Source organism: Nothobranchius furzeri, chromosome 2 (assembly GCF_043380555.1).
Source record: "Nothobranchius furzeri strain GRZ-AD chromosome 2, NfurGRZ-RIMD1, whole genome shotgun sequence".
Classification (NCBI taxonomy): domain Eukaryota; kingdom Metazoa; phylum Chordata; class Actinopteri; order Cyprinodontiformes; family Nothobranchiidae; genus Nothobranchius; species Nothobranchius furzeri.
In genome coordinates, this window is record NC_091742.1 from 26,778,405 (window position 1) to 26,835,167 (window position 56,763).

Genomic DNA, 56,763 nt, shown 5'->3' on the forward strand with positions numbered 1-56,763 from the left:
TACCCCAATGTTTGAAGTTTGCTTTGTCTAAATGAAACTTTTTAACACATTTCATGGAAATGCAGAGTTTAGTGTTTCAACATTTGCCATCTTTTTGTTGGAGCACTGCTTCACCCACCTAGTGAGACGAGACTTGGTGCTCAGAGTTCTGCACCCCATCGTCTTCCATCCCACACTTCGGCTGAAGCTGGAAGACCTGTGACGGCTAACCTTTCTGGTGGGAGATGGACTTGACGCCCGAAGCTGGCTTGCAGGAGACGGACCCTTGTGGCCTTCGAAATGACAGCGATAGGAAGACGTCCTCTCTGGACTTTGGCTCATCTTGATGGCGTTTTAACTGATTTAAGTTCTGCTGAGGAGTGAAGAACGCTCACTCAGTTGTTGTATGGTGGAGGATTTTCATACTCTTCTCACCTATTCCCTCACCACCACAGAGGAATGCTGGACCCTCCCATTCCAGAGGGCGAAGTCCCCACAAACATCTGTCGAGGTCATGATTAATGCAGCTTATAGACTGTAGAAAAAAATAATACACTCAGGGTAAATTACTCTGCTGACCTCTTAAAGGTTTAATTTGAGAATGTTTAGTCTTATGCAATCAAAACAAATATGAATCTAGTTATATTACTGCAGCTAAATTATACCACAAGCAATAACTGCTGTTGAAAAGGAATGGCTGATTAAACGCATATCCTACGTTAGAAAAAAACATATTTTGTACACAAATAATATTTTAAAGTTTTCAGCTTGTTTTTTAATCAATCAATCAATCAATCAATCAATCAAAGCTTTATTTATAAAGCGCCTTCCGCAACCCTGTCAGGAAGCCCAAGCGCTTTACATGTTTAGTGACACGTTCTGTTGTGTAATTATACATTTATACAATGTTTTCATGTTAGTATTGTTTTTATTATTGTTGTTGTTGACTTACACAATTATAAGCCATGTTTTCTTTTCTCTTTCTTTCTTTTCTTTTATTTTATTATTTTTTTAACAAATTATTTAATTCCACGTTTATAAATAAATAAATAAATAAATAAATAAATAAATAAATAAATAAAGGGAAACCAGCGCGACTGCAACCCCGGAACCATATTTCTAAGCTACCCGGTAGGTCTTTGGTGTTACACCAGCGTTTGCTAGCAAAACTACTTTTCTTTTGTATTCGCTGGTTTTGTAGGTTAAAACATTAAATACAATTATTTTTTCCGTCTTCAAACCGAAACGACATGGCGGGGAACTTTTGGCAGAGTTCACATTAGTAAGTTGCCATAATTATCAGACCTGTTACGTCCAAATGTTTTAATTCATCGCTTTTGTTGTGAGGCCTTGCTTGTTGCGACTGTTCGAGCTAACACTTTAGTTTATTCCCACCGTAAGTTTTAATTTATTGAATAGATGCAATAGACAGATAAATTAAAAGTACCAGTTTTTTACAAAGATGGAAGTTCCTTTTTAATTGTTTGACCATTCGTATCGTGCCTCTTTCTGTTGTGTTGTTCGCGTTTGGTTTATGTCTTATTTTTTATTTAGCCTTCAGTGGGTTCTGGATAAACAAGACCTAATGAAAGAGCGCCAGAAGGACCTGAAATTCCTCACAGAAGAGGAGTACTGGAAGCTGCAGATTTTCTTTGCAAATGGTAACTTTTAAAATCACCTGTAATAACGTGTTTACTTCAGAAGCTCGTTTATGTGTAGCTGTAGATACAGTTAGTGCATTTCCCTTGAACATATCACGTTTCTATGTTTTTTTTTTCCAGTGATCCAGGCTTTAGGTGAGCACCTGAAGCTGAGACAGCAGGTCATCGCCACAGCAACAGTCTACTTTAAACGCTTCTATGCCAGGTGAGAAGCTGTCTCAGGTAATGATGGAGATCAATGTTGATGCCATCACCAGCTCAGGCTCTTTAAAAACCTTAGTGTCTTTTTAACTCGCGGTGTTTTATTTTACTTACAGAATCAACTCGGATTGTCACGATATTAAAATTTCAAACTCGATTCGATACGGGGGGGGGACTCGATACTCGATTTCGATACTATTTAAAAACACCAATTTATTGAACAAGTTTATTCAAAAAATAACATTCCTCCATTTATATTGCAGAAATTAAATGTTAAGAATTAAGTGTGTAACGTGCTTAAACCTTTCAAGTATCAGCATTTTTTTTAAACGTGCATACAAAAACTGGCGAAAGTTAACACTTTAAATCATGAATTGTCTCACTATATATACACTATTTGCAGAGTGATGTTTTGCTGCTTAAACTCTGTTTAAGGTGCATTTTTGTCATAAGATGTAACGTCATATGTTTTGTTCTGTACTTTTGAACAACTCTGTTGGTCAATAAAGGGAGAAAACGAATTTCTCCACAGTAGGACAAAGGTACATCCACCGGTAATCTTAATAAAAACAGACTGGCGCACGGCAGTGACGTCATTAAAAGCGCTGGTTAGATTAGCCGCGGCTAGTCTGTTTACGCCTAGAAATCCCAGACCCGCTCCAAACGAACAGGGGAATCACGTTAATGATTCCTAACAAAACCTTTCGACATGAAGATGTTTTGGTGCAGATAATGTCTTATTTCGAGGCTGCACCATGGGTGCCCGTCCGCACCCGTTATATGGATATACACTGACGGCGATTCGGCGATGGATCTACGGTAAATACCCCGGGGAATCCAAGTAGCACCAAAGTTGTCGGCGTGAGTAAACAAACGTACTGCATGCTAGAAATTAAGTCCGGGTTGCAATAAACGGGAGTTTCCTTTAAGCACATAAGCGTGAATATACAACTACGTGGCGGACTTGGTATGCTAATTAAGTTGGGCTGTGAAGCGCCTCCCAAATTCACTGTTTATGTTTTTGTTTATTTATTTGGCAGACAAAACTTGGATCGGAGACAACTCGCGTGGGAAATTGCAATGTAGCCATGCGGCGCCTTCTTCTTCTGTTTGTCTGGGAGGCGGAGGCTGCTTTACGGCATCTGGCTGTCGTGCGTGTCGGTGTACTTGAAGAAGGCTGTGTATAATAGTCCATAATATCGATACCACAGGGATGGAATATCTCATTTAGATACCACTTTTAGCATCGTTTATATCTAGGTATCGATTTTTTTGACAACACTAGAATCAACACATAAACCTGAAATAATTCCAATCCTCCCACTTAAACATACAGGTTAATTCTTATCATTCAGCTTTGATTTACTCTTTAATCAACTTATAATGTCAAGTTTTTGTGCTGTTGCAAGCTATGAAAATGCAAACTAGAAAAGGGTGGTGTCGGTACAGGATCGGCTCGGGGTCCGTCGACTGCCGATGACGTCTAAGTAGTTGATTGGCTGAACATGAACCTTAAGCAATTACGTAATCACGTTACGTTGTTATCACGTTACGTTGGTCCAGGTAAATCTTTCTGTTGGAAAGATGGACAACTTTTACAAAGAAATCCATCATTACCTCTATGAAAATACACTTTTAGCATAGAGCTGCATGTATATTAGGGCTGAACGATTAACTGCATGTGCAATTAAATTGCGATGTGACAAAAGGAGATTTTCTAATCTCAAAGGCTGCAATTTGGCAGCGAGTGGTTAGCGCAATGCTAATATACATGGAAAAACCCATAGGAATGCTAATGCTAATATCACCGATTACATGCTTACAAATTATGAATTAGAAACGTGCCAAATGATTACATTTGGAGTCTAATAGAAAGTAAAACTACCATCAATCAAATAAGTACAGACAGGTATTTTAGTAAAGCCAGAAAACTTTTAACTCCAGAGTTTTGGCTAGCAGCTATGAGCGTAACTGAACTACGCATGGACAAGACGTCAAAAACTCTAAACACAAAATACTTCAATAAACGGGACACACTTCTTTCCTGCAAATACAATTTCACAGGTGTTGCTAATACCTATGATCCTTCAAGGGATGTGCTCAAAGAGGAGTTCAACATCATGAATACAATATAGTGTTTTATTTTACAAATACCATTATAAACACAAACTTACGTCTTAATAAACATTAATTTAATAACGAAACTGCTAAATTCTTTCCAACAGTTTAGATGCGTAGTGATTTTGTCCGAGTGGGTTTGCCGTACTTTGACGTCATTTGCAGTCGAAGGACCCCGAGCAGATCCTGTACCGACACCGGCACCAGAATTTAACAAGTTTACTGTTGCCAGGAAAAGTACCACTCTCTTGGTTCCTACAACCGCTGTGGGAAAAGATTGGAAGATGTCTGGGCTGCGGTACAAGACTAAGAATGGCTTAGCGGATCAATGTTCATGGAAATGTTTCCAAAATAAAAGCTCCGTTATTTGTGTGTGAAGACTTTCTCCATAAATCCTACTTTTACAGCAGGAGTACTGAAACGGTTTTGTGTGTAGGTATTCTCTGAAGAGTATAGACCCGGTGCTCATGGCTCCGACTTGCGTTTTCCTGGCTTCTAAAGTAGAGGTAAGCAAATTTCAGGGGGATTTTATTTTTTTTTACTTTTGTAAGTTAGCGACCTTGTTAAATGAAGAAATCTTGACTGGATTTTGCTCCTTTTGATATCTTATTGTTTTCCTGAGCTAGCAAACCTTAATTATTTTCCTTCAGGAATTTGGAGTTGTGTCCAACACCAGGCTGATCTCTGCAGCAACATCTGTTTGTAAGTGACAGCCAGAAATCCTACAAAATAAAAGTAAAATAACATTTATGCTGAGCAACGGCTTTAGCTTCACGCTTTCTTTCTTTGACAGTGAAAACAAGATTTTCTTATGCCTTCCCAAAGGAGTTCCCTTACAGAATGAATCATGTAAGTGAAGGATTTTTCCTGCAGTTTTTATTTGATCTCCGTTAAGAAAACGTTAAAGGCCGGAAGCATATTGGATCACTTGTGTCTGATTAAAGTTTTGAGTCTTAACTTTCCACCAAGAGACACCGACATCTGCAAAATGCAATGCAGCTAGTAGCCTAGCCACCGTTGTAGTCGGCGAACAGCGGCGTGTGTCGGACGTCCCAGAGGCGTGTTGTAGCGCCGCTCTGCTAAAGTTTATGTTCTGTTTTTTATTTTTTTGCACTTCCTTTACACGTTCAAATCAGGCCAAACATGAAGTCAGACATGGGAGCAGTAGAACACATCTGGCAAATTTCAAAATAAGATGTGCAGATTTCCAGTTGCTAGTAAAACTAGTAAAAAATGTTGTCATTACCCGTGACGCCTCCGCAGCTGAGATAAACAACAGAAAACCAACCACAGACCTTTAAAGCTCCATCCCAAAACTCACACTGCGCCCTACAGACACTGTGAAGGGCACTAGGAGGATGTGCACAGTAAGGCGTTGAGTGTGTGGTACACAAGTGTTGATGTTTATGTATTTAGCAGACGCTTTTGTCCAAAGCGACTTACAAGTGATAATCAGCATGTTGCCCTTGAGGCTAACAACAACCAATTTCCAGTCAGTCGTAGGTGGCAGTGAGGCAGCATGATGAATCATGGAGAGGAGGGAACAAGGAGTGGACAGTAGAGAGGGGGGACGGGTGCAGACAAGGTGCTAGTTAAGAAGATGCTCTCTGAAGAGCAGGGTCTTCAGGAGTTTCTTGAAAACTGAAAAGGAAGCCCCTGTTCTGGTAGTGCTTGGAAGGTCATTCCACATTTGTGGAACGATGCATGAGAAGAGTCTGGATTGTCCTGAGCGTGGTGTAGGCACTGCTAGTCGACGATCCTGTGATGACCGGAGCGGCCGGGCCGAGACGTAAGCCTTTGCAAGAGGATTCAGGTAGATGGGAGCCGTACCGTCTCAGGCTTTGTATGCTAGTGTTAGCAATTTGAATTTGATGCGGGCTGCTAGCGGTAGCCAGTGGAGCTCAATGAACAGAGGGGTGACGTGTGCTCTTTTTGGCTGACTGAAGACCAGACGCGCCGCTGCGTTCTGGACCATTTGAAGAGGTCTCACAGTACAGCCTGGAAGACCAGTTAGAAGGGCGTTGCAGTAATCGAGGCGGGAGATGACAGTAGATTGCACCAGGAGCTGGGCGGCATGTTGTGTTAGGTATGGTCTGATCTTTCGTATGTTATACAGCGCAAAGCGGCATGAACGAGCAACAGAGGCAACATGATCTTTAAAGGTCAGGTGTTCATCAATCACAACACCCAGATTTCGAACTGCCTTTGAAGGAGCCAGAGATAGGAAGTCATTCTGGATTGAGATATTGTGCTGTATGGATGGTTTTGCTGGGATGACAAGTAGTTCAGTTTTAGAGTGGTTGAGTTGGAGATGGTGGGATTTCATCCATTTTGATATGTCAGAGAGACAGTTTGATATTCGTGCAGAGACAGTGTGGTCGTCCGGCGGAAATGACAGATAGAGCTGGGTGTCGTCTGCATACCAGTGGTAGGAGAAGCCATGTGATGGAATGATCTCACTCAGTGAGGTGGTGTATATAACAAAGAGAAGAGGCCCTAGTACAGAGCCCTGGGGGACTCCTGTGGCAAGATGGTGCACGTTAGAAGATTGTCCAAGTCAAGATACACTGAATGATCGTCCTGTGAGGTACGATTCAAACCAGGCGTGTGCTTTCTCTGTGATGCCCATGCTAGAGAGTGTGGACAAAAGGAAGTCATGGCTGACAGTGTCTAATGCAGCCGATAAGTCGAGCAGGATAAGCACTGAGGGTTTGGCAGTCACTCTAGCATCTTTTAAGGATTCAGTCACTGCTAACAGAGCAGTTTCAGTGGAGTGGCCCTTTTTGAACCCAGATTGGTAAGGGTCAAGCAGACAGTTTTGTGAGAGGTATTCTGTGATCTGCTTGAAAGCCACCCTTTCAATGATTTTGGACAGAAAAGGGAGGAGAGAGAGAGGTTGGTAGTTCTCCACATGATTTGGAGGAAGTGATGGTTTTTTTAGCAGCGGTTTAACCTGAGCATGCTTGAGAGAGGTGCAAATAATTGCCTCATCGACCACAACGCATGCCGGGATGCTGGTTAAAAAGAAATAAAAATAAAACTTTAATAACAAACAACCAAACAATTATTTGAATTAATTTATATTCATTGCTGCTCCGTCTAAAACATTCAGAGCATTAATTAGTCATCCTTGAATTAACTACTTTTGTTTGAAAGTACATCTTTTCAGAAAAGGCACTTGAGCCTTTTCTCCTGCAGCAATGCATTGTGGGTAATTCCAGTCACCCAAGTCCGCTATCTTCTTAAGGCCCTGTCCACACGTAGCCGGGGATCTGCCAAAACGTAGATATTTTTCTACGTTTTGGCCTGTCGTCCACACGAAAACGGAGTTTTTTCACACGAAAACGGATCTTTTTAAAAACTCCGGCCAAAGTGAAGATCTGCGTTTTCTCCGTTTTGGGTGTCTGCGTGTGGACAGACAAAACTGGAGTTTTAAGGTCCGCAACGTCACTTTCCGCGACAAAAAAATGCTGACATCACGTGTGCGACCTGTGTTTACACTAGCCGACAGCATGGAAGCCCTCAGAGCTGCGCTCGCTTTATCAATTGTCCAAGCGCTTTCTGCTTGTTTGTTTTTGCAAGTGGAATTACTGCTCCTTGTGGAAGACCACAGACGAAGGACGAGGTTAAGAACGGGGGAAGTACTGCCGCCTACAGGTCTGGCATGTCCTTATCAACGTATTTATCCGGGTACGTGTGGACAGAGTTTTTTTTAAAACGAGGTGGTGTGGATGCAAGTTTTTGGAGGGGCGGATATTCGTTTAAAAAAAACCCGACTACGTGTGGACTAGGCCTTAATCATCTCGCTGGATCAGATGCGTGGAATGCATTTCGCACCGGCTGCACATCTGAACCTTCCTTGCTGATTTATCAGCGTGAAAATATTCTAGGTGAGTGAGGAACTTGTAATTTTTGTTTATTCCAAACATACATTTTGAGCCCCCCCCCATTAATGCACATGCCCGAGGATGACCTAAGCGTCTTCCTCTGCAGCGTTGTTTATGTGATGCTTTCCAGCTCACCAAGACGCCCTCACGCTCTTTCACAGTGCCGTTACATTTCTGGTTGCTGGTACGCAACATTCCTCAGTTAATGCGTAGCACCACAGAGCTCCCAGAACCTCGTCAGAACCGTTTGGACACGTTGATTACAGCGGGGCACCGGATTGACGACAGCTCCTTGGGCAACGATGGTCCAAGTGTCCAAGAAGTCAAATGGGAATGCTGTCAGGCTGTTCTAGGGTCAGTCGAAGTCGAATGTTTTTATTTTTTGTTGTTTAGTTAAAAATAATTAATCTGCTGATCTCAAAGGGGAGGAGTTTAAGTATCTCGGGGTCTTGTTCACGAGTGAGGGTAGGAGGGATCGGGACATCGACAGGCGGATTGGTTCGGCGTCTGCAGTGATGCGGACGCTGAGCCGATCTGTCGTGGTGAAGAGGGAGCTGAGCCAGAAAGCCAGGCTCTCGATTTACCGGTCCATCTACGTCCCAATCCTCACCTATGGTCATGAGCTTTGGGTAATGACCGAAAGAACGAGATCGCGGATACAAGCGGCCGAAATGAGTTTCCTCCGTAGGGTGGCCGGGCTCAGCCTTAGAGATAGGGTGAGGAGCTCGGACATTCGGGAGGGACTCGGAGTAGATCCGCTGCTCCTCCGGATCGAGAGGAGCCAGTTGAGGTGGTTTGGGCATCTGGTCAGGATGCCTCCTGGACGCCTCCCTGGGGAGGTGTTTCAGGCATGTCCTTCCGGCAGGAGGCCCCCGGGTCGACCCAGGACACGGTGGAGAGGTTACATCTCCAATCTGCTCCGGGAACGCCTTGGGGTCCTGCCGGAGGAGCTGGTGGAGGTGGCCGGGGAGAGGACGGTCTGGAGCTCCCTAGTTGGGATGCTGCCCCCGCGACCCGGACCCGGATAAGCGGAGGAAGACGACGACGGTCTCATAAAGACCGGTTCTGTTCCGAGTTTCTTCCTCTTTTTTTTTCCTTCATCACACAGCTCAGCTTGTTGTCCGACACAAATAACGGTCCCTCTGGAACGCGTGGTCACTCAGCTGAGTGCTCAGCTTTAATTACAGCACCCATCTTTCTGGTTGTTTTCCGTTCGTGTCTCTCAGACTGACCGTAGACCGCTCGTCTCTCCCCAGATATTAGAATGTGAGTTCTACCTTCTGGAGCTGATGGTGAGTAGAAAAGCGTTTCCTCTGTCGCTGAGCCGACGCCATCACCTGGATGACTGTCGCCTTCTGTTTCAGGACTGCTGCCTGATCGTGTACCACCCCTACAGACCCCTCCTGCAGTACGTGCAGGACATGGGACAGGAAGACATGCTGCTGCCGCTGGCCTGGTACCACTCTGGGTTCTGCTTGTGTCAAACACGATTTGATGGAGTGTTTTAAAGCGTCTCGCTTTTCTTTCTCAGGCGGATAGTGAACGACACCTACAGGACGGATCTGTGTCTGCTCTACCCTCCCTTCATGATCGCCCTCGGTGAGAGTTTGCTTCTCTGACTCCCTTCCTTAGATTTGATCTGATCAGTTCTTCTTCTCCCCTGCAGCTTGTCTACACGTCGCCTGTGTGGTGCAGCAGAAAGATGCCAGGCAGTGGTTTGCAGAGCTCTCTGTGGACATGGACAAAGTAAGATGGATGTTTTTTTTAATGTTTTAACAACAGACGCCTTATTTTATCCACGTAGTTCTGCGTCTTTGGCTAATCTTTCTCAGGTTATATAGCCAAGTGGTATACTTCAGCGTTAAGCTATTTCAGTCTGATTTGTCCAGTCAGGGAGTGGGCAGGGTCTGGTGGGGATCAGCGTTTCTTGTTCTTTACTCAAATTTAATAAAATCCAACATTTAGACGCCCAAACAGACTGATGTGGGAACATTTTCACATTTAAATCCTACGTTCCACACAACAGGGTGGGTCCTTAAAAAGTCTCAAATGTGCTTTTCCAAATTTAAGGCCTTAAAAATGACAAATATTCCTTAAATGCAGTTTCCAAAGGTCTTTAATTACCAAAGATCCAATTAACAAGATTCTTTTATTTCTATCAAATTTGGTGAATTTCTACTTAGTGTTCGACGTTTTTTGTGTGCGATGTTGGCGTAAGCGGAACCGTACACATGCAGTTGGTTGTGAAGGGGGACTACTTTTAGATGAGCACGTTAGCTGGTTAAGCTAGTGGGAGCTTGCGCCATGGGGAAGTTTAATGGTTACTGGATGGCTAATCCCACGATCGCTACGTGGTTGGCACCGGTTCCAGGCGGTAGCTGGAAATTATAGCTTAAATTTAATTTTTTTAAATGAGCCGCACTTGTATAGCGCCTGTCAGAGTCAGGACTCCAAGGCGCTTTACACTACAGTGCATCATTCATCCATTCACACGCCCATGCTAGCGTGGGGACGAGCTACGATGTAGCCACAGCTGCAAGTGTTGCCCAAGGACACAACAGCAGAATTCTCTGTCCGGAGCCGGGATCGAACCCGCAACCTTCCGATTACTGGACAACCCGCTCAACCTGTCGAGCTGCTGCTGCCCCGCTTAAATAGCTTGAATTTGGCTCGCTTGAACCTGCAGATGCCCTGCACCAGGACGGGTCCGTGTGTGAACGAGTTCCTAAGTCGATGTTTTCTTTTAAGATCCTGGAAATTATCCGTGTCATGCTGAAGCTTTACGACCAGTGGAAGAATTTTGATGACAGGAAGGAGATCGCTGCTATCCTGAACAAGATGCCAAAACCCAAACCACCACCCAACAGGTAGGTCTGACCCGGTTCTGGTACCTTTCAGACTTTTAGTCCCTCTGTTGCACCGTGTGTGTGATGAACGGAGAACACGTTCTGCAGTAGGTTTATTTTTTTTACCTCTCAATCGGGCCTGGATTCACCAAAAGGTTTCTCATCCATTTAGTGATCTATGTCTGTCTAATTCACCGGCTCCTCCTGAAACTGTTCCAAACTGCATCAGAAAGAGAAAAAAACAGAATTGTTTCAATACAAGTTTAATTCTTTTGCTTTTCGTTTTTCTTCCTGCAGTGAAGGTGATCAGAGCTCCAACGGGAACCAAAGCAACTCCTACAGCCAGTCTTAGCAGAAACCTCTGTGTTCACGGGGGGGGGGGGGTCCATAATGTCATGAACTTTGGGACGAGTCGAGTTTGTCGGCGTCGCTCTAAAACCCGATCCAAGCCCTCACAAACTCCGAGCACCGAACCGACTCTCCTCCCACTCTTTTACCGTGGACCCTTGGATCGGAAACGCCCGGAGCGACGAGCCGACCGACCGTTCCCGCTGTCCTCTCCATCAGGCGGATGACTTTGACCGGATATGAATAAAAACTGGTGAAGGTGCGAGAGGGAAAACTGCCTGATCCTGAAGTCCTTGAACCATCCCTAGGAGCAAATTAGAACTCTGTGGGATTTGAGAAAACGTAATCATGAGTACTGTATGTTCACGTGTGTGTGTGTGTGTGTGTGTGTGTGTGTGTGTGTGTGTGTGTGTGTGTGTGTGTGTGTGTGTGTGTGTGTGTGTGTGTGTGTGTGTGTGTGTGTGTGTGTGTGTGTGTGTGTGTGTGTGTGTGTGTGTGTGTGTAGTCTGGGTGGGGTTTCGTTGCTCAGGGATCGCTGTAGTTTTCTCTCCATCAGTGAACGATTCTGTGCAGTTGAGTGGATCTGATTGGACGTGTGACTCTAAAGAGTTAGCATCTTGATAAAATCACTGTGCTGTGTTCATAAACCACAATTTACTGTTCCAATCATGACGATTCACTTATTCCCTTCCGTTCTCTCGTCTGTTGTGGATCGTATTTTCTGTATAATTTTTGCTTTATTAATGAAGTTGATACAAATGCCGAGTTAAACTTTGTGCTAAGCGCTTCTGCTTGTTTAGTTTTTGGGTGATTCTTTTAGTCTGGTGCAAAAATATAGAACATTTGTGAGCTAGTTTTCCTTTTGAAGCGTTTGGCTTCGGTTGTTTTCAAGTATCTGTTTTTGTCGTAAATATTTGCTGAAAGGGATTTATATTAAAAACTTTTTTTTTTTGCCGAAACAGTTCCTAGTTTCCTGAATGGCCTCTGTTTGAAGAAATAGCTTTAACATCTTACAGAGCTGATGAGCTTAAGTCTAAAGTTTGCTGCTAACTTCCTAAAATGTCTCCAATCTAACTTTTTTTAAACGTTTTACAGCAAATAAATAATTCCTGATGTGTGTGTGTGTGTGTGTGGCTGCAGCATTTGATGTTTATGCTTGTAAACAACCATGCATTTCCATATAAATCACAATGTCAAGTCGACAGCAGTGTAAGAGTTAATAAAGTTACTTTGCATGGACTGGATTATAGATTAGCAACAGCAAAGCACTTTAATCTCGCCCAGAGCTACTCGAGGAAAGGCCTCCAGGGCCGGTATTCTGCACATTTTAGTGGTTTCTCTGCTTCAACGCACGAGTCAGCGGTTGAATCATCTGTGCAGCAGCTCATCAGGCTCTGCAGAAGCCTGTTAATCTGCTGATTGAAGCAGAGTTGAAACCAAAACGTGCTGGCAGTGGCTACCAGCCCTCGAGGAGCAGAACCGAATAACCCTGGTCTAGCCTGTACTAAGTCTCGCTGTTAGCTTACACGCAACAGTACTGACTAGCTATTTCTCCTAGTAGAGGCCATTCAGGAAGCCGTCTGGTAGGTAATTCCACAAACTAAAACGTGTTTGTACTCATGCCTTTAGATGTGTGAGCGTGTGGCTCTTCACAAGATGCTTGACAGTCTTGGAATATAAAAGCTGCTGGTAGCAGTAAAATCTAACAACACACACCGTCACAGTCGGGAAAAGAGGTTCTAAAGTAGTGCCGACTGGGTTTGTTTTTGCTTGTTTTGTGGCACAGCCAGAAAAAAATAATGAAGTTTTCTTTTGAACTGTAATAAACAAGCTGCTGACTTCACACAAATGAACAGTGAGAGGGCTTCATGTCACTTCTAACATCACCACATGTGGAAACAACACTGAAGCCTGTGTTGGACAATAAAAGGTGTGGTACACAAAGTACATTTCTGCCCAATTTGCATAAATACATCATGTTCATGTAACAGCCCGGGCGATTTTCCAGTGGTGTGCTTTAGTGTTTACCCAAGTTCAACGTCAACTCAGGACAGCAGCGATGTGGCGCCCCCTCGCGGTGAAGGTAGCGAATACGTAACAGAGCGTAGCTCTAAAATGACAAAAGTGATGAAAACATCATTAAATATGCAGAAGTTCATGTTTAAAGACTAGAAGAATTTTGGTGAAGGTAAAGCTTTGTTTTTTTTTTTATTTCCTGCACAACCTGACACCTTGGCACAGCCAGTTTCCGTGACGTCACGCTGTGCGTGAGGCATTCAGAACATAGCGGAAGTAGAAAAGACAACTTTCTCGTCTTTTCAAAATAGTCCCATTCATTTGATTTGATTTATTTGAGGTTACATTGAGTGTTTGGGATTGCGTCGGTCCGAAAAATAAAATCCGATTTTATTTTTACTTTTTATTTTGCACTTTCATCTCAATAAGAAAATTACAAATTAAGTTTTACACCCCTATTTTGAGTTCCCATGTTGCAGTAATAAAACACAAAGAACTGTTTTTACTCACAGGACTGTCACAAAAAAAATCCCCTAATGACAATATTTGGGTAATATATTCTTATGTCAGTATTACCTAGTTAAAAAATGTTACTAATCTTGTAAATTAAAGGTGCACAATTGTTTGGCCATCATTAGCACATTTGAAACAACTGACTGAATAAAATGCTTTAGGATGAAGTCAACCAAAAACAAAACTGGCTACATAAAATAATAGGCCAACAAGCAAACATAAAAACAGCACAATGTACATCATAATTTTCTAAGTGTTTACACTTTATTTAAATCTAATTCCACTGTGAAATGGTGAACGAAGCATTTAATTTATAGATTAGCCATCAATATGACCTTACTCAGATTCTGCTTTTATTTTGAAAGATAAACAGGAAGTGTACGGGTGTGTGATTCTTGTCCTGACAGCAACAACAGCAGGGTCAAATAGAGAGCTCCTCACTGGCTTCGGAGGACGTCCTCCCCGCCTCGGGGATACATTTCGGACGGGATGCTTGGGTCCACCGGGCTCTTCCCGGTCCAGCCGCCCTCTGCCTTCCCGCTTCCGGACCCATGACGCCCCGGCCCCGCTGATGAAGGCCCGACCTGCTGAAGCGAGGCGGATAGCGGCCGGAGACGCTGAGCATGTTGCACTGGCGCGTCGGGTTCGCCTGGACAGGCTCGTGTGTGGTTGATCTTGGCCAGAACCAGAGCTTCTCCTCCGGCCTGCCGGGCTCCGATGAGCACTTTTATGGGTCCATCATCGCCGTCCGTCTCCGGGACTACGGCGGGATGATGTCGGCGCTGGGTTCGGATTCGTGGTGGAGAAGGACGCTGTACGTGACTGGAGGGGCTCTGCTGGCCGCTGCTGCGTATCTGCTGCACGAGCTGCTGGCCATCAGGTACCGAGAACAGCATCAACACACACACACCCACACACACACACCTGGCCCGGGCCCCGGAGCACCAACGGAGGCTTAAACACCTCCAGTCAGATCTGCTGTATGCTCTCACTCGTGTTTGTTACTACTTTATCTCATCCAAGTGGGCGGGGCGAGAGTGGGAAAATAAGGAATCGTGAGCGGGGGATCGTGACGTCACGGAACCTCCACCTCTATTATTGTGGTGCACCGATTTGTAAAGTAACACATGTAAGCTGTTTGTTTAGCTTCAAACATGTTTAAAATCAATATATACCAAATATGTTTTTGTACACTATGCTTTTATTTTGGTAGGCAACTTCGTTTTGTTTGAACGTCTGAATTTGCACGTCAGCTAATATTTAGTTTCAATTGACCGTTCATATTTAATTTAATATATTTTAAATGTAATTTTAGATATTCAAAATTCTAAATACTTTTAAAATGATTATTTAATAGACATGCAATTGAAATGATTAATTAAGAGAAATTTCAAACTACATATTTAACACATTTTTTTGTTAGGACGAGCTAAATGTGGTTAAACTTTTTAATGTTTATATATAATTGACAATCAGCACTGCATACCAAACCCCCTCCTGGACAACACACATACGGAGATTTCCACATTTATGGGTTATTAGGCTGATTAATGTCCTTATTGACCCGCAGCAGTGATGGTTGCTTCAGTGCAGGGTAATGTCTCATCTCCTAAGTTTGTCTGAGCAACATCCTGTTTTGTAAGGCACATTGGTATGAAACACAGCAGGCCACTTTGATCCTTATTTCTTTGATTTATTTTGCTTTTCAAAGACAATACAGCTCAGCATATTTCCCACCTATTAAACAGTTGAGTTTAATTCAGCATAAAAGTAGCTGACTTTTTAGACTGTGACTCTAAAATGCCCAAACTTCATCAGTCTGATATACTTACTGAGGCTTTCTGAGTTATCTCGCTGTTTTTAGAAGGGTATCTAATGTTGCAGAGAGGCACTTTCACCAGTAGAGGACATTGTCCTGAATGTGGGACTGATTTCTGCACACCCTAGGTGTAAACAAGCTTTTTGTTGAGCTGTGTCTTTAAATACCGCAGCCCCTGTCTGCACTATAAATCACCCACTTCTTATACAGGTGCTGGCCAGTAAATTAGAATATCATCAAAAGGTTGAAAATATTTCAGTAATTCCATTCAAAACGTGAAACTTGTACATTATATTCATGCAATGCACACAGACCAATGTATTTCCGATGTTTATTACGTTTAATTTTGATATTTATAGGTGACAACCAATGAAAACATCAAATCTGGTATCTCAGAAAATTAGAATATTCTAAAGGCCAATGAAAAAATGTTTGTTTCTCTAATGTTGGCCAACTGAAAAGAATGAACATGAAAAGAATGTGCATGTATAGCACTCAATACTTAGTCGGGGCTCCTTTTGCCTCAATAACTGCAGTAATGCGGCGTGGCATGGACTCGATCAGTCTGTGGCACTGCTCAGGTGTTATGAGAGCCCAGGTTGCTCTGATAGTCGTCTTCAGCTCCTCTGCATTGTTGGGTCTAGCGTATTGCATCCTCCGCTTCACAATACCCCATAGATTTTCTATGGGGTTAAGGTCAGGCGAGTTTGCTGGCCAATCAAGGACAGGGATACCATGGTCCTTGAACCAGGTGCTGGTGGTTTTGGCACTGTGTGCAGGTGCCAAGTCCTGTTGAAAGGTGAAGTCTGCATCCCCATAAAGTTGGTCAGCAGCAGGAAGCATGAAGTGCTCTAAAACTTCCTGGTAGACGGCTGCATTGACCCTGGACCTCAGGAAACAGAGTGGGCCAACACCGGCAGATGACATGGCACCCCACACCATCACTGACGGTGGAAACTTTACACTGGACCTCATGCAACGTGGATTCTGTGCTTCTCCGCTCTTCCTCCAGACTCTGGGTCCTTGATTTCCAAAGGAAATGCAGAACTTGCTTTCATCAGAAAACATAACTTTGGACCACTCAGCATCAGTCCAGTCCTTTTTGTCCTTGGCCCAGGCGAGACGCTTCTTGCGCTGTTTCTTGTTCAAGAGTGGCTTGACACACGGAATGCGACACCTGAATCCCATGTCTTTCATGAGTCTCCTCGTGGTGGTTCTTGAAGCGCTGACTCCAGCTGCAGTCCACTCTTTGTGGATCTCCCCCACATTTTTGAATGGGTTTGTCGTCACAATTCTCTGCAGGGTGCGGTTATCCCTAGAGCTTGTACACTTTTTTCTACCACATTTTTTCCGTCCCTTCGCCTGTCTGTTAATGTGCTTGGACACAGAGCTCTGCGAACAGCCAGCTTCTTTAGCAATCACCTTTTGTGTCTTGCCCTCCTTGTGCAAGGTGTCAATGATTGTCTTTTGGACAGCTGTTAAGTCAGAAGTCTTTCCCATGATTGTGGTGCCTTCAAAACAAGACTGAGGGACCTTTTAAAGGCCTTTGCAGGTGTTTTGAGTAAATCAGCTGATTAGAGTGGCAGCAGGTGTCTTCTATATTCAGCCTTTTCAGAATATTCTAATTTTTTGAGATACCAAATTTGGAGTTTTCATTAGTTGTCACTTATGAATATCAAATTTAAATGTAATGAACATTGGAAATACATTGGTCTGTGTGCATTGCATGAATATAATGTACAAGTTTCACGTTTTGAATGGAATTACTGAAATATTTTCAACCTTTTGATGATATTCTAATTTACTGGCCAGCACCTGTAAAACCGAGTCTTGACCCCTCTCTCCATAGCTGCTTCAGACCCATCTCTAAACTTTCGTTCATCTCCAAGATCTTGGAAAAGTTTGTGGCTAAACAACTTGCAGCTGCCCTTGATGAACATAACTTCTATGATAGCTTCCAGTCAGGTTTTTGTAGAAGTCATGCCACTGAAACAGCTCTTCTTAGGGTCTTTTTTTAATTATTTTTCTTTTTATTTCCTTTTTTCTTTTTTTCGCTTTTCTCATTTTTAAAATTATTTTCTTTTTTTCGTTTCTTTTTTCTCTTTTCATTTCTCTTCTTTCTCTTTCTTTTTCCTCTTCTTTTTATTTTTTCTCTCCTTATTTCTTTTTCTTCTTTTTTCTCTTTTTCTTTTTCCTTTCTTTTTTCTTTTTTCATTTCCTTTTTCTTTCTTTTTCTTCTCTTTTTTCTTATTTTTTCTCCTTTTTTCTTTTCTTCTTTTTTCTCCTTTTTCATTCTTTTTTCCTTCATTCTTTTTTCTTGTTTCTTCTTCTTTTTTCTTTTTCTTTCTTTTTTCTTTTTATTTCTTTTTCTTTTTTTCGCCTTATTTCTCGTCATTTTTTAAAATTTGTTTTCTTTTTTTCGTTTCTTTTTTCTTTCTCATTTTTCCTCTTCTCTCCTTTTTTATTTATTTTATTTTATTTCTTTTTCTCTTTTTCTTTTTTCTAATTTCTTTCTTTTTCTCTCCTTATTTCTTTTTTCTCTTTTTCTTTTTTCCTTTCTTTTTTTCTTTTTTCATTTCCTTTTCTTTCTTTTTCTTCTCTTTTTTCTTCTTTTTTCTTTTTCTTTTCTTTTTCTTCTTTTTTTCTTTTTTCTTCTTTTTTCTTCTCCTTTTTTCATTCTTTTTTTCCTTCATTCTTTTTCTTTCTTTTTGTCATTTTTTTTCTTTTTCTTTCTTTTTTCTTTTTTTTCTTCCAATGCCCCAAGTAATGGAACTGTCAACGTTGTCTTAGCTCAGGGCTAACATTGTGACTATCCAATCATGTTGCAGTGATGTCATCCACAACTACAACAAACGATCAGGATCACATCCTCCGGAATCATTTTACAGGGTGCTTTTTGATGAGTACGCTATTCTGAATGATCAGCAGAAGTGCTAACACTGAAGATCTTGTGGTTTTGTCTTTCAGTTTTATTGTTATATACTTTGTTTGTCAGCAAACATGCAGTGACAGTGGAGAGGAAGAACTCTGCTTTAACAGGAAAAAAACTTCTTACAGAACCTGGCTCGATTTAAGCAGCTTTCTGCCACGACTGACTGAGGGTTTGTGATGACAGAGCAGAAAAATAATAAACAAATAAAACCGGCCACCAACTGGCAGCTTTGGTGTAAATGAACACACAGCACTTTTCAGAAGAAGCTTGAAACATTGACCAAATTACTGATATATTCAAGACTCAAGACAACTTTATTAGTTCCCGAGGGGCAATTCGAGACAGCATTGTGAAGCAGCCGGCACTAAAATCTCTAAATCCTAAAACACAACCAATTTACACATTCGTAAAACCCATAAAACCTAAATACACATTCATGTCATAACCTCACATGTGAATGACCAACAATGAGTAAACCTTTGGCTCACACACACACATACACGCACACACAAATACCCATGCATACATGTAACTACATGCACTCACACATACAAGTAATGCACACACCCCTATCTGCACTGAGAATTAAGAAGAAGCACAGCTCTGGGAACAAAGGAACTTCTCCTCCTCTGTGTTTTACGGCATGGGCATCGAAGTCGGCGTTTGGAGGGCAGCCACTCGAAAACAGTATGAAGAGGGTGTGATGGGTCTTTAATGATTTTCTGTGCTAAACTTCCTGCTGGTCACATTGAGAAGTTAAGCTTCGCAGTGGTAGTCCAATGATCCGAGAGCACACCTTGACGGTGCTTTGTAGACGGTTTCTATACTGCAGGCTGACAGAATAAAACCAACAGGGGATGGAAGATGTGATAATACTCTCTATAAAAGAATAATAGAAAGTCAGTAAAATGTCCTTCCTGACTCCAAATGAATTCAACTTCCTCAGGAGGTAGAGTCGCTGCTGGCACTTTCTGAGGATGTCCTCGGTGTCGGAAGCGAATTTCAGGAGGTGATCAAAGGTGGTCCCTAGATATTTATACTCTTCAACCAGCTCCACTGGCTGTCCATGAATGATAGTGGAGGCAGCGGTAACCAGCGCTCTCTGTTTGTTTGAGAAGGACCCCACCATCTCCTTGGTTTTGGTCACATTCAGCTCCAGGCCTGCAGTGTCACACCAATCCACAAACTCCTGCAGGACCTGCCCGTGGTAAACAGTAGGGCCTGACAGAAGAGACAGGAGCACAGTGTCATCAGCGTATTTTACCATGTAACTGTCAGGCTGGATGGATCTACAGTCATCTGTGTAGAGAATGAAGAGTAGAGGGGACAACACGCAGCCTTGTGGGGTGCCATCGGAGGTGTAAAGAAGGTCTGAGAGAGTGTTGCTAACCAGCACTCTTTGTGATCTGTTTGTTAAGAAATCCAGGATCCGTAGGATTATCTGATCATCCAGGTGAAGAGAAGCGAGTATGCCAGCCAGGATGTGAGGTTGCAGGGTGTTAAACGCTGATGTATTGGTGATTTAAGTGGGCCCGTACTCAGCATGGTTGGCTAGCTCTGATTGCCCATTCAGAAACTTTTCTGAACATTTTCTCTTTTAATTTTCATTCTTGAACAACGAGCAACCATCGTGTGCTTTTCCAAGTTCATCATCTACACGTCCAAGCACTAATTCACGTGGATAACACTTCTTCTATGAGTTAAATGAATCAGTTTGTTTGTTTTCTGTTTATTGTGAATCTTTGTGGCAACACTTTCATGTCATAAGCTTAATGTGGAATATTGAGACCGTGTGAATAACTTAAGGCAAAAGCTGAAGGTTTTACACATTGGAGTTTTTCATTTCTATATGTTCAGGCTTTAAAATTGACTGAGATCGTTTTTGGGACTTTAGAAAGCTGTTTTCAGACAATAATTAGAAATGAGAGTTTTTAAACGATATAGAACGGCACAGATTAACAGATAATGAAAACCAAGTGACCCACGGTAGGCCTGGGGCGTCTTTTCCAGCCTACAGAGACTTGAGTCTCCTCGTTTCTCTATAAACTAAACATCTATATTCACACAGAAAGGAAGAGGAGCTGGACTCTAAAGATGCCATCATACTCCATCAGTTCTCCAGGCCCAGATCCAGCTTCCCCTCCCTGTCCCCTTTTTGTCTTAAGCTGGAGACCTACCTCCGCATGGCCGACCTGCCCTACCAGGTGAGTCCATCGTTTTATTCCAAATTGGATCTGACATTCGCTGCCAGCGTGTCTCACCGTTTTTACTGTTTTTTTTAAGAGTCACAGAACGTTGCGTGCTAGGATGATGTTGACGCCAAAACAACCAAAACGAAGCGGAGACTCGCCTCTTACATCAGGAAGAATCTGCACGTTTCGAGCGTTATCCGTTCTTTCATAATCCGTTGTTGAATTGTCATCGGCAGAAGCTTTTCCGGTTCGCGCCTCACTTTTTTTTACAGCAGCGGCCCAAAACGATCTCCTAACACATGGATGTTCTGCTTCCTGATCACGTGACGTGTGACGTACGCGGATGAAGATCAGCTTTAGAGCTGAGATGTTTGTTTTCACGGTGTGGGGGCTCGTCCGACGCCCACACAGTAAAAACATGCAAATGACGACTTTAGTTTAGAAGAAAAGCTTCTTCTTTGGAACGTTCTCCATTTGCTGTTCCTGAATCCCGTCTCTTCTCTGCTCTAGAACTGCTTTGATGGAAAGCTCTCACCTCAGGGGAAGATGCCGTGGATCGAGTACAACCAGGAGCAGGTGTTTGGCACCGACTTCATCATCGAGTTTCTGGAGGAGAGGCTGGGCGTGAGCCTCAACAAGGGCCTAACCCCGCAGGAGAGGGCCACGTCTCGAGCCATCACCAAGATGGTGGAGGAGCACTTCTACTGGTGAGCTCCACCTCAGCTGCTTTAGTCTGGTCTTAGATGAGGGTCCAAAGGAGAGAGTGGAGCTAATTTTCAGCTAATAAAAGGAGAAACGGCTCTATATGATGTGTGTGTTTGTGTGCACGTGGGTGTTATTTTTCCAAGGACTGTAGCTTACTGTCAGTGGGTGGATAACCTGGAGGAGACCCAGAAGATGCTGTTGGTGAGCGGACCTCTGAGCGACCTGCTCAAGTGGATCCTGAGCCACCTGACTGGCGGGATCCTCAAAAGAGAGATGTACGGTCACGGGATCGGTCGTTTCTCCACGAAGGAGGTGTACTCACTGATGGAGAAGGACATGCGCACGCTGGCAACACTTCTAGGTGACATCTTTTGGCCCCATTTGAGTCATTAGGCTTGTTTCCATTACCAGAACTCCAGGGTCGTTCCTAGGATGAGAAACTTGACCAGGAGATGGGATGTCCCGGTCCTCTCGGCTGCACAGACGTCAGCGTACCACGACTGTCACTGATCAGCCCCAAAAAGCGCCCAAAGTAACATTAATAATATCAAAAGCGTTTATTTTATAGAATATATCATAATTTCATCCATTCAGAGGACAAGAGCAGCTCTGAGTTTTGTGAGACGAGCCCCGTTGTTTAAACGGACTTTAGAATTTTTATGCTCGTGATCGCCCCCTCAGGCCGAAAGTGTAACGGCAGCTTCAATAGCAGGCTCGTGCACGAGGTGCGCATGCTGTACGTGCACACTCTTTAACGAAAATAACAGCTGAGACAGTCCTGTGTGTGTGTGTGTGTGTGTGTGTGTGTGTGTGTGTGTGTGTGTGTGTGTGTGTGTGTGTGTGTGTGTGTGTGTGTGTGTGTGTGTGTGTGTGTGTGGCCCGGAGGACAGGAGAACGTGCAGCTAATTAATAAAATAATGTGGTTCTGTAGCTTTCTCTTCAGCACAGCCGACAAAGGTTTATGATGGGTCAGTCCTCCTGCATGCTCAGATCATTCCCTTCCCTTGCTTGAAAAATTGTTCCAAAATGAAAGTTGAACCCACATCTCTTTTATCTGTGAATTCAATGCCGTTCGGCGAGTCTCAAATAAAAATTTGGGCATCTTACTGTAAAAAATATACCATTAATGTAAAAAAGAAACTCTAAATGAACTATGTTCACATCCAGAATCAAACCCAGGTCTTCTGCATGAGAGTCAGACATCTTACAAGGTGAGCTAAAGCACCAGTAATGTCCTTTGTATCTGTAACATTTATATCCTTGATGACAGCTGAAACAACGTCAAACCAAAGAACGGTTGGGAGTGAAAATGGCTATTTTGTTGCTAATTAGCAGGAAATATCTTGAAGAAAGTTCTACAGAAAGTAGCTAAGGGTCCTCAGAAATGTAGCTAGCTTTGTCACTAGGCGTTAGGAACAGCGACAAAGTGGCACTGCCTCTCTCTCTGCTGCTAAAGCTACGGATAGCAAATGCTACGGGCTATGCCTGAGCGTGAACGCGCATGAAGCAGCCTGCTCGACCCGAGCATCTCTCTTTTTCTGTGATTTTACAGAAAAACAGGCAATCACAGTAAACATGCCAGGGCTCATTCTACAGGACCAGGGCATTGCAGGAGAACGTATGAAGAAGACATTTATTATTTCTATACATGTTTTGGCTGTCACACTTACATAATGTCCCTTTAAGTGTGTGGGAGGATTAAAATGCGATCGGTGCTTATTTTCTTTTGCTTCCTTTCTGCTTCACCAGCTACTCTTCTAGTTTTGCTGCTGCCGGTTGTTTTGGTCATCTGCTGATGTCATTTCCTTCTGAGTTGCAACCAATCAGCGTGAGTTAACTCAGCTACTCCACTTCTGAGGACCTACTCCAGAGCAGGTACTCAGAAGGTTCCTGAAATGGCCCGAAAAACGGCCGTTCGGACGGCCCGGTCAGGTGGAGACACGGGCAAGTCAGGAGGTTCCTGTAAATCTCCCCTGGAGTTCTTGTAGTGGAAACACGCCTATGATGGAGGAAAGACCCTGATGAATGAGGCTGAGGAGAGCTGAGCATCTGTAGCTCAACACTGACCTCTTGTGGTGATGTGAAGAATTGATGAAACAGATTCTGATGCTGCTGAGAAGCAAAAAGGATTTATTTGACAATAAATACCATCAAGTCATGATTATAATTAAGCTTTTGAGCTCTTTCTATATTTAGAATATATAATAATCTGTTTTTTAGGTGAGAAGAAGTACATGATGGGCTCTAGGCTCTCAGCAGTAGATGCTGCCGTCTTCGGTCATCTGGCTCCGGTCATGTGGATGCTGCCTGGATCCCGACCAGAACAGCTCATCAAAGGTGAGTTTACTACAAAGAAAATAAAAGTGCATTTTATTTAAAAATAAAAACACACACCTTCTGTCCTTGGATGTGTGTGTGGACAACCTGATGGCTTCAGGGCACCAAGGGAAAATTAACTAATTATAGCCTGGTCAGCCTAAAAATCAGAAAATTCAAATAATCATTTTTATTGATGATAATATAATAAATTTTTAACCTTTTCAGTCACTAAATGTTTTAAAAATGACAACTTAGTGGAAACTAGATTTATTATGTTTATTTTTGAACTACTGTGATTAAATGAAATCCTTGAAAAAGTTTCAGATTTAGCGTGGTAGTCTCAAGCGTTTCGAGAACTATAGAAGCCATAATTTCACATGATTAGCTTAATCTGTGAACAACTAATCTCAAACATCAGATTTACAATAAAAACTTCAGTCTTTAAACTCATCATGGCCAAGGAGCAATACAAACACTTTCCTGCTCACAAAGCACTGATTCACATTTATTCAACCTCAGATTTCATTCTAAAAGTAAAAATTTCTACTTTATCAGAAATTAGAAAATAAGTTTCAGTCAGACATTTATTATTTTTTTAAAGGGGCATTATGGAAGTGTGACAGCCAAAACATGTATAGAAATAATAAATGTCTTCTTCATACGTTCTCCTGCAATGCCCTGGTCCTGTAGAATGAGCCCTGGCATTTTTACTGTGATTGCCTGTTTTTCTGTAAAATCACAGAAAAAGAGAGATGCTCGGGTCGAGCAGGCTGCTTCATGCGCGTTCACGCTCACCCCGGCTTTCCACAGCAGCCGTCAGCAGCACGTTACTGCAGCAGCACGTCATAGCTGCTGATAGGAACCGCTGTGGTCAACAGAACCTTTTCCACTGGAGCCGTCAGCAGCGCGAGTCGGCCGCGTCTCAGGAGCAGCATGTCGCGGCCTTTACGCGCCGGTTCTATTTTCTACGCGCGACGCCTCTGAAACGGGTCAAGTTCGACATTTTTGGGGAAGGAAAGACAGGAAATCGGACGCGGAAATGGAGCGCAGCTCCCGAAATTTTCAGAATAAAGAACGTACTGCCTTCTGGTCGCTTTACTTTAAAAAAAGTTACTAACTGTGCGGCCCCGTGAGAAGTTATCACCTAGCTAGCGGTCTCCTTTGTTTTTCAGGTCCGTATCGGCGATTATAAAACGGACAGAACATAAAACACAAACATTTTGGAGCCATGTTGTAGTTTTCTCCTGCTTGTTGTTGTGTTTACTGACGAAGTCACTCGTGTGACTTCGTGCTCTGTCGGTGACAGCTGCTCCCCTGCTGATTCGTGTCTCGTGGGAAGGGCCAAGCAGCAGCTTACGCGAGCAAGACGTGCTGCTGCAGTAACGTGCTGCTGACGGCTCCCGTGGAAACCCGGGGTTAGGCATCGCCCGTAGCGTTTGCTATCCGTAGCTTTAGCAGCAGAGAGAGAGGCAGTGCCACTTTGTCGCTGTTCCTAACGCCTAGTGACAAAGCTAGCTACATTTCTGAGGACCCTTAGCTACTTTCTGTAGAACTTTCTTCTAGATATTTCCTGCTAATTAGCAACAAAATAGCCATTTTCACTCCGAACCGTTCTTTGGTTTGACGTTGTTTCAGCTGTCATCAAGCATATAAATGTTACAGATACTGTGAATGTTAGTGGTGCTTTAGCTCACCCTGTAAGATGTCGGACTCTCATGCAGAAGACCTGGGTTTGATTCTGGATGTGAACATAGTTTATTTAGAGTTTCTTTTTTACATTAATGGTATATTTTTTTACAGTAAGATGCCCAAATTTTTATTTGAGACTCGCCGAACGGCATTGAATTCACAGATAAAAAAGATGTGGGTTCAACTTTCATTTTGGAACAATTTTTCAAGCAAGGGAAGGGAATGATCTGAGCATGCAGGAGGACTGACCCATCATAAACCTTTGTCGGCTGTGCTGAAGAGAAAGGTACAGAACCAAATTATTTAATTAATTAGCTGCACGTTCTCCTGTCTTCTGTCCTCCGGGCCACACACACACACACACACACACACACACACACACACACACACACACACACACACACACACACACACACACACACACACACACACACACACACACACACACACACACACACACACACACACACACACACACACACACACACACACACACACACACACACACACACACACACACACACACACACACACACACACACACACACACACACACACACACACAAGGGACTGTCTCAGCTGTTATTTTCGTTAAGGAGTGTGCACGTACAGCATGCGCGCCGCGTGCACGAGCCTACTATTGAAGCTGCCGTTACGCTTTTGGCCTGAGGGGGCGATCACGAGCATAAAAATTTAAAAGTCCGAAAAGTCCCTTCAAAGAGCAAGTCACCCCCTGCCAGAGTCTAACTCCACTCCCACTTCCTGTTTGAAAAATGCAACAAATGCTGTTGCCTAGCAGACCGAGAGGGTGGAGCCGCTAACAAATACACACATTCATGACATTGTGACATCATAATGTACCATCTAACATCATAGTGTACCTCTTCGCCAATAGCGACGGCAGATTTAAATTCAAATGCGGTGCTGAGTTTTTACCTGACGACGGTGCAACGCTGACCGTTTTAGGCCGAATATTTAAATTTTAACTAAGATGCACTAAAGGCAGCACGATCAGACACTCATGTATAAAGTTTATTAGTAAAAAAAAAAGTTGATTTGGAATGACTTGCTCTTTAAGACAAACTTAAGCTGGTTTTTTCACAACATAATGAAACAGTAGGGAGACAAGGATGTGGAAAAAAACACTGTAAGGGGCTTGAAACTGGAAAACTTATAACATTTTATTTTGAAAGCAAAAAAGTATATTTTTGAATGTATGAAGGGATCCCCAGGAGTTGTTGAGTCTGTTCATAAACCTTTTATAAATGTTGGGTTGTAGTTTATAGAGAAGTCAACTCTTCCTGTAAATCCAGAGCAGCTGACGTGATCCTGTAGCTGATGAGACTCTGCGCTCCCACTGAGGTTCTGCTCTCTCCCAGGTGAGCTGATCAACCTGGCCATGTACTGCGAGCGAATCCGCCGGCGGTTCTGGCCCGAGTGGTTCGTGGACCTGGAGGATCTGCGCTACAACGCTGCAGGTGACAGCGACACGCCTTCAAAACTCCCCGATTTGGGCCTCTACTCTCGCTCGGACACCTCCGGGGAGACGGTGTGCTCGTACACGTCGTACGAATCGTGCACGCGCACGCCGCAAGAACCGCAGGAGCCTCCTTCTCCGGTCAGCGACCCGACGGGCCACTCGCTCTACGACTCCGACATGGACACAGAATGCTCTGAAACGGATCAGCTCAAGTGTTGACAAAACACACACTCTGGCAGCACACACTCCTGTTGCACACGTGCACTGGAGGGGAGCGGAATCACACACACACACACACACACACACACACACACACACGCTTCTGACAACTAAACAGTGGGGGAGAATTTCTGGAGGTTGAAGGAGCGCAGAGTTGCAAACTAGTGCAGGAAAGATCCCAGAAACGAGGTAAAGAGAGAGAATGGTGCTAAAACCGAGAGCCGGTGGAAAAGTAGCTAAACTAGAGAGGGCGTGTCCGTGTCACATTGTTGTAACCATGACAACGACACATGCTGTGCAGCCTCGTGTGTTTTGTGTGTGTGTGTGTGTGTGTGTGTGTGTGTGTGTTTTGATCATCTTGTGCTAAATCCATACAGGTTTTTAGTGTTTGGATCTGAGCAGAACTGAACCGAACCAGTTCAGTGTAAACAAAATGAATCCCATTTATTAGAATAACAAATTATTTTCTGAGCATAAATCATAGATAGAAAGTAAATCTTTTATCATATAATGTAAATACTGTAAGTGTTCCATTTGTTTTAAACACGGATGAGAAAAAAAGTCCTCCCGCCTGGATTTAACCCTCTCACTGTCTTTATGGGCGACCCGCGAGGAAAGTTGACCGTTGAGCAGGATTGATGGTTTATCCCTTGAGGTCCACGTGGATTCAATTCAATTTTATTTATATAGCGCCAAATCACGACAACAGTCGTCTCAGGGCACTTAAAGGGACATTATGGAAGTGTGACAGCCAAAACATGTATAGAAATAATAAATGTCTTCTTCATACGTTCTCCTGCAATGCCCTGGTCCTGTAGAATGAGCCCTGGCATTTTTACTGTGATTGCCTGTTTTTCTGTAAAATCACAGAAAAAGAGAGATGCTCGGGTCGAGCAGGCTGCTTCATGCGCGTTCACGCTCAGGCATCGCCCGTAGCATTTGCTATCCGTAGCTTTAGCAGCAGAGAGAGAGGCAGTGCCACTTTGTCGCTGTTCCTAACGCCTAGTGACAAAGCTAGCTACATTTCTGAGGACCCTTAGCTACTTTCTGTAGAACTTTCTTCTAGATATTTCCTGCTAATTAGCAACAAAATAGCCATTTTCACTCCCAACCGTTCTTTGGTTTGACGTTGTTTCAGCTGTCATCAAGGATATAAATGTTACAGATATAAAGGACGTCACTGGTGCTTTAGCTCACCTAGTAAGGTGTCTGACTCTCGTGCAGAAGACCTGGGTTTGATTCTGGATGTGAACATAGTTTATTTAGAGTTTATTTTTTACATTAATGGTATATTTTTTACAGTAAGATGCCCAAATTTTAATTTGAGACTCGCCGAACGGCATTGAACTCACAGATAAAAAAGACGTGTGTTCAACTTTCATTTTGGAACAATTTTTCAAGCAAGGGAAGGGAATGATCTGAGCATGCAGGAGGACTGACCCATCATAAACCTTTGTCGGCTGTGCTGAAGAGAAAGCTACAGAACCAAATTATTTAATTAATTAGCTGCACGTTCTCCTGTCCTCCGGGCCACACACACACACACACACACACACACACACACGGGACTGTCTCAGCTGTTATTTTCGTTAAGGAGTGTGCACGTACAGCATGCGCGCCTCGTGCACGAGCCTACTATTGAAGCTGCCGTTACGCTTTTGGCCTGAGGGGGCGATCACGAGCATAAAAGTTCAAAAGTCCGTAACGCCCGTTTAACATAATAAACATTCCAACCCAGGTCAGTTCATTAAGCCAATCAGAAAAAGGAACCGAGCAAATTGCATCAAGTCACTGACTAAAGGGATAAACCACCAACCCTGCTCAATGGTCAGCTTTCCTCGCGGGGTCACACACACATTAGGACAGTGGGAGGATTAGACACAGCAGGAAGATTTCAAAGCTCCTCGTGAGCACCTTAACGTTTAGCTTCCACAACAAGATCAGATCCAGAAAGGGTCCGGCTCCAGTGCTGGTCGTTTTAGTTTGAAGTCATCGAGAGCGAGTGAAACAGAAACTAAACTTAAACTGTTGGATGAAAATGCAGAACTTCCTTCCTCCTGCTGGTTAAAACCTACCCCTGAACTTCACAGACTTACACATCCTGGTCATGGTTGTTTTGGGGCTTTGCTGATTGGTCTGACGATGAATTGATTAAATATAGTAAACAATGGTTTGAACTTTGAGAAGGCCATCCCATAATATTATTGTAAGCCTGCTTTAATATTGGTTTGGGTTCCTGTTGGAACACCAGCTAGTTTGATTCCGGCTTGCTTTAGCAGGAAAGGCTCAGATGCTTTAAAGAGGGCTGCATTCCATTTACAGGGAAGTTACACAACACCCTGCAGAAATGGAACACAGCCCTTGTTGGTACAAATGTTTCTTCCCAACATTTTAACGTCTACTGAAGGCTGATGGAGCTTTCAGGTGCAACATCCCCGTCACCATAATGCTGCCACCACCATGCTCCAGAGTTGCCTTGGTGTTCTTAGGTTTAGAAACCTCACATTGACTTCTTCACACAATTATCTTGTCATTATGCTCATAAATCCCAATATTTTATCTCATCGGACCTGCAGACTTGTCTCCAGAAGACATTTGCCTCATCCTCTTCAGTTGCCAAAGACTCCTGCCAAGTTGAAAGGAGTCTGCTGACCCAGGTGGCTTCACTGAACCAACCCGAATCTACCAGGTGTATGGCGCAATATGGAGGCCAAAACTAAGACTACTGCCCAGCAGCAGGAGGCTATATAAATTCTGAAGCTAACTGCTGATCTGATTAATGATAAGCTGGCGCCGGTAACTGAGAGGCTGGCGCTGCTTACTGAGAAATAGCACCTTTACCGGTGTTATTACTACATACGCTAGGGACTAGCAGCCCTCGGCTGGTCATTGACTGGTTCACACACTCCCTCTGCTGTCTATTAGCATGGATAGGCTAGCGTTAGCCTGGACGGGCTGGTGTTGGCATTGGAGAGGCTAGCCATTAGCGTGCCTAGGCCGGCCACTAGCTGACTAGTGACTCTCTGAGACACGCTAATGGCTAGCCTCTCCGATGCTAATGCCAGCCTATCCATGTTAATGGTCCGCCGAGGAGGTAGGAAATCCAGCTAGTGGTCAGCCTAGACACGCTAATGGCTAGCCTCTCCAATGCTAACACCAGCCCGTCCAGGCTAACGCTAGCCTATCCATGCTAGGCAGCAGAGGGAGTGCGTGAGCCAGTCAATGACCAGCCGAGGGCTGCTAGTCCCTAGCGTATCTAGTAGTAACGCCGGTAAAGGTGCTATTTCTCAGTTACCGGCGCCAGCTTATCATTAATCAGGTCGGTAGTTAGCTTCAGAATTTATATAGCCTCCTGCTGCTGGGCAGTAGTCTTAATTTTGGCCCCCATACCGCGCCATACCAGGTGTAGCCGGTCATGACCACTAAAGTCACCTCCATCGTTAAAGATCCCGACATTAATGCTGTTGATGAGTGCTTGTAAACCTCAGACCAAAAGCTTTGCTACCTGCCTTATTTAGGTATGGTTTAGTTCATGTCCGTGCCTCGGTCCAGTCGGCAACATAAAGATGTAGCTGCTGTCAAACGGATGCATTTCCCTGAAAACCTGGCGTAAAGCAATGAGAGAGCAGGCTCGCTCGGTCTAATTCATCCGGTCTTGGTTTGGTATGTGCAGCGGTGTGCAGACGTGAGTGTTTGTCACCCAGCTAACGCTCATCCAGCGCCGGCTGCTGAAGATGCAAGTGAGGAGGTGTGTCTGCGTGTTGTTGGTGTTTCCTGTGGAGTGTGTTTGTGAGAACAGTGAAACATTAATGAGACTTTGACAGAAAATCGCTTTCTCTGAGGGAATAAAAGCCAGTTTGGCTTCTTGATGCTGGCTCGGTTTGAACAGAAACGGAGCTCTCAGTAAGTCCGACTAGATGGAATTCTTTTAGAACTATTTTAATTAAATTTTTTGATCAAAAAGTTGGCAAAATGTGTCAAATATTCTGGTTATTAATACACAACGCCACCTTGATTTTTAATATCTGTTTTTTTATTTGGTGGGCCCAATAATATTAATATATATATATATATATATATATATATATATATTACATACATACATACATACATACACACACATATATATATATATATATATATGTACATATATATATATGTATGTATGTATATATATATATATGTATATATATATATATGTATGTACATATATATATGTGTGTGTGTGTATGTATATATATATGTACATATACATATATATATATATATATATATATGTATGTAGAGATATATAGATATATATACTGTGTGTGTGTGTGTGTGTGTGTGTGTGTGTGTGTGTGATATAGAGCCCATCCTACATGGAACAAAACAAAATTTAAAGTGTAAGTCACCCCCCAAATCAACCTTTTTTGCTTCTAAAATGAGTATCCGATCGTGCTGTAGACATAAACCGTTAATAATTTTGCACTTTAGTGCATCTGAGTTTAAATTTAAAGGATCTGCCCAATTATAAACATTTTTAAGGAAGTCATTTGACTGGGTGGGCCCTGGCCCACCTACTGCCACATCCCTGGGTGAAGTTTGACTTTATGAAACCATCCTGATCCAAAAATCATGAACTTGGACATTTTTTGCCTTTTTATTGGTGTGTGATGATGTTTAGTAACATTTCATGAGCAGAAACTCACAAATCAATCCTAATGTTTTTGTTTGATGTCTTAAAGAAAGTCTTGCCTGCTTCCTGTTGCCTTTTCTTCTCAAATTCTTGTTTACATCCAAACATATGGTTTAAATGTTTACAAATTAGTCAAATTATTTAAAACATTGATTTTGAGTGGTGCTTGTTTGGGTTTTGTAAATGTGGATTATTTATTTTTGCATGTTTCTTGTTGAGTTGCGACGTTTTCTGTCTGACGGCTGGACTGGATTCATGGATCTGTGTGAACAACCCACACGTTTCTCAGACTTCTTGCCTTGCGTCGCTTCTTTTTCAGGTAAATTCAGTTCTGCCTCTCCACTCACTGAAACTTCTCAATCTGTCTCAGTTGCTTCTTCATCACAATTTCTGCTTGAAGACTCCATGTTGCGTCGTGTTTCGGTGTTGTTTGTGCAGAAACATTCTCATCGAACTGTAAATAAAAGGTAGGAAAAAAAAAGTTACCTTGACTTGCAAGAAGATTCTCAGAGGATTTAGGAGTGAAAATGTGGATGAATGTATCTCAGCCAGAGATAAAAGGTCGTACGACGATGGATGAAATATAATATTTCATTAAATGTAGCTGTGGTACTTCCCCTGGTGTGCCTCGGTTATTAAACGTGCGTGTTTGCAGAAAAGGAAGACTTAAGAGGTGTGTGCACTCAGTCATGTGTCCCGTAATCCCGTCCCTGTGTGCTTGCTACCAGATGACAATGCAGCGGGATTAGCTCTTTGCCCTTTTCTTTGTGTCGCAGCTCCAGAGAAGACTAAATAGAATAGGCGGGTTGTGGAAGCCCAGCAGTGGAGACGAGGTGCGGGTTCGGGGGGGAAAGGAAGAAGGATGATACTCGACGGTTTGGGATTGTAGCTCTGCAAGCTTTGTGCAAATTGTTTCTTTTTAAATATCCTGTGAGATTCCCTCCATAGCAGACAAGAGTGTGTGTGTGTGTGTGTGTGTGTGTGTGTGTGTGTGTGTGTGTGTGTGTGTGTGTGTGTGTGTGTGTGTGTGTGTGTGTGTGTGTGTGTGTGTGTGTGTGTGTGTGTGTGTAGAATATGAATAATGCAGAAGATGCCTGTAGGAGCGTGAAGGCCTGCAGCAGGGCAGATGGTCGTCCTCTGATAAGCCTGAACTCAAGCAGCAGGGTCCTCCAGAGAGCCGGGTTTGGACCCACAGTTACACACACACACACACACACACACACACACACACACACACACACACACACACACACACATGCTCATCTGGACCTCTTATTCTTTTCAAATTTCTCCTTTTTTCATAACAGGCCTCTTGACTGAGTCAAATATCAAAATAAAAGCCTCAATATTTATTGTTCAAATGCATAAAAACCACGCCTGGAATATTTAGAGATGACAAAATGATTTAAAAGGATTTGATGATATGATTATTATATTTAATTATTCTTGAATTTTAGATTTTAAATACAATAATAATAATATAGCTGAAAATTATACTCATGTAAAACCGTTGATATGAAAATAATTATAAATCATAAGCATCAGTCCGTGGCGCATTAGAATGAATAAAACCTGGATCTGATTATGCCTGGAATAAGTTTCCTTTAAACCTTTTAGGCAATTGGTCGTTTTTGTTCCTCTGATTTAGATTTTTAGTGGAAAAACGGATCCATTTCAACACAAAAAATGTGGTAATTTTGTCAGAGAAGAAGAAAAAACACATTTTTATATCATAAAGAAAAATTAGTATCCTTTGGGTTTTTTTAAAGACAATTTCAAAATGCAAAATACCTCTTATCAAGTTTAAATAAGAAAAACAGTCATGTTAAAGATGTGTTATGTGTCATCTTGCCGCTGATTATAATAAAAGCAGCAGAACAAAAAGTTAACTGGACCAGGAAGTAGGAAAAAAGCTCACGCAATGTAAAAGTTCAGTTGCTTTTTTAGTGTTGATTGAGCTGTTCATGACATGTTTAATCTCCTTTTTTTTAAATCCTGTCTTTACAGATAAAAAGGTACTTAAAATAACGTTAAAAGGTTGTTTCTTTTCATAAAGGATCATTTCTCTTTTCACGAGTAATTGTGCATTAGGACTTTTTCTTTTAAATACATTACCCACAACCCTATTCAAATAATTAGGGAAACAAAATAACACAATAACAAAACGATTTTAAATAGTTTAAAGTGATGCAGCTCAATATAAAATTAGCTGAGCAGATTGTAAGAGTAAATAATAATAATAATAAGGAAAGATGTTTGCAATTAAACATTTTTTGATAAAATAATAACGTATGCAGACCTACAGATGAGAATTACCTGCAAGTTGCCTTCAAAACTTTCTGCACATTTGTGCTATTTTCTTTAAATCATGGCGAGATTAAAATGTATTATTGATCACCTTTTGCATCAGGAAATCCTAGAATCGTTAGTAAAGTCGTCACGTTGAAATAAAAGTAAGTGGGGTCCAAAAATGCGGGACTGCGTCTTCGTGCAAAATCGATTTAGCTTTTAGAATTAAATGAACTTGCACGGTTTGAGGTTTTAAAAGAAGGTGAGTGTACAGAATGAAGGCAAAATCAATGCTGCGTTCGGGCGCTAGGTGGCAGCAGCGCGCCGCTTCAGAGTTGTTTTTAATCCGCCCAGCAGGCTTTGTGGCTAATTGCGCTGTCCGACATGACATGAATATTAAAACAGAAGGAAAAATAAATAAATAAACCAATAATCCCGGGTGTGTTTTCAAGATTACTGTTTTTTTTTTGTATGTGGATTAAACAGATGTCTGAAAACCAGAGAAGAAGAGCTAGACGGTCAAATGTTACCCAGTCACAGTTTAGGCTAAAACGTGAGCTAAAGCTAAAAACGCCACCTTTCTGTCAGCCCTTCATATGTCATTGTTGCTGACTCACTCGTAATTTGTGTTTTTTTAAACAATGTTATTATGAATTTACATTAAAACTGTCTTGAAAGTTAGCACTTATTTTAATTGTAGCTAAAGGCAGCGCTCACCAAATAACTGTATGTTAGCTACATCTTCTTCTATGGTGCAAGGTTCTCTCCATGTGCTTAAAATAAATACATTTCTACATTAAATTTCACCTGCTTGGCAAATAATTCACTTTTTCTGATTAAATTATAAAAAATATGTATATCAGTTTTAGTTTGAAAGTTTATAAAAAATAGAAAAAAATATATAAAATAATGCATTCCAACATTAAAATGCAACAGGACAGCAGTGTTGTAAAAAAACAAATACATTAATTATGTATCACATTAATTAATGACAAAAAGCATTTAGAAATTGTGCAACTGTTGATTTCATTTCTCTCTTCGTTTGATCACAGATTTCAGGTCGATAATATTTTTGTTTTGGTTTCATCTTTCCTTTTTTTTAAACCGCAAAAACTCAAATTTAGCTGAAAAATGACAGTTTAAGAATTTCTGGGCATCTTGTAAATTAAAGTGCAATTGTTAAATAACAATTACCCTAATAAATAACGAAAGATGGCCCTGTGTGTATTGCAGATAATCACATATTGCTGTTATTATTATTCTGTTGGTGAGAAAAGGCTGGCTGGAAAGGTCTCCTGGAAAATAAAGAATACAATTTATTATTTTTCTCTCTCTCTCTAATCATTTAAACATTTTCAGCTGAATTTGGATTTTTGACTTTCATCTTAGATTTTTATACTGTTGTCAACTCCCGACTCCTCACATCTCAGTTTGATCACAGGATTTAAAGGTGGCACAAGAGCACATGTTCGTGTTTGTGCTTTGGCACAGACTGACAGAAAAACAAACAAATAAACAAACAAAGCGCACGGTTATTAAAACAAAACAAAACCTTACAGTTTCAAATGTTATAAAACGAAGATTCATCCCGTGATCTCAGTGAGCCACAGCCAATGAGGCCAGAGCTGGAACCGGATACAGTCCGTTAGATTGTTTATTTATTTATTTTTGTCTTATTTGTTCTTTTCATAGGAAAGCAAGGCAAAATGGACCGAGTGGTTCTGAGAGACCCCCCCGGACAGTCTCGGTCGTTTTGTTGTCACAGCGTTTTAGAGAAGAAAAAAGAATGAAAACTCACCGTGCGCAGCAATATCTGCACGGAAAGAAACCTACAAAACACACACACACACACACACACACACACACACACACACACATTCTAGTCACATTATTATTATTATTATTATTATTATTATTATTATTATTATTATTATCTAAGTTTAGAGGATGAAACATAGTAAATAGGAAATAAAATTAATTTAGAAATCATCCTAATTTAAAAAATACAAATAATTTCATATGTGATAATAATAATAATAATAATAATAATAATAATAATAATAATAATAATAATAATAATAACAGAGCTGGTATTGGTTGAGATTTCACATGGGGGGAGGGGGGGGCTGCAGCAGGTGTTTGCTATTTCAGCCCCCTTTAGCCACAAGCTGCGGAGACCCCATAACACACACACACACACACACGCGCGCGCACACACACACACGCACACACGCGCGCGCGCACACACACACGCCGTCGCTTTTGTTATGATGGAAAGATGGCGTTTATTTACCCACACTGAGCCGATCAGCCTGCTTGAAGCTTGTCTTAATGCCTGTCCCCCCCAACACACACACACACACACACACACACACACACACACACACACACACACACACACACACACACACACACACACACACACACACACACACACACGCACGCACACACAGACCACACTCTGCTCTGCTTTAATGACATAATGACGCACTGGCGTCTCCATCAAAAGATGAGGGAAAGCGCATCAGTGTCGCCATTATTATTATTTTCCTTTTTCTTTTGTTTTTGTTTTGGTCAGCGCACCGATCACCCCCCCCCCCCCCCCCCCCCCCACACACACACACACACACATCTGTTCAGAGTGTTTTGGCGCTCAGGTGCCACTCTGTGTCCCCCCACCTCCTTCCTGTCCCTTCTGCATCCGTCCATCATCTTAAACCTGGCCCAGGTCCAGTTCTGAAGCGGCGCCCAGCGCAGAGAATTAAACAAATCAGGAGGAATTTCATCCTCGATGCGTTTGGTTTTCTCCCTCAGAGGTCACTGCACAGGAGTCTGTCCTCCGTGGTGAGGTGGGGTGTCCCCATACATGTCCTCCCCTCCTGGTATCTGTCCCCCAACGGGTGTCATCCTCTTCTCCTTCTGCCGCCGGTTACAGAACCAAACCCTCACCACCTCCTTCTCCAGCTGCAGGCTGTCCGCCAGCGAGTTGATCTCCGCCGCTCCTGGTTTGGGACATTTAAGAAAATGGCTCTCCAGAGCGCCCTTCACGCCCACCTCGATGGAGGTCCTCTTTTTCCGCTTCCTGCCCTGCGCCGCGATTTTATCCAGGCTGGTGGGACTCCCGGACGTGGAGTCCGCCTCCTCCAGCCACTTGTTCAGCAGCGGCTTGAGTTTGCACATGTTTTTGAAGCTGAGCTGAAGCGCCTCGAACCTGCAGATGGTGGTCTGAGAAAACACGTTCCCGTAGAGGGTCCCAAGAGCCAGACCCACGTCCGCCTGGGTGAAGCCCAGCTTGATCCGCCGCTGCTTGAACTGCTTCGCAAACTGCTCCAACTCATCGGAGGTCGGCGTGTCCTCGTCCGACTGGTCCTGGTGTCCCCCGTGCTGCTGCTGGTGTGAGATGGACTGCTGGTGGGCCCCGGGGCCGCTCCCGTGCTCACTGAGGTGCGGACTGTGGCTGTGGTGGTCCTCGTCTCTCAGGGAGTGGTGGTGCATCCCTCCCCCTTGCTCTCCCCCCGGCATCAGACCGAAGCCGGACTGAGAGTAGACTAGACTCTGGCCCTCAGACGTCGCCATGCCGGAGATGTGAGTCGTGGCGGTGCTGGTTCGCCATGCTCTGGCGTCGTGATGCGCCTGCTGGTGCGCTAGGTGAGGGTGTCGCTGTTGCTGCTGCTGCTGCAGACTGCTGGAGTTCTGCAGCTCCTCTCGGTCACTGTCATGCAGTATGGGCTTCACGTCCTGCTCTCCGAGGGGACTGGATGGCCACGGCGCCCCGCTGTCCCCGTGAGAGAGCGCCGTTATCCACTGGTGCGCGTGGCTGAGCGGATGCCCACCGCCCGGTAACGTGCCGTAGTCGTTCTGGAGCAGGGTGTGCGCGTCCCTGTACGCTGCCGCCTGCTGCATGCTCCCGGACTCCGCGAGCGGCGGCGCGCTGCTGGGGGTGCTGAGGACGCTGTAGTGGTTGGACGTTGCGGTCGCCATAACTACAGGAGCCAGAGTGGTCGCCGGAGTTAAACGGAGGCTGCCTTTGACAGGAACTCTTTTGCGCCACGGGGCAGCGAGGCGTCTCTCTCCAGCATCTCCCGGGCGCTGTGCCAAGGGGACGCAGAGGCGCGCACCTGTGGTCCGCCTCGCTCCGCTCTTTATTGGCCGAGAACGACTGACAGATGTGGTTACCCCTGACAGCACCCCGCTCATTGGTCACGGGAGAGCGTAGTGAAAACCCCACTTGCTCTGCCCGACAATGCGAGCAGTCCTGCAGCACTGGTGAGCAAAGTGAAGGGAAGAACACAGAAAATCCTTGTGCGCTGAAGAAAACACCAAACATCAGCTGGAAGTAGTTCACTCCCTCTGATCTGGGTCACTGGGTCACGTTTAGTGCGCGTAAGGAGTCTGCGTAAAAGTTTTTAGAGCTTTTACAATCCGCCAGTTTGAGTGCTGAAAGAAAAACTTTGAGCTGCAAATTTCATAAAGTTTCCAGCATTTTTTTAATTTTATTTTTCTTTTTCAAACTGCGCACTTTGGGGGATTTCGCACCATAAACTCTGAACTTCCAGCTGCCTCTCTGCCCTCAGGACGCTGTCCAGAGTGTGTGTGTGTGTGTGTGCGTGAGGGAAAGAGAGAGAGAGAGGAGTGCGTGCTTCCAGCGTCTGCCCCGTTACCATGGCAAGCGCGCTGAATGGAACAACAACGCCCACGTCACAGCTGCAATTCGCTCTTTTCCAAAGGGCTCATTGGGGCCGCGCGCTCGGCCGTCGGGACAAATAAAGAGGGGGGTGGGTGGGGTTGTCCGGGGAGCGGAGAGGGCAGCTCCTGGCCAAACACAGAGGAGGCTGCAAGAATGGACCCCTCAGTCCGCTGTGCCCCCACCGTGCCCCCTTCCACCTGCTTGTTGGGTAAACTCTGAGAATGATGCGCCCTCAAGCGGGGTTTGTTCCTCCAAAACCAAAATGTATCTGTCTTTTATCAAATCAGTCATGACCCACATTTTTAGTCAATTAAAATGACGCAAAAAATAAGTTTAGAATATTTCCCAGTGCATACACACTCACCTAAAGGATTAGGAACACCATGTTAATACGGCGTTTGACCCCCTTTCACCTTCAGAACTGCCTTCATTCTGCATGGCAGTGACTCAACAAGGTGCTGAAAGCTTTCTTTAGAAATGTTGGCCCATATTGATAGGATAGCGTCTTGCAGTTGATGGAGATGCACATGCAGGGCACGAAGCTCCCGTTCCACCACATCCCAAGATGCTCCATTGGGTTGGGATCTGGTGGGGGGTGTTGTAGTACGGTGAACTCATCGTCATGTTCAAGAAACCCATATGAAATGATTCGAGCTTTATGAGATGGTGCATTATCCTTCTGGAAGTAGCCATCAAAGGATGGTGGTCATGAAGGGATGGACGTGGTCAGAAACAATGCTCAGGTAGCCCGTGGCATTTAAACGATGCCTATTGGGCCATTCCCATGGGTACCGGGTCGGCCCCAGCCTGGCCCGGTTGATTCCACACATCCTTGTCTTAAGCCCATGTGGGCTGATTCTACCCACCAATCAGAGGCTTGCTCTAATGGAAGGTGTGAATTTGCTGTCAGCAGTGGGCGTGTTGGCCCTGGTCGGCCTGAAGCAGACCCCCTCGAGAAGAGGGCTGAGAATGAGCCTTGGTTGGCCCGGAAAAATACCAGGCCACCCAGATATGTAAACAACCTACGCTACCCGGCCCGGGCCGACCCGGTACAGATGGGAATGGCCCACAATTGGCACTAAGGGGCCTAAAGTGTACCAAGAAAGCATCCCCCACACCATGACACCACCTCCACCACTAGCCTGCACAGTGGTAACAAGGCATGATGGATCCATGTTCTCATTCTGTTTACGCCAAATTATGACTCGACCATCTGAACGTCTCAACAGAAATGGAGACTCATCAGACCAGGCAACATTTTTCCAGTCTTCAACTGTCCAGTTTTGGTGAGCTCGTGCAAATTGTAGCCTCTTGTTCCTGTTTGTGGTGGAGGTGAGTGGTACCCGGTGGGGTCTTCTGCTGTTGTAGCCCATCCGCCTCAAGGCTGTGCCTGTTGTGGCTTCATAAACGCTTTGCTACATTCCTCGGTTGTAACGAGAGGTTATTTCAGTCAAAGTTGCTCTTCTATCAGCTTGAATCAGTCGGCCCATTCTCCTCTGACCTCTAGCATCAACAAGACATTTTCTCCCACAGGACTGCCGCACATTGGATGTTTTCCCTTTTCCCACCATTCTTTGTAAACTCTAGAAATGGTTGTGGGTGAAAATCCCAGTAGCTGAGCAGACTGTGAAACCTTGATCAATCAGTGTAATGAAAAGTCCAATAAATACACCTGAAAACAATCCTCACCTTTAGTTTACCTCCACATTATTAGAGTAATACATTTTAATGTTTTGATGGTATGATGTCATTTCCTGTCATGTTTACAAATATTACTACACGCTATGCAGACTTGTTTATTTTATATTGAGAGGCACAATTTCAAACTGTCATTGCTCCTTTAGGTATTTTCCAAAAAATTACTGTTATAGAAACAATTATAAATGTGGAGTTTTGTTGACCCAAAAGGTGAAATGTTAATTTAACACATTTCTTTACAGTTTCACGTAGCTGTAGCTAACATTTCCTTTACACACGTAGAACATTATAGCATCAGAACAAAATTCATGCATTTTAGTTGACTAAAATAAGACAAACTAAAACAAATTAAATGACACAATTTTGACATAAATTAAAAATAAATTTTGTCAAAATACTAAAACTAAATAAAAGATTCTTGTCAAAATTAGCACTGCTCCAGCAACAGCTCTCTTTTTCACCTGAGAAGTGGTTCTAGTCTAACTTCCCTGTTTGTGACATCACAATCAGGGACATGATTACAGAAAATAAATGGATGTGTTTTTTCATGCTTAGTGTTGGTTTATGCTTGACGCGTTTACTTTCCGCGCGGTGATGCGGCTCGCGGATGGAACGCGCTTCACACCTCGCAGCGTTTATGGTTCATGCGGCTTGTCTCTGCGGTGAGCCAATATTCTCCCAAACTGTAGGGGGCAGCATGGAGCTCTACGGCATGCATCCAACACTACACCATAGTAGAAGTAGAAATGACTGTTTACAACACGGCATTCCAGCATTTTTTAACAGCGTCCTCGTCTTTTCCGACAGTGCGACAGTGCCGTGTCCAGATCTTTTAAAATGGGGTGGCCCAGGTGAGGCACAGCTTTGTGCATGGGTGGCACCAATGGTCATGCTTTTTTTGCTTTACCCCCAAGCCTTTTGTGGACAATGAAAAGCCTATTCAAAGGTAAATTAGTGTGTTGGCACCTGGGGTGGCCAATCAGACTCCAAGGGTGGCATGTGCTACCCCAGGCCACTCCCTGGACACGCCCCTGCAGTGCGAGCCATTTCTCTCCAAGAATTATTAACAACATGTTGATCACGGTGATCTCTGAGAGCTGAATCATACAAATGTCTGTATTTACGAACCTCTGCCATACTAGTTCTTGCCGGTCCGCCATGTTTTCCGTGTCCGACTGTCCGCGTGGTTAGGAAATTTCGTAGGTGCGCGGTGTGGAAAGTTTGGTCCATGCAGAGGCAGGGCATGGTTGTTTAAATGACGCAATTTTGCCGCGCGAACCTCGCGGACGCGTCAAGCATAAGCCAAGAGTGTTTGTAGAGGCCCACATGGCAGGTGAGGCAGGGAGTTGATGATCCAGACAAGTTGGAATTCTGACATCTCTACAGCTGTCGGCAGCAGTTTGTGATTTTCCTAAAGAACGTTGAAAGAAAACTATTCTCATCTCTAACTTCTTTAAAGTGATCATAAATTTGCTAAGGACATGAGAGCCAATGAAAAAGTCACTAAAGGAGCCTTTGCATACGGCATCTTCTGACAACAAACCCATTCTTATTCTCCAGAAATCTCCTGAAACCCTTGTAGAGTCACAGGACTGGTTTCAACCAACGTCAGCAGCAGCTAGCTTCGAGAAAACTTGATTTTATCGGCTCAGCGTGGAACACGTGTTGTAAAACCACCCAACTATCAGGAGAAATCTCCAGATCAGGACGCTCCACATCATGCTGATAACATTCTGTGTTTATATTCAGACATTAGCGTTTATTCAGCTGATTAGTAGATTGCACATGTGACCAGGTCGGTCAGTAAATGCTGTGAATGATCAAGCGTCCGCCTTGATGCTAAATGATCAGGATTAAAAGAACACCGGCGTGTAATTCAGAGAATCACTAAACGTGTCACCGGGGGCTTCTGCAGGCCGTGTGTCGAGACGGCCAAAACACATTACCCTAATAGACATGCAAACTACTGGCCGCCCAATTACACAACTTAATAATGCATAAACGATGCGAGTCCTGTTCTTACAAGTCAAAGGGATCGCCGCTAATTTAGTCAAAAAAGACCCGCCGTTGACGCCGTTTCACACGTCTGTCTGTGTTCAGCACAGGCGTAACGATGAAGACTCTGAGCGTTAAATTAACAGTAATTATATGGCGCTGGTGCCATAAAGATCTAATTTGTCTAAAGCGAGTCTCGGCGCGGCCCGCCGGTGATTAAAAGACGCAGAAATAATAAACAGGAACAACATGTCACACAACACGGCTCGAGTGAGGCCAAACCGCAGGTTCTCCACGCCAGTGTGTGACCTACTCGTGTCCCCTCCCCCTGTGGGAACCCCAACATAGGACACGGGGGAGGAAAGGGGGTGATGAGGAGAGAGGGGGCGGGGCTGGGGGGGTTCTTTACGATGCTGGACACAGAGAGATAATGGCCATTCCTCCACAGCTGGCCCTCACAATCAAAGGAAGAGGGAGCTTGGAGGATTCCAGCTTTAACCAGGCCATTGTCCGGGCTAATTACATCTGAATGCAGGACCTCCATGACCCTATACCGGCCCCCCCTTTCTCCACCGGGCCAGAACCTGCACGAAAAACCCCAAGAAACCCTTCAGAGAGGAGGCAGAGTGCACAGAAATATATAAACCCAGTTCTTATTCAGTAGTCTTTAATGTCTCACACACACACACACACACACACACACACACACACACACACACACACACACACACACCCATCCCCAGCAGGCTCTCATCACACACGCTCACTTGTGGCACTTGGCATTAGATCAGATCTCAGCTTGCTGCTCTCAGAAGAGATGAGGAGGTCTGAGAGGACTCAGGTTGAATAGAAAACACGGTGAAGAGCCTTTCCCTGATGCGTCCCCATAATCCCAATCTACGCGCTCCCCCTGGTGCTCCCCACTGGCCTCCATCTGTGCCCCGAACAGCCCCCAACTCCAGCACAGCATCCTCCCATCGCAGTTTTCTCTAAATTCTTCAATTTATTGGCCCACTAACAAATTCTCCGTCCTATTGTCGTACACATTAGCTCTTCGCCCTTTTGGCAGCTGAAAGAATCCTGTTGAGGTGTCAAAGCTGATGAGGAACTTCGATCTGGCAGATTTGCATTAATTCTAGAAAAAACACTGAAGTGAAAGATCTCCGCTTCAAAACTTGAGATGTTGCTGATTGAAAAAGGTGCAAAATTAGCAGATTTTCAAAATCAAACCTTTTATTTTGACGACTTGTGATTCACACACGTTTGCTGCTACAACCAGACAGTAACCATCTAACATTGGTGATGTCAGGACACCCTGGTCTGGTTCTGTGTGTTGTGGGTTCCTCTCATTAGTAAGAACACTCAGGCATTTTTCACTGTGAAAGAAATGAAAAAAAAAAAGGCGAGCTAACTCATTCAAAAGTTTTAAGTGTAATTCTTGCATAAGGGGATTTTTGAAGCTCTGGAGCCAAAAACACAATGATAGTAGTGAAAAAATCTGTCTCTCGCACAGGGGCGTGTCCAGGGAGTGGCCTGGGGTAGCACATGCCACCCTTGGAATCTGATTGGCCACCCCAGGTGCCACCACACTAATTTAATTTTAAATAGGCTTTTCATTGTCCACATAAGGCTTGGGGGTAAAAAAAAAAAAGCATAACCGTTGGTGCCACCCATGCACAAAGCTGTGCCTCACCTGGGCCACCCCATTTTAAAAGATCTGGACACGCCCCTGCTCTCGCAGTGGGAATACATCAGACCCCTCCATGATTTCTAAATGTGAGTATTTGCAAAATCTCATAGTGTTCAAATACTGACGTTCCTCACTCTGTCTGCTCGAGTCTCAAATAAATCGTCCACCGTTTACACCAAAGCCGTTTCAACTGAGCACTGATCCTGAACCAGCAATGAGTCGCATCCAATAGGTGATGAGATGTTCTCAGTCAGGTTCTGCAAATTCATAAAGACGTGTCGTGTTTTGATGTTACAAAGTATGATTCCACGTCTAGTAAATGGCGAGGAGCTGTAGCTGCTGCATCAAGCCTCCCCTGCATGTATTTTATGGAGGGTTTGCACAGATAAAGGACTGTTTCAGTTTCCCTGCATGCACAAATTTCACATTTTGTGTTGTTTGTGTGGACGTGTGAGCGATAGCGTGAGGGCTAGGAGGTCTCAGTGGTGCTCAGTTTAGCATTGATTTATTCTCTTTCTCCAATTTATTTCCCCTTCGCCTGATCTGCCTTTGGGAGGACGAATGGAGGAGAAACGCCAGGCACAGTAACTACCCCTCTCTCTGTCACACACACACACACACACACACGCAGCAGAAATGTTTCTGCAAAAATCCCTCAAACGTGCTTCTAGCTCTGATTCGTCGGTCGTTCTATAAACTATAAATTCAAAACACTTCCTGAAATCTAAAGGCACCCAAGCTACTACAAGACGTCTCATGTTGTCTCATGTAACCGTCCTCAGGGAACCCATGAAGACATAAAGGGACCCTCATACCTTTAGCTGAGTGGTCATAACTCACCTGAGGGTGGTTTTACTGTGACGTTACGGTCGACATGCACAGATTAATCTTGTCCTCTGCTTTACAACGTCCTAGAAGAGAAGCACCAGTGTGGTATTTTTATTTTTATTCTTTAACTGGCAGCTCATGTGCCTCTCCAGCAGTTTGGTGTTACATTGTTGTGTTAAAGCACAAAGATGCAAATCTGTCAATTTGTTTCATGTCTGATGTGGGGGTACGATAGTGAACCTCACAATTTTATTCCCTTGCAAAAAATAAATGGGGTGGGGGTGGGGGGTGAGGGATGGGATGAGGGGCAGGCAGGTTGTTGAACCCACTTGAAAGCTCAACGCCCTGATCGATCGTCTCGGGCCACGCAGGGATTGAAATCAGGCTAAGTCTGTACCAATCAATACTGATGGCTAACTCAGGGGTTAAAACGAGTGAATCTCCATAGAAGCTCATACTCAAGTCTCCACTATCGGATACAGTACAAAAAAATGCAAATGCACATGCTAACAGACAAGTACATGAGTGCACGTTGATTTCTATAAGTTACACATCTGAGTTTATTTTTGTCATCTGATTAGAAGATTGTGGTTGTCGTCGTCGTCGTCTTCCTCCGCTTATCCGGGTCCGGGTCGCGGGGGCAGCATCCCATCTAGGGAGCTCCAGACTGTCCTCTCCCCGGCCACCTCCACCAGCTCCTCCGGCAGGAGCCCAAGGCGTTCCCGGACCAGATTGGAGATGTAACCTCTCCAACGTGTCCTGGGTCGACCCGGGGGCCTCCTGCCAGCAGGACATGCCCGAAACACCTCCCCAGGGAGGCGTCCAGGAGGCATCCTGACCAGATGCCCAAACCACCTCAACTGGCTCCTTTCGATCCGGAGGAGCAGCGGTTCTACTCCGAGTCCCTCCCGAATGTCCGAGCTCCCCACCCTATCTCTAAGGCTGAGCCCGGCCACCCTACGGAGGAAACTCATTTCGGCCGCTTGTATCCGCGATCTCGTTCTTTCGGTCATTACCCAAAGCTCATGACCATAGGTGAGGATTGGGACGTAGATCGACCGGTAAATCGAGAGCCTGGCTTTCTGGCTCAGCTCCCTCTTCACCACGACAGATCGGCTCAGCGTCCGCATCACTGCAGACGCCGAATCAATCCGCCTGTCGATCTCCCGATCCCTCCTACCCTCACTTGTGAACAAGACCCCGAGATACTTAAACTCCTCCACTTGAGGTAGGACCTCTCCCCCGACCCGGAGTTGGCAAGCCACCCTTTTCCGGTCGAGAACCATGGTCTCAGATTTGGAGGTGCTGATCCTCATCAAGATTGTGGTATCCATCATAAATTTGACAGCGTTATCGGAGACGCGGAATGTGCACATTAGATCAGAAATGAGAGTCAAAAACTAAATTTTGCTGCTGCTTTGCTGCAATAGAAGTAGAAATCACATAGAAGTAAACTATACATGAGACACGGTGTGGTACGATACAGTAATTTACCATTACCATACAATGTGACATAACGTGATATAAAACAATGAATCATGTGGATAGGATTACATACAATATAATAGATACCACAATATACAGTATATGGTGAGATGTGAGCATAAAAAGACGTCACGAAAAAACATAGTAAGAGATCATAGAGTACGATATGACTCTGCAAAATACAGTTTGACACAGGAAGGCACAATACAATACAAAACAACATGATATGGTAAGATACAATGTACACAACCGTGTCCCTCGGGGGCCCTGTGGGGGGTATTCCGGGAGTATGGGGTACAAGGCCCCTTGATACGGGCTGTTAGGTCCCTGTGTGACTGGTGCCAGAGCATGATCTTGATTGCTGACAGTGACTACGTTTACATGCAGCCAATATCCGGGTTATGATCGGGTTAAGGTCGGTATTCGGGTTTCTGAGTTGATCAGAATAACCCGTTTACAAGCATAAATAGAAAGAGTTACCCCTAACTTGCATAACCTGATTTAAATGCGGACGTTGGGGTAGCGTCAGGACATATGGACTACGTCCAGACGCAATATGCATCATTTCCGGTTCTTCTTGGTCCGGTATCCATGAAAACAACAACATGTTTCCCAGTTCGGAAGAGATAGCGACCGCGTTTCTTTACGCTTTAATTTCCTCGTCACTCCAAAAGTGTGGTGCTGTGCCGCGACTCGCCATGTTGCTCCCAACTTGTTGTTTACTTCCGGTGTTCTGGCGCATACAAGACGTCTCGCTACTCAAAAGACCAAGATTCCTTGCGAACAGAGCATGTGCAGAACACACGCTTCGATGGGGATATCCCGGTATGCGTTTACACGACCAAACAATCGGGTTAGAAAAGGGTTACCCCAGGTGTAGTAACCGGGTTTTTAAAAACCCGGTTATGAGCATATCCGGGTTTTTGGCGGTGTTTACATGGACCTGCGGAACCGGGTTATTGTGAATATTCGGGTGTTAAAAGGGTTACTGGCTGCATGTAAACGCAGGGAATAGGTCAGGCTCATTTCCAGGTGTAATCGGACTCCGCCAAGGCTGCATTTTGTCACCGATTCTGTTCATAACTTTTACGAACAGAATTTCTAGGCACAACCGAGATGTTGAGGGGATCTGTTTTGATGGCTGGAGGATCAGGTCTCTGCTTTTTTACAGATGATGTTGTCCTGTTTGCTTCGTCAGACTGTTCTCTCCAGCTTTCGCTGGAGCGGTTCTCAGCCGAGTGTGAAGCAGCTGGGATGAGATGAGATAAGAACCCCTCTAAATCTGAGACCGGGTAAAGTCCCTGCTCCAGGTCAGGGATGAGGTCCTGGAGGAGCTTAAATATCTCGGGGTCTTGTTCATGAGCGAGGGCGTTACGTCCCCGGCTCTCTAGGAGAGATGAGGAGGGGAGTAATAAAATTAGTGTGTGGATTAAATAATCAACAAAGTGATGCGTCGCGTAAAAACAAGAATTTTATCACAAAACGAATATTTACAATACTAAAAAGGAATCTGTATACAAAAACAAAAGGAGATGTATTCAAAAGGGAGATAACGAAAAGCGCCAACCCAGAAGGGGACGGGGATAAACAACCGAGAATATTAATATTTTTACAAAAGGGGAGATCCTAAATTCAAAGTCAAAATGCCGGTCCGAAGTCAAATTACCACACGGTCTAATTCCAAATCCAAAGTGAGTCAAATATCAAAGTCGAATGAGCTGTATCAACGAGGAGAAGAGAATAGTGCAAACTCTGACGAGTCGACACTACCCTGGGACCTTCTCACCGAATGAGGGCAAGAGGGCAGCTTTTAACAGCTGATCTAGTAATTATCCCTGATTTGGAACAGCTTGGCACCGGGAGACAGGTGAGACAGAGGCCACTGAGGCCATCTTGTGGCCAAAAGGGGTACGGCACGTAACAGAGGGAAAGATGGAGCGCGAGATCGATAGGCGGATTGGTGCTGCGTCTACAGTAATGCAGGCGTTCACCCAGAGGAGCTGGCCCACGTGTCAGGGGAAAGGGCAGTCTGGGCATCTCTGCTTAGGCAGCTGCCTTGGCGACTTGACCCCAGAGGCATGGATGAAAATTAATGCATGGATGGATAGATGGTAGTTTGTCCTAAAGTTGAAGTGGTAGCAGCCGGCTGTTTCTCCTCTGATAGTTTTGTGCGGCGATCCTCTCACACCAGTGATGTTTTGTTGCTAAATACATGAGTGCATAATGAACGGAGGACCCAGGGAGGTGCGGAAGTGCTGCAGTCCAGCGAGACCAACAACTGGATGGTCCAATGGTTGCTTTTGGTCCAAAACATGTTTCTGGCACAGGTTTGTTCTTGACAAACCACTTTATTGTTATTTTTGTAAATCTCCACAATATATTTAGAGCTATAATAAGTTAGAAGGCATGGACATTTTTTAATTTAATTTGCTTTCCAAATGTTCTTTACAGTGATCCCTCGTTTATCGCGGTAGATGCGTTCCAGACCTGGCCGCGATAGGTGAAAATCCGCGAAGTAGGGACACCATATTTACAGTACAGTACTATATTGAATTATCGTATGATCACATTCTCTTTTTGTGGGTAAAACTCAAGAAAAAAATTTTTTTACTTGTTTTTTTTATAGTTTTATTACAAAAAGTGCATTTTATGATGAAATTGATGAAAAAAACAGGAATTTCTTGATATTTCGCATAGAAAAATACCGCGAATCGGTGAAAAATAACGCGAATCTGCAAATTTTCCTTGAATAAGGCTCCAAAGAAAAAATCTGTGAAGTCGTGAATCCGCGATAAACGAACCGCGAAGTAGCGAGGGATCACTGTAGTAGCTTTAAGTGATGCAATAAATTACAGCACTAATAACTTAAACCCCAATCATCCGCATTCAAACTGGCCCAACAGAATGTATGTTAATTAAACACATTTAATGTTGGCTAAATTTACGTTTCCAATATAATTATCCTCTTACTGATTAATTATCAATGATTTTTGAACTGGAATATATATTACTGTCATGTTTAAATAAACACATACTGAGAATCCACTGTTAACCTTATTGCACTGAAAAAATAACATCAGTGTCAGATAATCAGGAAAAGAGTGACATGTTTACTTGATTGTAGGCGTCAGATGTCATTTTAACGTTTAACATATTTCATTAAAAAACTCTTGCTTCACACATGTTTAACAATCTTTTTGACACACTTCTATCTAAACTTGACAGCTCTCTCCCACGCACTCATGGCCAACACTTTTCACTCAGATAGCAATTCCAAATCACACCTTTTTTTTGTTGTTGTTTGTTTTTCACACACAATTGGCCGAATTTGGCACAGGTTACTCAACTCTCGGGCACATTGTCTTTTCGAAACGCTGAAGTGCAGTGATCAGCTGGCCTCTCTGACGAGACACAGGTGCAAACACTACAGTTAGGAAATTGGTCCATTATAAATCTGAGCTTTGAGTGTGTGTGTGTGTTGGGGGGAAGGAGGGGGGGGGGGAGATGCAGGTGAGGGAAATGAGAGAAAACTGTGTAAAATAAGATAGAAAACATCTTATTTCATTCATTTATAAAGACTCTTCTGCGACCGATGCAGACGCCCAAGGTGCTGAACACAACACAATAAAAACATAAAACCATCAGAATAAAATATAACAATCGTAAAACCAACATAAAATCAATTAAAAGAGGAGAGTAAAAGCAAAAAATTAAATCCTGAAAAAGATTAAGAGGCCGGGGCGTCGAAACCGGGTAAAATTAGCTAATCCTGGAAAGCCTCGACAAAAAAACGGGCCTTAAGGCGAGTCTTAAAAACCCCCAATGAGGGTGACTGACGCACCACCAAAGGCAACTGGTTCCAAAGTGCAGGTGCCAACACCGAGAACGCACGGTCCCCCCGTGACCTCCATTTAGTGGGTGGAACGATCAACAGCTCCCTGCCGGCTGAGCGAAGGGCCCGCGAGGGGGCGTGTCTATGCAACAGGTTGCCAAGATGCTGGAGCAGTTCCTTGTAAGGCCCTTTATGCCAGCACCAAGACCTTGACCTTTGCTCGGTATTGCACAGGAAGCCAATGAAGGGATGCCAACACGGGGGTGATATGTTCTTACATTTGGTCAACTGGACATATCTACTTTGCTGCTGGAAATATGAGAATCCGAATTTTATTTTCATTCCTGCACATTTAAATTCTTCAACAAAGGAAAAAAAAGTTGTTGCAGACATTCGACCAGGTGGAAATTATTCATGTTATTCATCTTTTTGAGCCACTTTTATTTTGACGTTCGTCTCAATCTTTTTACGAGAGTCCAGCTGTTCGTCCCTGCATCCTCCATCACTGTTGTGAGCTGGAAGGGGGGCAGGGCAGAGAAAAGCTCAGTGGGTCATTTGGGTTTTTTTTGTTTTTGTTTTTGTTTTGTTTTGTTTTTTTGTCACAGGGTAAATAACAAACCACCAACACACAAAGCTGCTCCGCTGCAACTTCCACAACAGGCCAAGCACTCAGGATGAAATATGTTCACGCTACGAAGAATAAAACAAGGAGCAGATGATCAAATTATTCTTCTTTAAGGCCATTTATGATCGCATTAACTACAGTATATAAAATGTACCACACAGTGAATACAGGCCAGGAATTTAGACCCTGATTACATTTAAAGGTTTGGTCCTGAAATCCAGCCAACGTGTCCAGGGATCGAACCGAGATGGATAGCAGCGAGACCTCCGGGAGCAATAATGTGTGTTCTCCAAGTGGTAATCAAACTAATCTCTACCTTGTTCTGCTACTTGTTTTCTGTCTCTAACACACAATTACAAGCAATCGTCTCTTATTCCAGTTGAGCGTTCCCTCCTCTTTTTCATTTGCAGCAACAAACTCCTCCTCGCATCAAAACAAACAGTCTGCTGCAGCATTTCCACTTCCCAGTCACCATGGGCCTGGAATCCTGCTCCAGCGTCTCTTAGCGAGAGGAATTTGAGCGACTCCTAACGAACAAATTCACCTTCGGCTAAAACGTCAAACGGAACGTGCAGCGAGGAAACGTTTTCAATTAGAAACGCGTTTAACGCTCATCCTCTTCTATGAGGAGACAGTCGGTCAGACATACGTCGTTTTTTGTGTTTTTGTGAGTGGCGGATGCTCAAAATCTGAAGGAATAAGAGCAAACGTTGCTGTTGTGAAAGAGAACTGTTTTACGCGCTTTTCTCCCCCATGCATATCAAATATGTCGAGCAATTGAAAAGCATAATCCAGGGTGAAGGAAACACAGAGGAGCGGCTCTTGGAGGCGAGCTCGCCAATTAATTTGCAGCTCAGATCTCAAAGCCTCACTGGAGAGGTGCTAGGCTACATACTGCTGGGCTAATTTGTGCAGCAGGTCTGTATTAAATATATGCATGAGGCTCATTCAGTTAGCGTCGTAGCCCTGTGGCTGCAGCTCCCATTAGTGATGTTTCTGCCTTCAGTGGAAATCAGCAGAAGTCACGGTCGATGCGGTGATGTTTTTTTCTTCTCCTTTTTTTGCATAAAGCAAACAAAACTAAATTTGCTTCGCTAAATCAAAGCACCAAATGTGGGACTCGCTCTGTGTTTATGTCTGTCTCACTCCCTCTGAGGGATAAATTACTCCAGAATCAAAAGGAAAAGAAAGATTTTGGTCGAGTGGGACTCCCAGTCAATCGCAGCATGCTTTAGTTTGCTGCGATGCTGGCCTGTGTTCTTCCAGCATGTCTCCGGAGTTTCTCTGATCTCATCGGTCTTTTCCTGCATGTTTTCCTCTGTGTGAATGACTTTGTGCAAGATGTATGTATTCTCACTATTCAACTTGATCTCACAGGAAATCCATTTCATTAGTCTCCATTTATTACTAATCCCATTTATTAGTGCAAAAATGTACGCAATGTTTGCAAAAACACGTGTAAACCGTGTTGGCTCACCCAGGACTTATATTTTCATATTTGATGATTTAACCTTCATTTAAATGAATTAGATATATTCATATATATTTTTAATTTTTGGTTTTGCAAAACAAATTTGGTCAAAGTATCACAGGAAAATAATTTGTGATCACAATTAAAACAGCAATCAGTTTTTTTCCTTGTTTTTGTATTTTATATATGTTTGTAGTTTAACTGAATTATTAGATTAATAAGATGTCATTAATAAATTTAAATTTCATCAGTGGAGCAATAGAAAAATTATTTCATGCTGTTTAATATGTTAATGTAGAAAAAAACATTGTACCAAGCACAGAACCCTGAGGAACACCATGACTAATTTAGCTTCATTTGGTAGAAACTAACTAACTAATTGAATTCTGTGATCTGCTGTAATAAGTATACGTAATAAGTATCCATTGACTTGAAGATTAATGAAAATACTTAATAAAAATGCCGCTTTGAGTTGTGTATTTTAGTTTGACGGTACTCAGCTGACCGAACAACTTTTGATGCCTTCTTTGAGTTTAATTCCGATGTTTGAGATTAATAAACAAAGTAACTCTAAAGTTTTTAAACGAATGTTTACTAAGAGAGATGATTTATAAGGAAAGATAAATTTAAAAACATCAATAAAACAGTTCCTCAGATCTTTTTGCAAACATTTCAGCAAAGTGCCACTGTCGGTACAAGATCTGCTCGGGTGCAAAATTAGCTCGGGGTCCTTCAACTGCAGATGACGTCAAAGTACGGCAAACCCACTCGGACAAAATACACTACACATCTTTATACTGTTGGAAAGAATTTAGCAGTTTTGTTATTAAAATAATGTTTCTTAAGACGTAAGTTTGTGTTTATAATGGTATTTGTAAAATAAAACACTATATTCTATTCATAATGTTGAACTCCTCTTTGAGCACATCCCTTGAAGGATCATAGGTATTAGCAACACCTGTGAAATTGTATTTGCAGGAAAGAAGTGTGTCCCGTTTATTGAAGTATTTTGTGTTTAGAGTTTTTGACGTCTTGTCCATGCGTAGTTCAGGTACGCTCATAGCTGCTAGCCAAAACTCTGGAGTTAAAAGTGTTCTGGCTTTACTAAAATACCTGTCTGTACTTATTTGATTGATGGTAGTTTTACTTTCTATTAGACTCCAAATGTAATCATTTGGCACGTTTCTAATTCATAATTTGTAAGCATGTAATCGGTGATATTAGCATTAGCATTCCTATGGGTTTTTCCATGTATATTAGCATTGCGCTAACCACTCGCTGCCAAATTGCAGCCTTTGCGATTAGAAAATCTCCTTTTGTCACATCGCAATTTAATTGCACATGCAGTTAATTGTTCAGCCCTAATAAACATGCAGCTCTATGCTAAAAGTGTATTTTCAAAGAGGTAATGATGGATTTCTTTGTAAAAGTTGTCCATGTTTCCAACAGAAAGATTTGCCTGGACCAACGTAACGTGATAACAACGTAACGTGATAACAACGTAACGTGATTACGTAATTCCGTAAGGTTCATGTGCAGCCAATCAACTACTTAGACGTCATCGGCAGTCGACAGACCCCGAGCCGATTTTGCACCCGAGCAGATCTTGTACCGACACCGCCATCAGTCAAAGTCAACTTTGACTCCATTGTCTCTGTCCTGCTATGCTGCAGCACTGTCACCGGGGGGCTGAAAAGCCTGACCCTGGAACAGCAGTCATGTCTGCAGACGCCATGGGTGTAAGTTGTCTCAGCTGTGATGGAAGTGTGGCATTTTTTTGGGGGGGGGTGGGGGTGGCATTTGGCTTCAGATGGACAGCAGAGATAATTCTCACCAGCTTCTCCACACCTCTGGACAGGTCCTTTTACCAAATGGAGTTGATGTCTACAGCCTTCAGGTCTTTCTTGAAGCCATGTTTGTGTCACAGTTGTATAAAATCAGTCTTCTTTCTTCCTGCCGGCATTTGGCTGGATAGGATGTGTTATGGATTTCAACCATTATGCACGTGTTGCACATGACCTATTCAGAACAGTTGCCATTTTCTGGTTCATATATGCTGGGGACTCCAGTAAGACAGAACCTCTGTGTTGTTGTTGAAGAAGAAGAAGAAGAAGAAGAAGAAGAAGAAGAAGAAGAAGAAGAAGAAGAAGAAGAAGAAGAAGAAGAAGAAGCAGCAGCAGCTTCTATAGCGCCTCTCAAGATAAAAATCACGAGGCGCTTCAAAAACACAAAAACAAAAGATATAAAATTTGTAAAAATATAAAAATTGTAAAAATATAAAAAGCATTTAGAAAATGTTTTAAAATATATTTAAAATGAGCAAGAATAAGCAATTGCGATTTAAAAGAAAAAATGTTAAGAAAGAGAGAGAGAGAACAGGCAAAAGGGAGATCAGTGGATCCTGAGGAAGGTGGAATAGGTGGGGAGAGCAGAATAAAGAGAGAGAGGTGAAGAAGGTCATACAAAAGCCAGCTTGAACAAGTGAGTCTTCAGCTGCTTTTTAAAGGAGACCACTGAGTCCACTGATCTCAGGCTCAGGGGGAGAGAGGTCCAGAGTCTGGGGGCCACAGCAGCAGATGATCTGTCACCTTTGACCTTTAGCCTGGTGCTGCACAACCAGTAGGCTTTGGTCACTGGACCTCAGGGACCTGCTGGGGGTGTAGGGACTGAGAAGATCACCAGTGTAAGATGGTGCTTGTCCATGTAAGGCCCTATAGACCAGAACCAGGATCTTGAAATGAACCCTGAAGTTGACTGGCAGCCAGTGAAGCTGGAGGAGAAGCGGGGTGATGTGGGTGTGTTTGGAGGACTTGGTCAGAAGCCGAGCACAGGCGTTCTGAACCACCTGTAGACGGTTCAGGGAGGTTCTGCTCAGACACGTGAAAAGAGAGTTACAGTAGTCTAAGCGTGAGGAGATGAAGGTGTGGAGAACTGTCTCAAGTTCGGAGCGGGACAGAATAGGACTCAGCTTAGCAACGTTCCTGAGATGGAAGAAGGAAGAGCGAACAAGAGAACTGACATGAGAATCCAGGGTGAGAGCTGGGTCAAAGGTCACGCTAAGATTCCTGACAGAGGGTTTGGTGTGAGAAGCAAGCTGACCAAGAGAGTCTCTGACTTTGGGAACCAGCTTGTCTGGGGCACAGATGAGGATCTCAGTCTTATCTTCATTCAGCTGTAGAAAGCTCCCACCATCCAGGTTTTGATAGAGTCTAAGCAGGTGTGTAACAGCTGCAGCTTAGACATCTCATGGGGCTTAATGGAGATGTACAGTTGGATGTCATCTGCATAAAGATGGTAGGAGATTCCTTTGAAGGAGCTCAGGATGTGCTGAAGAGGAAGCAGATAGAGGAGGAAGAGCAGAGGCCCCAGCACAGAACCTTGTGGGACACCATGGGTAAGAGAGGTGGTGGAGGACCTAAACTTGGTGACGGCCACAGAAAAGTAGTGCTCAGAGAGATAAGAGGAGACACCTTGTAATGCCAGGTGATGTGCAGGATGCAGCAAAGGTATCACAGGTGGATGGCGGGGAACCTCTTTTTCAGAACTTACTAAGGAGACTGCTGCCAACTTTGCCTTTGGGAAGATCTTTGTTCCTCTTCCTGATCCCAGAATCCACACAGATTGTTGAAAATGCTGGAAAACTACAACATCCAGCTTGATGGTGAAGACAAAAGGGTCCATTAGATCCTGCTCTATCTGGGTTGTCTCCTTCAGGTTAATAGTTGACCTAAAGTCTAAAATCAATGACCAGTTTTAACATTTTTATCATAAAGTCAGCAGCAAGTAATTCAAGTGAAATTTCACTTGGAAACTGAAGTGTTTTTGAATTCAAACCGCGGTGAAGGTCTCGGAAAAAAGTGATAATTGGATCAATGTTATTCGTTTGAGTTTAGCGGTTTGTTCGTCCACTGTTCAGCATGACATCATTGGTTTATCATTAAAGATAGTCCAATTAAAGCTGTTTCTGTTGGTAGTGAAATGAGTTTCAGGAGCTTTTTCTGCAGAACGCTCCTGGTGAAACTAAAACCGCTTCACCTGCCTGACAGATCGTCTTCAACATCTAACACAGTTCCACTCTCACTCCAAGCTTTGATGCTATTAATCACACCTTTTTTAATCTAATTTAAACCTTTAGGCTTCTGGCCAAGTGAAGAAAAAACACTTTTCAGATCTGTTGGGCCAACGTTTGATAGAGAAACTGATGTTTTAGAATTGTGAGTTGTGTGTTTTGTCTTGTGTCAGTTCTAGAGGTGTGTGTAAGGAGTGTGTGTTGTGTTGGTCTGAGAAGCAGACCGATAAGCGAGAGCTCCTTGCAGCGCGCTGCGTAGCTAAAATAAATAAAAAAGGGAGGCTTGGCTGTTCCTATTGAACTTGACCTGCGGCCTGGATCAATGTGTGTGTGTGTGCGTTTGAAGGAGACAGTCCTAGTTTGTGTGTGTGTGTGTGTGTGTATTCATGAGCATGAGTGTGATGAGTGTGCACAGCCTGATCAATGTGTCTCTGTGTGCCACAGAATGAGAGAGCACACTGATTACCCAGGGGTGCCGCGAAGGAGGGGGAG

At 43.7% G+C, this 56,763-nt stretch overlaps 3 protein-coding genes across 5 annotated transcripts; 2 read left to right on the plus strand and 1 right to left on the minus strand.

Annotated features, from left to right (window-relative positions):
* Positions 1–1,112: 1,112 nt before the first annotated feature.
* ccnc (cyclin C) lies at positions 1,113–11,190 on the plus strand. Of its 2 annotated transcripts, none has more exons than XM_015948044.3 (12): positions 1,113–1,261; positions 1,534–1,640; positions 1,761–1,845; positions 4,396–4,465; positions 4,610–4,661; positions 4,753–4,808; positions 9,073–9,138; positions 9,211–9,302; positions 9,378–9,445; positions 9,513–9,592; positions 10,595–10,713; positions 10,990–11,190. In XM_015948044.3, exons 1-12 carry the CDS (start codon positions 1,230–1,232, stop codon positions 11,042–11,044), a joined length of 882 nt encoding a protein of 293 aa, XP_015803530.1. In that variant the 5' UTR covers positions 1,113–1,229; the 3' UTR covers positions 11,045–11,190. The 2 variants fall into 2 exon arrangements, with proteins under 2 accessions (XP_015803530.1, XP_015803531.1); XM_015948045.3 differs by having other exon boundaries at positions 9,103–9,138.
* A 2,795-nt stretch (positions 11,191–13,985) lies between these two features.
* Positions 13,986–27,101, plus strand: faxca (failed axon connections homolog, metaxin like GST domain containing a). Of its 2 annotated transcripts, XM_015948043.3 has the most exons (6): positions 13,986–14,449; positions 20,389–20,524; positions 21,023–21,219; positions 21,361–21,578; positions 23,438–23,554; positions 26,605–27,101. In XM_015948043.3, the coding sequence occupies exons 1-6, from the start codon at positions 14,193–14,195 to the stop codon at positions 26,922–26,924; spliced, it is 1,245 nt and encodes a 414-aa protein (XP_015803529.1). In that variant the 5' UTR covers positions 13,986–14,192; the 3' UTR covers positions 26,925–27,101. The 2 variants fall into 2 exon arrangements, with proteins under 2 accessions (XP_015803529.1, XP_054604267.1); XM_054748292.2 differs by lacking the exon at positions 23,438–23,554.
* A 9,469-nt stretch (positions 27,102–36,570) lies between these two features.
* pou3f2a (POU class 3 homeobox 2a) lies at positions 36,571–38,088 on the minus strand. The gene has a single exon (XM_015948046.3). It carries the CDS (start codon positions 38,086–38,088, stop codon positions 36,709–36,711), a length of 1,380 nt encoding a protein of 459 aa, XP_015803532.1. The 3' UTR covers positions 36,571–36,708.
* Positions 38,089–56,763: the final 18,675 nt, after the last annotated feature.

What these genes read in the sequence shown, in the direction of transcription:
- ccnc (XM_015948044.3), top strand. Translation starts at nt 1,230, where the DNA reads ATGGCGGGGAACTTTTGGCAGAGTTCACATTA. An exon ending in TCTACCTTCTGGAGCTGATG is followed by an intron (nt 9,139 to 9,210) that starts GTGAGTAGAAAA and finishes CTTCTGTTTCAG; the next exon opens with GACTGCTGCCTGATCGTGTA. An exon ending in TCTCTGTGGACATGGACAAA is followed by an intron (nt 9,593 to 10,594) that starts GTAAGATGGATG and finishes TTTTCTTTTAAG; the next exon opens with ATCCTGGAAATTATCCGTGT.
- faxca (XM_015948043.3), top strand. Translation starts at nt 14,193, where the DNA reads ATGTTGCACTGGCGCGTCGGGTTCGCCTGGACAGGCTCGTGTGTGGTT. An exon ending in CACGAGCTGCTGGCCATCAG is followed by an intron (nt 14,450 to 20,388) that starts GTACCGAGAACA and finishes ATATTCACACAG; the next exon opens with AAAGGAAGAGGAGCTGGACT. An exon ending in GTGGAGGAGCACTTCTACTG is followed by an intron (nt 21,220 to 21,360) that starts GTGAGCTCCACC and finishes TATTTTTCCAAG; the next exon opens with GACTGTAGCTTACTGTCAGT.
- pou3f2a (XM_015948046.3), bottom strand. Translation starts at nt 38,088, where the DNA reads ATGAGCGGGGTGCTGTCAGGGGTAACCACATCTGTCAGTCGTTCTCGG.